At 46.1% G+C, this 72,089-nt stretch overlaps 1 protein-coding gene and 1 long non-coding RNA gene across 2 annotated transcripts; one reads left to right on the forward strand and one right to left on the reverse strand.

Moving 5' to 3' along the window:
• Positions 1-12,849: 12,849 nt before the first annotated feature.
• On the forward strand, positions 12,850-21,493 carry LOC120986186 (peptidyl-prolyl cis-trans isomerase-like). The gene is made up of 5 exons (XM_040414584.1): positions 12,850-13,024; positions 15,369-15,399; positions 19,726-19,814; positions 20,077-20,249; positions 21,158-21,493. The coding sequence occupies exons 1-5, from the start codon at positions 12,956-12,958 to the stop codon at positions 21,288-21,290; spliced, it is 495 nt and encodes a 164-aa protein (XP_040270518.1). The 5' UTR covers positions 12,850-12,955; the 3' UTR covers positions 21,291-21,493.
• On the reverse strand, positions 18,369-38,654 carry LOC120986187. Its single transcript, XR_005775651.1, has 3 exons — positions 38,644-38,654; positions 25,839-25,844; positions 18,369-19,010 (listed from the first exon to the last, which is right to left on the reverse strand). It is a non-coding gene; the product is annotated as an uncharacterized LOC120986187 (long non-coding RNA).
• Positions 38,655-72,089: the final 33,435 nt, after the last annotated feature.

Here is a 72,089-nt window from a genome sequence, read left to right on the forward strand (position 1 = left end):
GTTTGATGTCATTTTTCAAATTATATATTTTTTTACACCGTTCACTTGATGTTGTAGATCATGTGATATTCTTATGGATCCGTTCATTACGGACGCAATGATGCCAAAAAGGTCTATTATATTTTTTTATGTTTTACACAATAAAGATATTTTTAGAAAAAAAAATCATGTTTTTATGTTGCCATTTTCTTAGAGCCATATTTTTTTCAGTTTTCTGGCTATAGTCTTGTGTGAGGGCTTGTTTTTTGCGGGACGAGGTGATGTTTTTATTGCTATCATTTTGGGGTACATATGACTTTTTGATTGATTAACATTATGTTTTTTCCAAACACTTTATTTTTTACTTTGTGTCTCCCATAAGGTCATACAAGACCTCTGGGGGACATTTAACTTTCTTTTTTTTTTTTTTTAACTATTGATTTCTCCTGTAACTGGGCTTGACATAGTAGCCCCAGTTACAGGCGAAATACACCCCCTAGAGAGGCTGTACATCATAATACATACATCAGTGCAGGGCTGATCGAGGTCTGTGGAAGACCCGTCAGTTCCTGCACTCCCCCGGCCCAGATGGTCATATGATCAGGCCGGGACAGGAAGCGGCACATTGCTTCCTCAACTGCATACATTCAGCGCTGTGTATACAGCGATCTAGAATGCAGGTACACACAGGAACGGTCCCTGTCTTCTCTCTGGGGTGCCCTGCTGTCACTAACAGTGGGCCCCCCACTCGGCAGCTGCACGATTAGCGTGCAGCTGCCATCTCTGAAAGGACGTTCCAGAACGTCCATTCAGAGATAAACCGACCGCCCAAGGACGTTTATAGTCAATGGGCGGTCGGGAAGTGGTTAAATAATTAATTTGCATTTTATTGCATGAATTAAGTATTTGATACAATAGAAAAACAGAACTTAATATTTGGTACAGAAACCTTGCAATTACAGAGGTCAGACGTTTCCTTTAGTTCTTGACCAAGTTTGCACACACTGCAACAAGGATTTTGGCCCACTCCTCCATACAGATCTTCTCCAGATCTTTCAGGTTTCAGGACTATCCCTGGGCTACATTGAGTTTCAGCTCCCTCCAAAGATTTTCGATTGGGTTCAGATCTGGAGACTGGCTAGGCCACTCCAGGACCTTGAAATGCTTCTTACGGAGCCACTCCTTAGGTGCCCTGGCTGTGTGTTCCGGGTCATTGTCATGCTGGAAGACCCAGCCACGACCCATCTTTAATGCTTTTACTGAGGGAAGGAGGTTGTTGGCCAAAAGCTCTCGATACATTGCACCATCCATCCTCCCTTCAATACAGTGCAGTCGTCCTGTCTCCTTTGCAGAAAAGCACCCCCAAAGTATGATGTTTCCACCCCCATGCTTCACGGTTTGCACAGTGTTCTTGGGGTTCTACTCATCCTTCTTCCTCCAAACACGGCGAGTGGAGTTGATACCAAAAAATTATATTTTGGTGTCATCTGACTACATGACCCCCTCCCATGCCTCCTCTGGATCATCCAGATGGTCATTGGCGAACTTCAGTTTTGATGCCATAAAAAAGTATTGCGATACTCGATACCACACGAAAAAAATAAAACACCAAAAAAAGCTGCGTGCATTCCGCATTTTATGGAATGTCTAGCCCATAATCGAACAGTCCTATCCTATTTTTTTGGGGGGACAAGGTAATAAAAAAAAAATGGCGAATCGCGCTGATATTTTTTAATATTTTAATAGTTTGGACTTTTCGGACGTGGCGGGGGGTGATTTATACTTAATATATTGGTGTGTTTTTAATTTTATTTTTTACTGTTTATTTAATAACAATTTCCCCCCTTAGGGGCTAGAACCTGGGATCTTTTAATCCCTTGTCCTATTTGCCCTATGTTCTATCAGGGTAAACAGGACCTCACACTCTCCCTGCTGCCCTGTGCATAGTGCACACAGCAGCAGGGAGATTATCATGGCAGTACCGTCCTGGCTGCCATGGTAACCGATCGGAGCCCTGCAATTACACTGCTATTGCTCCAATCAGAAGCTGCCACTGCCACCAATGAGAGGAGGTGAGGGGACTCTGTGGCCACTGCCACCAAGGATTTTAATACTGGGGATTAGGGATCGACCGATATTGATTTTTTAGGGCCGATACCGATACCGATAATTTGTCAACTTTCAGGCCGATAGCCGATAATTTATACCGATATTCTGGGTATTTTTATTTTTGAGGAAAAAAAAATAATTTCCTACACAAATCTGCTGAAAATTAATGTTTATTGTTAACGTGTATTATTATTTTATTTTTTTTGTAAATCTTTTTCATTTATACTTAATATTTTTTTTTATTTTTATTTTTTTTACTAACTTTTAGCCCCCTTAGGGACTAGAACCCTTGTCCTATTCACCCTGATAGATCTCTATCAGAGTGAATAGGATCTCGCACTCTCCCTGCTGCCCTGTGCTCTGTGCACACAGCAGCATGGAGCTGACTATGGCAGCCAGGGCTTCAATAGCATCCTGGCTGCCATGGTAACCGATCGGAGCCCCAGGCTTACACTGCTGGGGCTCCGATCGGAGGAGCAGGGGAGAGGGGATCCTGTGGCCACTGCCACCAATGATTAGAACTGGGGGGGGGGATCGCACTGCGCCACCAATGTTTTTACTATTGGGATGGGGGTGGGGGGCGCACTGCGCCACCAATGACTAATACTAGGGGGCTTGAGGGGGGGGGGCGCACTGCGCCACCAATGTTTTTACTATTGGGGTGGGGGGCGCACTGCGCCACCAATGATTAAAGGGAATCTGTCACTAGCAATGTTTAAAAAATTTTTTTTCATTAATCCATGTTTAATAAAGTACCTTTTTTCCATCTGTGTTCTTCTTTTCCATGTCAGTCTTGTCCTTTCTTCTAAAAATCGATTCTTAGGATATGCAAATGACGCTGTAAGGAGCCCAGAGGGGCGTTTTTCTTTCTCCACGGTACCCAGGAACGCCCCTCTGAAGTGCCGTGCCTGCCTAAATATGAAAACTACTAACGCCTCCATGTTTAGCTGAATCGCCTCCCAGAGGCGCGGCTAAGTCCTCAACACCCCCCCTCCTCCTCCTCAGCGCCGCGCTCTGCGAACACCCGATCCTCCTCTCGTCGGCGTCCCAAATCCCGCGCAGGCGCAGTGCCGGCGATTGCCTGCGCTCTGATAATACGGCTGAGGGCAACAGCTTCAACATCGTCACTGGGCATGCGCCGAGCCCAGTGACGATGTTGAAGCTGTTGCCCTCAGCCGTATTATCAGAGCGCAGGCAATCGCCGGCACTGCGCCTGCGCAGGATTTGGGACGCCGACGAGAGGAGGATCGGGTGTTCGCAGAGCGCGGCGCTGAGGAGGAGGAGGGGGGGGGTGAATGTTGAGGACTTAGCCGCGCCTCTGGGAGGCGATTCAGCTAAACATGGAGGCGTTAGTAGTTTTCATATTTAGGCGGGCACGGCACTTCAGAGGGGCGTTCCTGGGCACCGTGGAGAAAGAAAAACGCCCCTCTGGGCTCCTTACAGCGTCATTTGCATATCCTAAGAATCGATTTTTAGAAGAAAGGACAAGACTGACATGGAAAAGAAGAACACAGATGGAAAAAAGGTACTTTATTAAACATGGATCCATGAAAAAAAAATTTTTTAAACATTGCTAGTGACAGATTCCCTTTAATGCTGGAGGGCTTGGGGGGGGGGGCGCACTGCGCCACCAATGATTAATACTAGGGGGCTTGAGGGGGGGGGGGGCGCACTGCGCCACCAATGAAGATACCTCTCTTTCACATACAGGAGGCGGGAGCTGGCTGCAGAATCACATAGCCGGCTCCCGACCTCTATGAGCGGTAGCTGCGATCCGCGGCACCTAAGAGGTTAACTACCGCGGACCGCAGCTGCCGTTCATAGAGGTCGGGAGCCGGCTATGTGATTCTGCAGCCAGCTCCCGCCTCCTGTATTTGAATTAATGAAAGACTCATCTTCATTGGTGGCGCAGCGGCCACAGCCCCTCCCCTCCTCTTGTCTTCCGTCCTGTCATTGGAGGCAGCGGCAGCAGCATCACAGGGGGAGGAGACACTGCTTCCTTCTCCCCTGTGCTGCGGAGGGAACACAGAACGCGCTGAGAGCAGCGCGTTCTGTGTTCCCAATACGTTATCGGTATATCGGCAAAATAGATGCCGATAACGTTCAAAATCCTCAATATCGGCCAAACCGATAATCGGTCGATCCCTACTGGGGATTGCGCACTGCACCACTAATGATAATTAACGTTTAATATACAAATACAGCCGGCGGCAGAAACACATTGCCGACACCCGACAGGGCGCTGCGATCAGCGGTAGTTAACCCCTCAGGTGCGGCACCTGAGGGGTTAATTGCCGCAGATCCCAACGCCCTGTCGGGTGCCGGCAATATGTTTTTGCCGCCGCCTGCATTTGTAATGTATTAAACATTAGTTATCATTGGTGGCGCAGTGGCCACAGCCCCTACCCTCTCATTGGAGGCAGCAGCGCAGGGGGAGGGAGAGACTGCTTCCTTCTTCCCAGTGCTGCTGAGGGAACATGGCCGCGCTGAGAGCAGCACGATCCATATTCTCTGATAATGGGCAGTAGCACAGCCTAGTATTGATAAAAGACAAATCCTGGTATCGGATCGATACTGGGCTAAAAGTATCGATTGGGTATCGAAAGTTCGATACCCGAAACAACCCTAGACTGGACATGTGCTGGCATGAGCAGGGGAACCTTGCGTCCCCTGCAGGATTTTAATTTGAGACGGCGTAGTGTTACTAAAAGTAATCTTTGAGACTGTGGTCCCAGCTCTCTTCAGGTCATTGACCAGGTCCTCCCGTGTAGTTCTGGGCTGATTCCTGACCTTTCTCAGAATCATCCTTACCCCATCAGGTGAGATCTTGCATGGAGCCTCAGACCGAGGAAGATTGACAGTCATCTTGTGTTTCTTCTATTTTCTAATAACTGCGCCAACAGTTGTTGCCTTCTCACCAAGCTGCTTGCCTATTGTCCTGTAGCCCATCCCAGCCTTGTGCAGGTCTACAATTTTGTCCCTGGTGTCCTTAGACAGCTCTTTGGTCTTGGCCATGGTGGAGTGGTTGGAGTGTGATTGATTGTGTGGACAGGTGTCTATTATACAGGTAACGAGTTCAAACAGGTGCAATTAATACAGGTAATGAGTGCAGAGAAAATAAATACTAACAGGTCTGTGAGAGCCTGAATTCTTGCTGGTTGGTAGGTGATCAAATACTTATTTCATACAATAAAATGCAAATTCATTATTTTCTGGATTTTTTTTTAGATTCTGTCTCTCACAGTTGAAGTGTACGATAAAAATTACAGACCTCTCCATTCTATTTTTAAATGGGAAAACTTGCAAAATCACCAGTGTATCGAATACTTATTTTCCCCACCGTATGGCCTCGAGTAGTACGACAGTTTCATGGGCACTAGTGATAGTTACTAGATATACAATACCCTAATTTAAAGGGGTATGCCTAGACCCTGATACATACTGTATATGGAGCAGGACACACATAAAATCTAAAATAGATTAGTAGAGGATCTCGCAGCTCTGTTATTATGTTACACTGGAAAGCATGGCATTGATTCTTTGCAGTTGCAGAAAACTGGGAATAAAATCAGGGTCTTGACCCCAGCTGACATGACCCATGTATTAATACGAGCCTGTCTATTATTAACTCCAGTATATGGACCCTTTGTTTCCTATTGAGGGCTAAACAAGTCAGTATACAGGGTGGGCCATTTATATGGATACACCTTAATAAAATGGGAATGGTTGGTGATATTAACTTCCTGTTTGTGGCACATTAGTATATGTGAGGGGGGAAACTTTTCAAGATGGGTGGTGACCATGGTGGCCATTTTGAAGTCGGCCATTTTGAATCCAACTTTTGTCTTTTCAATAGGAAGAGGGTCATGTGACACATCAAACTTATTGGGAATTTCACACGAAAAACAATGGTGTGCTTGGTTTTAACGTAACTTTCATGAGTTATTTACAAGTTTCTGATGGGTGGTGACCACAGCCAGGGCAAAGGTGATTTTTTTTTTCTCAATGGCTGTGACGCGCTCCGCTGTGATTGGACAGCCCTGAGAAATGCGGCCGTCTCCTCCTCCCTGTACTGATGCTATTGATTAGCATATAGGACGCCAAAAGAGACGGAGGAATGAACAAAAAAAATTGCGATATGACTAAACATGCCCTACAGTGCCAGGTATTAATACTGTAATCCCAGAACCAGTGAAAGGTCCTCTTTAATAAACTGCAGGATCAGCTAAAGGGGGTTTCCAAGTGTGGTCAGAAGGGATTAAAAACATAAAAGAAGCGATACTCACCCCCACTGATTTCCTGCCGCTACCCACTACTTTCAGCTTCCGTCTCGACAAGCAGGAAATTTTTATTTATTTTCATCACTTATATAGCTCTACTATATTCCGTGGCGCTTTAACCCCTTCAGGACACAGGGCGTACAGATACGCCCTTATGTCCTGGTACTTAAGGACACAGGGCGTACCTGTACGCCCTGTATATTTCTGATCACCGCTGCGCAGCGGGCGGTGATTGGAAGCCGGTGCCTGCTCAAATCATTGAGCAGGAACCTCAGCTAAATGCCCGGGGGGGGGGGGGTCCCGTGACTCCCCTATGTCGGCGATCGCCGCAAACCGCAGGTCAATTCAGACCTGCGGTTTGCGGCTTTTACCTATTGCGGCGGTGGGCGGTGCCATCGAGTCCCCATTCGGCTGTAGGGGGGACTCAATGGCATGGAAGGCAGCGCGATGTCTAAGGAAGGCATCGCGCTGCCTTCCGGTGACGAGCCTTTGAGATCCAGCCCCCCGGATCTCACAGGCCGGAAGCTGTATGAGTAATACACACAGTATTACTCATACAGCCAATGCATTCCAATACAGAAGTATTGGAATGCATTGTAAAGGATTAGACCCCAAAAGGTTCAAGTCCCAAAGTGGGACAAAAAATTAAGTGAAAAAATAAAGTTGAAAAAATAAAGTTTTCCCCCCAAAAATTTAAAAGTTTCAAGTAAAAATAAACAAAAACGTAATTTTCCCCAAATAAAGTTAAAAAAATTGGTAAAAAATAGGAGGGGCAAAAAAAAGTATACATATTAGGTATCGCCGTGTCCGTATCGACCGGCTCTATAAACATATCACATGACCTAACCCCTCAGATGAACACCGTAAAAAAATTAAAATAAAAACTGTGCTAAATAAACCATTTTTTTGTCACCTTACATCACAAAAAGTGTAATAGCAAGCGATCAAAAAGTCACACGCACCCCAAAATAGTGCCAATAAAACCGTCATCTCATCCCGCAAAAATCATACCCTACTTAAGGTAATCGCCCAAAAACTGAAAAAATTATGGCTCTCAGACTATGGAAACATTAAAACATGATTTTTTTTGCTTAAAAAATTTAATCATTGTGTGAAACTTACATAAATAAAAAAAAGTATACATATTAGGTATCGCCGTGTCCGTGACAACCTGGTCTATAAAAATACCACATGATCTAACCTGTCAGATGAATGTTGTAAATAACAAAAAATAAAAATGGTGCCAAAACAGCTATTTCTTGTTATCTTGCCTCACAAAAAGTGTAATATAGAGCAACCAAAAATCATATGTACCCTAAACTAGTACCAACAAAACTTCCACCCTATCCCGTAGTTTCTAAAATGGGGTCATTTTTTTGGAGTTTCTACTCTAGGGGTGCATCAGGGGGGCTTCAAATGGGACATGGTGTAAAAAAAAACAGTCCAGCAAAATCTGCCTTCCAAAAACCATATGGCATTCCTTTCCTTCTGCGCCCTGCCGTGTGCCCGTACAGTAGTTTACGATCACATATGGGGTGTTTCTGTAAACTACAGAATCAGGGCCATAAATATTGAGTTTGGTTTGACTGTTAACCCTTGCTTTGTAACTGAAAAAAAATTATTAAAATGGAAAATCTGCCAAAATTTTTTTTAAATTGTATCTCTATTTTCCATTAATTCTTGTGGAACACCTAAAGGGTTAACAAAGTTTGTAAAATCAGTTTTGAATACATTGAGGGGTGTAGTTTCTAGAATGGGGTCATTTTTGGGTGGTTTCTATTATGTAAGCCTCGCAAAGTGACTTCAGACCTGAACTGATCCCTAAAAATTGGGTTTTTGAAAATTTCTAAAAAATTTCAAGATTTGCTTCTAAACCTCTAAGCCTTGTAACATCCCCAAAAAATAAAATATCATTCCCAAAATGATCCAAACATGAAGTAGACATATGGGGAATGTAAAGTAATAACTATTTTTGGAGGTATTACTATGTATTATAGAAGTAGAGAAATTGAAACTTGGAAATTTGCAATTTTTTACAAATGTTTGCTAAATTTGGTATTTTTTTTATAAATAAAAATGAATTTTTTGGACTTCATTTTACCAGTGTCATGAAGTACAATATGTGGCGAAAAAACAATCTCAGAATGGCCTGGATAAGTCAAAGCGTTTTAAAGTTATCACCACTTAAAGTGACACTGGTCAGATTTGCAAAAAATGGCCTGGTCCTGAAGGTGAAATAAGGCTGTGTCCTTAAGGAGTTAAAGACATAAGCATCAGGATGTCCCCAATGGGGCTCACAATCTAAGTTCCCTATCAGTATGGACTTTGGGAGGAAACCAGAGAACCCGGAGAAAACCCACCTAAACACAGGGAGAACATACAAATTCCATGCAGATGTTGTCCTTGTTTAGATTCGAACCTAGGGCCCCAGCGCTGCAAGGCACCAGTACGAACCATTGAGCCAAGAATGCCTCAAAATGCCCTCTCAGCCAATCACATAGTAACAGCTATGCTGTGAAGCAGGTGCTGATGGTTACCAGAGACCAACTTATCCCAAAAAGCGAGTGTCACGGTCCCTCCTGTGAGAGAGGTGAGAAGATCGGATAGACTTGCTGCACGTGAGGCTATCTGACAGGTCTCTCCATTTTCCTCTATGTATGTTGTTGTTTGGCAGGATCTCACCTCTCCTCAGGTACCGCTCGTTATCAGTGATGAGGCTCTATTTATATCCGCCTCACACTGCTGACCATGCGGTTGATAGTTTCTGCTTGGAGCGGCTAGTGCTGGTTTGTCTTGGATCTCCCGCTTCTCCATTCATCTCTAAGCGAAGTACTTGTTGCCTTTGCTGTTTCTTATTATCTGGTGTGTGTTGTTTCTAGGCCTCAGGGAGACGCAGGTTCCTTCATTCTGGAAGGAACCAGCCGTCTCATCCCCGGCTACCTATCCTAGGGCTCGTCAGTTTTAGCAGGGCTTTAGGTATACGGTGTATGAGTATTTCCACCATCACGATCTGCTCATATTGGCAGGAGTTAGGGAAAGGCCTAGGGATTACTAGGAGGTCACCATCCCTCTTACTTAGCTTTTGAGGCCTAGATTGTTGTCTATCCGTTGTGGTGTGTATTGGCGTTTTCCCTTCCCCTTTACCTGTGACAGATAGGCATCGAAAAAAGGCACACACCCTGTACCTCTGGAGGGTTTTTCACTCCCTGCTTTCCCAGGGCCATAACTTTTTTATTTTTCTGTTTTTGTGCAGGACAAGTTGTACTTTGTTATGGCACCATTTAATATTGCATACGATGTAGAGGGGAGCTGGAAAAAAAATTCCAGATTGGGTGAAATTGGAAAAAAAAAATGCAAATCTGACACAGTTTCATGGGCTTTGTTTTTACGGCGTTCCCTATGTGGTTAAACGGACCTGTACCTTTCATTCTCCAGGTCAGTACGACTAGGATACCACATTTATATCGTTTTTATTGTGTATTAATACAGAAAAAATAAATGTCTCTCTTTTCATCGCGATATTTTGTCCCTATGACTTTTTTTTTTTTGAATTAACGGAGCTTTAGGGGGGCTCATTTTTTGTGGGACAATCTGCAGTTGTTATTGATACTTATTTGGAATACATATGACGTTTTCATCACTTCTTAGTCAATTTTTTATGGGAAGCAAAGCAGCATAAAAGTGGCAAATCAGCAATGTTTTATTTTATTTTTTTCCGTTTCGCCATCCGTGATAAATATTTTAATAGTACGAGCATTTAGGGACACGGCAATGTCTGTGATGTTTATTTTTCGACCATTTCTTTTCATTCTGGGAAAAGGGGGTGATTAAAATTTTTTGTTTTTAACTTTTTTTTTTTTCTTAGGCACCTAAAGGGTCTTACAACATGCAATCATTAGACTGCCATTTTATTTAGCAATGGGATTTAAGACATTGCTAAATAGAAAATTCTGTATATTCAAATGCAGGACTAAGTCAAACCTCAGTGTTTTGTTAAGGCGTAAATGTTGGCAAAAAAAAACTAGGCCAGCCAGGAAACCGGAACTAAGACTAAGGCCTCATGCACACGAATGTATTTTCTTTCCGTGTCCGTTCCGTATGAGGAACCATTCATTTCAATGGGTCCGCAAAAAAAACGGAAGTTACTCTGTGTGCATTCCATTTCCGTATGTCCGTTCCGCAAAAAAATAGAACATGCCCTATTATTGTCCACATTACGGACAAGGATAGGACTGTTCTATTAGGGGCCGACTGCTCCGTTCAGCAAAATACGGAATGAACATGGACGTCATCCGTATTTTTTGCAGATCGCAAAATACATACGGTCGTGTGCATGAGCCCTAAGGTCCCTTTACACGGGAAGGCAGAGCAGCAGATTATCAGGAAGGAAGCGTTCCTTCCCGACAATTTGCTACTCGTTGGTGGAGGAGAGAGCTACATTCACATTCAGCGATCTCCTCCACAGTACGGGGAGCAGTGATCACTAATGCCATCGCTCTTCCCCATACTGGCTCGTTGTTTACTGGCAGCAGATTGTGATTACACAGCACGATCTGCTGCCGGCAAGCGATTTTTGTGTACGCACAAACGTTTCGCTGGTTGATCGGCGGTAAATTTACACAGCCAGATGAGAATGCTCGTTAACGATTATCTTTTAAGATTCTCGGTCTGTGTAAAGGGCCCTTTAGTAAATGTGCCCCACAGAGTACTTGCAGATCTTGCCATTATACCTTATCTCTGGGTAGGCTTCACTGCTGGTTTTAGCTCACAATCACTGACGTGTGAATTAGGCCTTAATATGTGCATGCAGGAAAATAATACTGTCAGTGTGTGACTGCCACATGTGTGGACTGAGAGAGGAGCACTCCGCAGACACAGTATACATTTCTGTGGTGGATCACAATATTTCCAGAAGACCCTTTGAAACAGAACTTATTCTTGTTTGAACTCCTCATATTAAGATCTCTGCTTGCTGTTAGCGAATGAAAAAATTCCTGGTTTCAGAAAGAGATCATGACCGATACTGGTGCATGCCTCTAACACACGCGATGGGTCCAGCGTGGATAAAGTCTGTTACGTATCTGCTTCGTGTCCTATAAGTGTAAGGACCATGTCAAAGGGGGGTAATTTCGTGCAAGATCTTCAAGCAAGATGGTGGCGGCCGGCCTGTCGCGAGCAAATGGATGAGGTATGATTTTTTTTTACACTATTTCAGGTAAAATCGATTCACTATCATGAAGCAGGAGGAAATTCGGCTTCGAAGCGAATTTATCCCGAAATTCAGGATCGCTCAACACTAGTCACGAATATGAGATTGGCAGCAGAATGAAGGGGCTGCGTCACTCCATCGGGGCTTAGGCCTCTTCCTAGGCCAGTGACATCACCGTACATCGGTCACATGGCCTAAGCGCAGATCAGTCCCATTCAAGTGAATGGGGCTGAGCTGCAATACCATGCACAGCCACTATGAAACGGATGGCGCTCTTCTTGCAACGCTCACCAAAGCTCTGGCGAGCACCGTGGCCTCCTCAAACAGTTGCACCACCACCAATCTCCTATCGCTCGCCTATGGGCCTGCAGTATGAAAACCCCTTTAACACGTATACCTGGAATTAGTCTACATAACAGGCTGAACAGCTACGTATATACGATTACACTGCTTATCCTGTTACCGCTCCAGAGCTACATTCATAATTCAGCAAGTCGCCATTGGAAACAATCAGCAAGCCTGTTGCCAGACACCTCCCCTAAACGCTTAGCTAAGCTTCTATAACGTGATGGAACCGTTAACTTTTCCTAAATCAAACCAGCCTGAGGGCCATTTCAAGAATGCAGGGCGATTTCAGCTCTGAAGCACTCAGAATTGCGTATGAGCCCTTACAGCATACACTATAAGCAAAACAAGAATGGAAAAAGGCAGAAGCCCATGGACAACTCTTCTTAAAGGGCTCCAGTAGCCAAAGGCATCCATTACAGGGCTGCGGGCTCCATTTTGGTGCCTGCAGGAAGACTAACGCCTCAACATCCGAAATTCCCTAGGACCGACACGCCCTTGGTACATTAAGGTGCTGCACTTTTTTTTTTTTTACATGGGTCACGTGCCCAATGTCTGACAAGAAACCCCTCTCTATATCATTATCTTCAGACTAGACAGGATACGGGTCCTCGACCGTTCCCAAGTCCTGCCCTCTCAGCTCTGACTTTCTCCACAAACTAGGTCATTGTTTTTCAGAATTAATCCCAAAACAGCGCAACCGGGCACGACGTCCGTCACCGACCGCGTCACCGCCCTCCGCCATCCCAAAACACCGCGCCTTTGCAGACCACGCCCACTTACTTGAAGAAGGACACGCCCTCTTTCACACTACTTTCGTTCAATTGGTTGGTAGATCTTTGATTTCGCGCTCCTGACGCGCTGACCAATCGCAGTAAGGCGTGCCGGGGGGTGGGTGGAGCCTGCGCTACATATAATAGCGGCTGAGCCGCCCACTGGAGGTTCTTTTCGGTTTCTCTGTATCACCGGAACGAGTTGTGACCGCTTTCTGGTTCCCCTGGCACTTCAGCGAGCCGCTGCGCGATCTTTCATTATGGCAAATCCTAAGGTTTACTTCGATATCGCCGCGGACAACACCCCGATTGGCCGTCTTGTTATGGAGGTAACAATGAAGCTTCGTCATTTTATTTATGCGCTTGGTTATTCATTCATACAAAGGGCCTGCACGACTGCTGCAGGGAAAGGGAGTGGCTCTGCGCTATTGTGTAGGGATGGGGGCGTTTATAATATACAGCAGACTGGTTGTATGTAACGCGCATATTTGTCGTAAACCCAACCATGTCGGCCGATAGATGTACAGACGATATCGCTCGCTTAGATTGGTGTTAACCCTGTCTTCACTAGCCGCTGCAGTGTCTGGCGGAACCTGCTGATTGGTGGAACGACTGTTGGAAGAGGGCGTGGCTTAGTCTCTTGCCCCGCCCTCCCCCGGCAAGTTAGAGGGCGGGGGGGCTGAGGAAGGAATCCATTTTGGGCAGCGTGCTTTTATTTAAAATGTCTGCTTCCTCCTCTAGCGCAGGGGAAGCCGGAGGCGCCATTTTCCTCTGGTGTCATGCGGCCCTGTTTCCCGGGGTTCTCTCTGCTTTCTTACAGAAAACGGAATTAAATCCACATTATTTTCCAGGTTTCCTGTCATAGAACACCGGCCCGAGGTGTGGGTGTAGTGCGGCTATGCCTAGGGCACCGTTCACATCGAGCAGTGTTGCGTCTGTCACTTGCATCACCCCAGGGACTGTGTAATGGGGGCTGCCCGCTTCCCCTCATAAGGATGAAAGGGGGTCTGTCAGCAGTTACCAATACAAAACTGCTGATAGGAGTTGCTGTGGGAGAATACATAACACCAACATGGGGGGGGGGGTGCCATAGTCTTGTATGGCTGTGGAGGGGAGCCTATACTGCCCCCATGGGTGCATTTTCTGTAATGGCAGCTGTAGACTCCAGGAAAATGCACCAAACGTGAGTGGGAGTTATCTGCACCATGCGGGGCCACCTTAAAGGGGTTGTCCAGGATTAGAAGGACATGGCTTCTTGCTTCCAAAAACACTGACCCTGTCCATAGGTTTTGTCTGGTATTGTAGTTCAGCTCCATTAGTCAGAGCTGTAATACCGCACCTAACCTGTGGATGAGGGCGGTGCTGTTCTCGGAGGGAAGCATCCATGTTTTTTAATTATAGACATCCTGTTTAAAGGGTTGTTCAGAGATTTTAATACTGATGTGCTATGCTCAGGATGGGTCCAATGTCTGACACCGGGGACCCCTGCTGATCTGAGAAGGCTCTGGCTTTTCCCAGGCCAGTGATGTCATGGCCCAGGTGCAGCACACTGATGATGTAAATGGGGCTGAGTGATTCAAGCACTGCTTGGTAAGCTGCAAGTGATTGGTGGTGGTCCCCGTACCCCCGATACTGGCCCTATCCTGCGGGTAGTTCATGGGTATTAAAATCGGTGTACTGAGTCACTGAGGGTTGTACTTGGGATGATGTTCAGAAAGAGCAGAGATGTAATTTAACAGGTTTTCCGAATCTCTAGTCTGCTCTAGGGCCAGACAAGTACACTCTGCCTGAGCTCCCATTCTGACCTCTGCTCAGCGTTGTCACAGGACACTGCAGCCCCGTCCAGAAGAGCCGAGGTCAGAACAGGACCTCATGCTGCAAGCTCCTGTCTGGCCTAAGGGCTCATGAATGTGTGCACCCCACGCTGCGGACTGCAAATGACTCAGGCACGGGCATCCTCTGTGTGCCCGCAGATGTGGACCCCTTCACTTGATTGGGTCTGCAAGATTCATTCCCACCACACAAAAAAATGTTCTGTATTTTTGCGGTGTGGAGGCTCGGCCCAAAATCCCACTGAAGCGCTGCTGTGGGGCTCCACACCAGTCCGTATTTTGCAGATTGTGCACATCAAATACAGGTACCTGCTAAGAGCTGGGTGACGTCCTGCTATAGGAGCATGGTGTACAGCGGTTATATAGCACATCTGATAACTGCTATATGGCTGCAGCATCGGGTGCTCCTGGGCATGGCAGTGGCGCCATCTATTCCCTAAAATTGTGATTGGTGATGTAAATATTTCAAGAAACTCCCTTGGGTAGCAGATCATTTGTTTCATTCCCGTGACTGGTCTAAAGGGGAATCCTAAAACTTCGGTAATCTCCCCTTCCCGCCTGGCTTGTTCTAGAAGGTTCTGATTTCTCTGCATGTTGTCCACATCCCCGACTGCTCCTATAATGCGCTCTACCTGGAAGGCATGCCTGCATATAATCTGTCATGTCTGCTGCCTCTAATGTGTTTAAGCTTGCAGACGCTGGGCACGGCATTGTAAATGACAGTGACCTACAGCTCGGGGCATCTGCCACATGCCAGCCTGAATAAACAGCTATGTCAGGCCTTCCCCGGCCGTCTGCCGAGCGTGTCGTAATAATGGCTTCTGTCTGCTTTCTTCTGCAGTTGAGACCTGACGTTGTCCCGAAGACTGCAGGTAAGGAGCTCGGAAGATGCCTGGGGTGTGTGTTTTCTGTACTAGTTACCAAGTCGCCTGGCGAGAACAGAGCCGATGGTCTATAGCAGCGGTGGGGAACCATTTTGCTGCCAAGGGCCATTTGGATATTTGTAACATCATTCGGGGGCCATACAAAATTCTCAATAAAAATTTTTTACTGCTGTATTTGGTCAAACATATAATTGACTTAGGGATAAGTTACAGAAATTGCACTTCAATTAAAATAATCTAGAGGGCTGTATTTTTGCAGCACAAAATAGCGCCTGCACTATATACAGTATATTACATACAATACAGGCGCCATATTGACCACACATAGCAGTCTAATTTTTAAGTTCAGAATGTTACTTATTTGATATTAATGGCAGGAAGCTAAACCCAGGGGGTCCAGAGAGGGGTTCAACCAGCTTTCACTCTCCCTGCCTCTTTCTTCGCAACTGTCCCTGCCTTTGTCCCTTTCTCAGCAAAATATCTGCCCCCACCTCCATCAGCCTGAAATCAGACTCCTATCAGACCCCCCAGGCCTACATCAGCCTCAGATCAGACTCCCATCAGACCTCTAAGCCTCAGATTAGACCCCAATCAGACCCTTCCTAGCTTCAGATCAGACCCCCAGCCTCAGACCAGACCTGGATCAGACGCCCAGCCTCAGATCAGACCCCCCCAGGGTCAGATCAGCCCCTATAAGACCCCCCAGCCTCAGATCAGACCTTCATAATACCCTCCCTAGCCTCAGATCAGCCCCCCTAGTCTCAGATCAGACCCCTATCAAACCCCAGCCTCAGATCAGACACCCCCAGCCTCAGATCAGACCCTCCCAAGCCTCAGATCAGACCCCCATCAGACCCTCCCCACCCTCCTTTAGCCTCAGATCAGCCCCAATCAGACATCAGATACTGTATTTAAGATAAACAAATAAACTTACCTCTCCAGCTCCGTACGGCGCTGCCTCTTGGCAGATTCACTTACCCTCCCTGTTCTTCTTCCTGCCGCACTATATTGTCACCTCACACCGCACAGCGTCAGGTCATAGTGCACGTCTACGTGCACTGCGTCCTGACGCTGGATGTGTCAGGACACAGTGTGGGGCTGAAAGAAGACCAGGGAAGGTGAGGACAGCCAGTGCAGTGCTGTTCTCACCTTCCTGTGCCTCCCGTATGCTAATGACCGCTTCCATAATGGAAGGGGTCATAAGCATTTTCACATTATGTTCTGGCCAGGGGCCACATGAAATGATACCGTGGGCCGCATACGGCCCTCGGGCCGGAGGTTCCCCACCCCTGGTCTAAAGTCAATTTGTGACACTTTACTTGAATGGGTGGTTCTGGTTATTTAGGCAGCACGGGGGCTCAGTGGTTGGCACTTGGGGGCTTGGGTTCAAAGCCTAGCAAGGAGAAGATCTGCACGGAGTCTGTATGTTCATGTCTGGGAACCTCCTTATCCGCCAGATAGGGGGATAACTATTGGCTGGGGTCAGAGACCCAGTACCCCATGGAGCCCCCAAATCAAACAAAGTGACTGCTGGCATGGGGGGTGGTCAGTTTTAGAACCCCACCAATCTAATGTATCCCCCTATCCTGGAGGAGCATTTTTTGCAAACAATGTCATGTTTCCATGTGGCTGACTGAAGGATGGAGTTATGTAATGCACTGACCAATTCAGTAAGGCTACTTTCACACTTGCGGCAGGACAGATCCAACAGGCTGTTCACCCTGTCGGATCCGTCCTTTTGCTGTGCCGCCGCTCTGTCCCCATTGACTATGATGGGGACAGAATGGCGGCACAGCAAAATAGCAGAAGGGCGCATCCGACAGGGTGAACAGCCTGTTGGATCCGTCCTGCTGCAAGTGTGAAAGTACCCTTAGTATCCTACAAACAATCTCGGTGCCATGGTCGGGCCGCTGTGCACATTTCAGCTTGGAACAAGCCTCTCTAGTCTCACCTGTGACATGTGCTGGTGCCAGGGAGCGAGGAAGAACAATCTGAGGGCCTAGGCAGTAGGGCAGGCATTTTTGGGGTTGGATAACCCCTTTAATGACTCCAGTTGTGGTCGTGGAGGGTTCCCAGATGCTTGAGAGTTCAGATGATGGCCCATGTGATAAAGCCTCTGGTTCTCATGTCTGTGTTCCTCAACTCCAGTCTTCAGGGCGCACTGGAATACCTGACACCAATTATATCAGCTTCTCAGTACTAAGAATCCTGAAAACATGTCTGGCAGGTGGTCCCTGAGGACCAGAGTGGAGGAACTTGAGGTGAGGCTTGCATCCAGTTGGTGTGCAGGTTAAAGGGGTTCTGCACTTTCATTTAACTGATGAGCTATCCTCTGAATAGATCAGCTTCTGATCGGCGGGTGTCTGACACCCCCAGGACCCCCGACGATCAGCTGTTTGAGAAGGCAGCGGCGCTCCAGCAGCACCACGGCCTTCTCACTGTTTACCGCCGGCCCAGTGACATCACGACTAGTATCAACTAGCATGGGCGTGGCTATGCTCCATTCAAGTGAACAGAGCTTAGCCCCGCCCACGCTAGTTGATACTAGTCGTGATGTCACTGGGCCGGCGGTAAACAGTGAGAAGGCCGTGGTGCTGCTGGTGCGCCGCTGCCTTCTCAAACAGCTGATCGGTGGGGGTCCCGGGTGTCGGACCCCGCCAGTCAGGTGCTGATCTATCCAGAGGATAGATCATCAGTTAAATGAAAGTGCAGAACCCTTTTAATGTAGGTGTTCAGTCAGGTTCTCGTGTAGGTTTTGGCTGTACATAGAAATGTCCTCCTCTAATGGTCATCATCATCCATCACTCTGAGGACCGGTGCTGCCCCTTACTACTGGTGGAGGGCTAATGTGGACAATGAAATCTTTACTTCAGAAAAGCAGCTGAAGGGGTGAAGGTGATGATGAATGGTGAACAAACCATTGACCCTCTGGGGTGTATGGGGTCTCCAGCACTGCCCTGCTGTGTCATGCTTGGCTGAGTGTATTGGGGTGGAGTAACACAAGCATAAGGTGGCCATAATGGTGCTCCACATAATGGCTGCGCCTAGCCTGTCATAACATGCACTGATATTTGGCCATCTAGCCTCTGACATTAGACACCTGTCCAGCCATGCTCCAGACTTATCTAGCAGGAGCCCCTGGGATAAATGTGGCACATGCGTCAACTGAGCCGGGTTTACTCTGCATTAAGTTTAGCACGTTTGGGTTTTTCTGAATTGCAGGAGAAGTTACTGGATCAAGCAGCTGCCTTTCCTCACAGCAGGCCCAGTGGGGTTGTCGGGGGACCCCTGTTCTCAATGGGTGTGGCACCTAATGGGCACGAGGCATCCTGTAGATACACCATGCATGTGTGGTAGAATTCCCCTTTAATATATATTCCTAATCTCAATGACCCCTTGTAGGCTGTTGAATGCTCCTCATGCATTTCAACAATTACATTTTCCTACTTGAATCCCTTGTGGTATAGGAATGGCTAGCATACACTCTGCATCCTAGTCATCAATAGAATGCGGCTCAGACAAGTGCAAACTAAGCACCAAAAGGTACCCAGCGCAACGTCTGCCAGTCAGGGTACTGTTGGGTATCAGGCTTGTGCAACCTTAGTTTGATCCACCACCAAACTGCTCATGCTGTATGATGGGCTCCAGTGTTCACACCACATCTTCAGCCTTTCATGCTCGGTGTGAACCTGGCGCACACTAGTTCGCCGCCTGTCCAACAATTTCATTTATGGCCGTTCCATTGGCAACCCCAAATGTCCCAGATGGGAATATGCCTTTTAAAGAGGACCTGTCACCTCTCCGGTTAAGTCTGGAGCATTTATGGCTGTGTTGTGCCATTCCTATATTATTCCTGCTAGAATTTTAATGAATGAATTGTTTGCAGTTAAGATACTGAGGGATGTTAACCAATTGGGGTGGTCCCTGCAGAGTCGTCAATGGCAGCACTGATTGGATAGATGGCAGGGACACCCCCCCCTAACTGGTCACCACCCCTCTGTACCTTTACTGCAGACTGCTAGTGATTCATCCATAACTTCTAGTAGAAATAAAGGGATGGCACAACATCCAGACATGGGAATAGTTACTGCAGAGTTACATGGGGAATTCAAGGCATTACTATAACATGTCAAGAGAGGTCTTTCAGTAGAAGACTAACCTCACCTAGAAGTACTTAGAGTGCTCTCCGTAGGACTTTGGCTCTTCATGGCTAGGAGTTAGAAGTCTATTTCTTTAGGTGAAATGTTACTGCATTCTTGTCTTGTGTCCTGGAACATCCATATTTTTTATACATTTTTTTTCCCCTGCTCTTAGAAAACTTCCGTCAATTGTGCACTGGTGAGAGAGGATTTGGCTACAAGGGATCCACCTTCCATAGGATCATCCCAAACTTCATGTGCCAGGTATGACTTGTATCCTAAGTCACACTATGCTTGTGTTCCTTACACTTGGTCTTGAGTCACTTATGGCTACCTGGACCATGTCTTGCTCACGTCATGCTTCTGCAATGCAGATGTAGACTTGACATGGCCTACAAGATGTAGTGGCTTTTTTTTTTTGGTCAGACATCCTAGAGATTCACCCCATGTTTCCTGAGACATCCCTTTCTCATTATTTTACTTTTTTTTTTTTTTTTTTCCCCCATATAAATTCTCATGCTTATAGGGAGGAGACTTCACTCATCACAATGGCACCGGTGGAAAGTCAGTCTATGGAGCCAAGTTCGCCGATGAGAACTTCCACCTGAAGCACACTGGACCTGGTATCCTGTCTATGGCAAATGCCGGACCTAACACAAACGGTTCCCAGTTCTTTGTCTGCACTGCTAAAACTGAATGGTGAGTTTCTGCAGGTTTGATGGCTTGGCAAAAAATGTTAGTGTTCCCCAGCAATTGGCAATACATATATTTTTATTTTGTGGGCTTGTGTAGTCACTGTATATGGACCTTGCATCAATCCCTTGGCCTAAATGCTCATTCAGCCCTTAACTTGCCTTTGTCTACATATAATTGACCCTGTAGCTGGGCCATATGTTGCCTGAGGCTGTCCATAAACTTTAGATGGCTGTTGGGAAAGTGTGAAGGGCAGGGAGAGCCAGTGTGGATGTCCTGAATAGGGAATAACCTCCTGGCAGACGCATAGCAGAAGGTTCAACCTGTCCATTTGTCTAAAGGCCCCTCCAAATGCTTCAGGTCAGTGGTCTCAACCTGTGGCTCTCCAGCTGTTCCAAACTACAGCTCCCACCGTGTCATGTTGGCAGGGAGCTGGAGTGCCCCAGGTTGGGGAACGCTGCATTAGATGGTCAGTTGACATTAAAGGGAACCTGTCACTGGGATTGTGTATAGAGCGGAGGACATGGGCTGCTAGATGGCCACTAGCACATCTGCAATACCCAGTCCCCATAGCTCTGTGTGCTTTTATTGTGTCAAAAAACCGATTTGATACATATGCAAATGAACCTGAGATGAGTCCTGTCCCTGACTCGTCTCACACACAGGACTCATCTCAGGTTCATTTGCATTTGTATCAAATCGGTTTTTTGACACAAAAGCACACAGAGCTATGGGGACTGGGTATTGCAGATGTGCTAGCGGCCATCTAGCAGCCCATGTCCTCCGCTCTATACACAATCCTGGTGACAGGTTCCCTTTAAGGTGCATGTATGGCCTCAAGGCACTCTGGAAGTTCAGTATGGAGATGGTAACTGTCCTTTACACAAGGTATGTAACATGTTCTCGTTCTTCAGGCTGGATGGGAAGCACGTGGTGTTCGGCAAAGTCATCGAGGGCCTCGATGTTGTAAAGAAAATGGAGGCATGCGGCCATAACAGCGGGAAGACATCCAAGAAAGTCACCATTACTGACTGTGGTCAGCTTTAGAGAACTCGTCACTTGTCTTAACATTACAAGCATTCCTTTACTCCCCTTGACTGCTTCAGATCCATTTGATTATAAAATGAGGCTTTATGGACTGCTGGAGCATAACATTACACACTGTAACATCTTTTGTTTTTGTTCATTTTCCATAAGTTCTGTGGTCTGCAGGACATGATCAGAGATTAAATAAAAAAAAAAGTAATGAATGGCTTGTGTGACTTATTGCAAGGGCTCCTGCTGGGAAATGCTGTCCTTGTAGTATTCTGCTCTCACTTCGTGTGACCCTGTTCCCCCAAATAAAAAGGTCTTTATTACTTCTTGAAAGTGCAGGAAGTTTCCTGCACTTCTGTATATTACAAAAGCATTATAGAGGCCTATTTGAGTCGGGTGCAATGCCTGAGTTTTGCAGAGGTATGGTTGCAGTACCTGGTCTGACAGATCCACCCCTCCCATAAACTTGTAGTCCTGGATGCACACCAGTTTGGGGACTGATTCTGTGTATCCACGAACTGGAACGGATGTATCTGTCAGCATGTATGGTTGTAAGTACAAAGACATCACGCTTGTCTTTGTACTTGGCAAGCAAACGAGCTCTAACCCTGATAACTCCCTAACTAACCCTAATGAATTCCCAAAAAAGCTTTGACAGTACATCAGCACCCACAATTACACTTCAATAAATTCCCATCCCCTGTCATTCATACTGTCACTATTGGCAGACAGAACAGTGACAGGTAGTAGGGACAAATGAGGGGGCATGGGGCACTTTTAGGCCTCTTTCACACGGGTGAGTTTTCCACATGGGTGCAATGCTTGAGGTGAACACATTGCACCCGCACTCAATACGGACCCGTTCATTTCTATGGGGCTGTGCACATGCGCAGTGATTTTCACACAATGCAGGCCCCATAGAAGTGAATAGGGCTGTGTGAAAATCGCAAGTGCGGATGCGGTACGATTTTTCACGCATGGTTGCTAGGAGATGATCGGGATTGGCATCCGATCATTTTCCCTTAACATGGTTGTAAGGGAAAATGGCATTCTTAATACAGCATGCTTAGTAAAATGGGGACGGAGGGGGTAAAAAAATTAAACTCTCCTCATCCACTTGTTCGCGCAGCCTGGCTTCTTTCTTCTTTGACCTGGGAGGAAAAGGACCTTTGATGTCACTCGCTCATCACATGGTCCATGGTGATGGATCATGTGGTGAGCACAGTGACCTCACCAAAGGTCCTTTTCCTCCCAGGTCATCAAAGACAATGAGTTGGGCAGCGTGAACAAGTGGATGAGGGGAGTTAAAAAAAAAAAAAAAAATTTTTTAACCCCTTCAATCCCTATTTTATTAAGCATTCTGTATTAAAGGGGTTGTCAGTTATTTTTTGGTTTTCTATATTCCTAACTAGGCAAATATAACAACTTTACAATTAATTCACTATATGCAGTGCCTGGTTTATCAGATTTGACGGCAGCTTCTCTCCCTACTCTGATAGTTTGTTTACAAGCCTGTAAATGAGACGTGACTGCTGGCCACACCCCTTCACTGCTGGTCTGTATGCTCTCTTTGGATTCTTAACCCCTTCAGCTGCACAGACTGGGTAGCTGCAGCAGTGACAATTCTGGGCACAGGAGCTGACAGACTAGAGAGCATTGCACAAGAAGGTAGGGGGAAGATCCTGTGTGTATTAGCAGTGTCGTTATACAGCTGGGACTTGTAGTCCTACACTTACAAGTTGCTGTTGGTTCTCCCAGCACTCGGGGTAGCTCTTGTGTTCACTCCCTTAGCAGAGCATGGGGAGGGGCAGAGGTTGTTTTTATTGCATATAAACAAAGGGCAGGGGAATGAGGAAATTTTTTTGCATAAAGCTTAGCTTAGTTGCCCATCAGATTTTCAGTGCTTTTTTTTTTTTTTTCATAACTCGGGACAACCCCTTCAAGAATGCTGTTTTCCCTTATAACCATGGTATAAGGGAAAATAATATCAACACCTAACCCGAACTTCTGTGAAGTCTGGGTACCAAACATGCCGATTTTTCTCACGCGTGTGCAAAACACATGCGCTTTGCACTCGCATGGAAAAAAATCACGCATTTTCCCACAACGCCAATGTGAAATAGGCCTTAGTTTTTTTTTTGACAGGTCTGTTTGACTGCCGCTGGCTCCGATCAATTCTCTCACAGAAATGAGAGGATCGGAGCTTAGAGATAGCGTTCTGTACATAACTCATGATTGGTCCACTGTCAAACAGACCAATCGCAATGAATTATGTACAGAAAGCTATTTCTCATCTGCAATTTCAGTGAGAGCTGCATGGGACAAGAGATGTGTGCGCGCGTGCGCAACATTGCTCGCAGGGAGTAAGACATGTCGCAGTGATCTGCAGCTGGGAACACAGGTGATTGGTCCCCAGCTGTCAAGCAGGAGTTGTTCAGTCACGACATAGTGAGGTAAGTTGCGCTACAGGCGCGCGATCTTTGCCGGGGAGCATTTACATGAGCATTGCATGTATGGCGGAATGCATTCTGACACAGCTTCCCCCACCGTACATGCACAGTGCAGCCGGTTCTGTAAACCATACTGGCCAGTAGCCTGGTGGTGCTGTTTGGCGATGGCAACATGTCTGAGGGACAGGAGATTCCTATAACCCTGGTTATGGTATGAGGGTTACTGAAATCTACAGCATCTTCAGGAGATTTAAGTAACGAACAACAATGTTTTATACATTAGGGGGAATCTTCAACCAGGAAAGCTAGCAACAAAAGTGCATTAAGGGGAAAAGGATTTTATGCAGAAGGCTTGATATAGATTAGTAATGTCAAACATATGCAAAATGTTGTGTGAAGAGTTGCTTTTTAAAAAAAAATATATAATTATAATATATAAGTTTAAAAGCCTCATCAAATCTGAATCTTGTTGGCAATTTGACAACCCTTCTTATTAGTGTGTGGGTTTATAAGCTCTGAGTGGAGTCTCAGTTGGATAGCCTTGTAATATGTCTTGATATTTGGGAGCCCAAGACCTTGCCTATTTCTGGGTAGGGCCAATGTATTGTATGTTATGCAAGGTTTGGCATGTTTCCAAACAAAGGTAGAGAATAGCTTGCTGACTAACATCAGGTATGTGTCAGGCAGGTATATTGGAAGGGTCTGCATTAGGTAATGCAGTTTGGGGAGAATATATGTTTTCAATAGGTTCTTCCGCCCCATCCAAGACATAAAGGGGACTTTTAAGTCTCTTAGTTGTTGCTTAATATTAGATAAGAGTGGGGAAAAGTTTACTTGGTGAAGCATATTAGGGTCTTTATGAATGTTTACTCCCAAGTAATGTATATGGGAATCAACCCATTGAAAGGGGAAATCCCTTGATAAGTCAGTTATGACTGATTTGGGAACATTGATACCCATAGCGGTACATTTAGAGAGGTTTATTTTAAAATTGGACAAATGGCCGAATTCAGTGAGCAAGGTGAGAATGGCTAGGAACGCCTCCACGGGGTCAGACAAGAGCAGAAGCATGTCGTCTGCAAAGGCGGCTATAGTGTGGGTCACTGGCCCTACCACTAGGCCTTGTATGTTAGGATCTTGTCTGAGCCTGTATAAGCGTCTCCAGACATAATATAAAAAGAGAGGGTGATAAAGGACAACCCTGCCTTGTTCCATTTGAAATTTTGAAGGGAGGGGAAAGCATCCCGTTAACTCTGACCCTAGCATGAGGGGAGGAGTACAGGGACAGAATTGCCAATATGAACTGAGAAGGAAAGCCAAACTTAGCAAGTGTGACCTCCATAAATCTCCAGTCCACCTGGTCAAATGCTTTCTCAGCATCGGTGCTAAGGAATGTGAGTTGGGTGTTGGTATTAATGGCATATTCCAGTGCCTGTTGAACTTTAAAAGTGCTGTCCCTGCACTCTCTACCACCCGCAAAGCCCGATTGTTCAGGGGAGATCAGATTTTGTAGAGAAGGGGCAATCCTGTAGGCCAAGATCTTTGCCCATAACTTTTTGTCTGTGTTTAGAAGAGAGATGGGCCTATAACTTGAGGGGATTTCTGGATCTTTGCCGGGTTTGGGAAGAACCGCAATGTGAGCCTCAAGCGCTTGTCTTGCAGGCAGAGACCCCGAAAGAAGTGCATTGAAATAAGACACCAAATGCGGTCCCAGAACCGGCAAAAACTTTTTATAGTAGGAGATTGGAAAACCGTCTGGACCTGGGCTTTTACCCGATGGGATTGTCTAGAGGACCTTCTGGATCTCAGTAAGAGTGATTGGGGTTGTTAGTGCTTCACATTCTTCCTTGGAGACAGTAGGTAGCCTGAGGGTGGACAAGAATTTCCTTATGCGATCTGATCTATTCGCAAGGGTGTTGGGCGATTCTTGTGGGCGAAGATTATAGAGTGATTGATAGTTAGAGGTGAAGGCCTGTGCCATTTCTGATGTAGCTGTTAACGTCTTACCATCTTGAGCTCTTATCCGTCTAATATAAGACTGTTAAGTGCTGTCATAATCTTGTGCCTTTATCACTGTGTGCATAATGTTTATGTTTGACTTTGAGATAACCTTTAGCTGCCCCTACATTTAATAGGGCTTTGAGCTCCGCCCTCAACGCCACCAAAGCCTCGTGATCCCTCACCGCCAAAAACCTCTTCTGGGGATGTTCCAAGACCGCTATTTGCGACAGCAGCCTTGTCAGGTGTGCCATACTTTGTTTTTTCAAGTGGGACCCTAGTGCTATAAATTCCCCTTGTATAACGGCCTTATGGGCTTCCGAAACATAGGCAGGCGAGGACTTTTTTTTACATAGAGAACCAAAATGTGAGGGTTATTCTAATAATGTGAGGTTCAAACTCCATGTCCACTCCCTCCCGGACACCTCTTGGATACTCATAGAAAAGGAAACCAAGGCATGGTCAGATACAGTCAGTGATGTTCTAAATGTCAGCCTGGTGAATCTGAGACAAATATCGATTGGGGACAAAGAAGTAGTCAAGCCTTCGGTAGGACTTATGAGGGTTTGAATAAAATGTGTAGTCCTTCCTATCTGCATGTATAGATCTCCAGACATCACTCTTACATAATTCCCACAATTTACACTGAATGCCTGTAAATGCTCTGTATGAGATGACAGACTTCTGAGTGGAGGAATCCAATAGGGGATTGAGGGCCATATTAAGATCTCCTCCAATAATTAACAGGCCCGAGGCAGGTCCAGAAATAATGTGTCTTCCACAGCCAGTTAACCGTCCCTTTGTTGGTGGCATATAGATTATACAGTGTGACCTCCACATTCCCCATTAAGAAATAGGTATCTCCCCTCAGATGATATAGAATCACCTCATACTGTATCACCTCAGATGATACAGAAACAGGAACATTTTTGTGAATCCCGATACTGACCCCTCTTAATGAAGAGCAGTCATAACAAGAATGGTACCAGGACTGGTAGAAGGAATGTGACAATTTTGGAATATGCCCGCACTTGAAGTGTGTTTCTTGGAGCATAACAACCTCTGCCTCTGCTTTTTTCAGTATTTGGAAGATACGGCTCCTATTAATTGGGTTATTACAGCCCTGTACATTAAAGGAGGCTAGGTTAAGTTTCAGGGCAGCCATCCTTTAAATATGAAAATTGTGTGTGATGAATTGTCTATGTGCTCCATGACCCAAACTTCAAGTAATATAACAGACCCCCCCAAAAAAACAAGAACAATACTATTAGAATAGCAGCATAACAGAAACCTCCATAAGAAGCTGGTTGGGGGAGGTGGACACAAACATCTCTGTGACCTGATCCGCCCAAGCCACTACTAAGTAAGCCTGATGGGCTTATCAAAAGGAAAGTGTGAACTATCCCGTATAGTAACTCATAACATAACTTAATTGGTGTGGGTTACCTCTCCCTTATGATCCAAGGCAAAAAGAGAAAGGAAAGGGTAGAAGCAGAGCCGCACACCATAGAAGCATTATCAGAATGTCTTTTGACAGCAGATATTTTCTTAAAAAATACTCAGCCATTAGCCATTAGAGTCCTTGTGAGAGGATGTCTTGCTTCTCACGGATCTCTGCTTCCGGACCGTCGACCATGCAGGTGGGATTGGCAATGGGGGTAGCTCTTCATGTTGTGAAAGAGGCAGCCATGATGGCACCTCGACCGGTAACAGGTTCAGGGTGTCCCACATCTGCAAATCCTCTAGGGTGCAGGCGGTGATGCATCTGTTGCCGCATGTGACCAGGAGGCCAAAGGAGAAGAGCCACCTGTAATGGATCTTGGAGGAGCGTAATAAATCCGTAAGAGGCTTCAGAATCCTTCTTTTCTGAAGAGTTAAGGAGGCAAGATCTTGAAACACTTGTATTTTGGAGCCTTCTAGTGAGATCTCCTAGTTCTCTAGATTTATGTAAAATAGCCTCAGTATCACGAAAGCTTAGCAGCCCACATATAATGTCTGGGATTTTCTGAAGGGGTAGGTTTAGGACGCAGCGCCCTATGTACTCTTTCCACCCAGTCTGGGCCCAATAATGTGGTGAACAAAGCTTGCATAACCTTAAACAGGTCCTCCTTATCTGCAGCTTCGGGGAGTCCCCGTATTCTTATGTTCTTCTATTCTCCTGGTCCTCCAGCATCACCAGCGAGTTATTAATGGCGGTGCGGTGGGTCCCCAAAGAGTGTCTAACCTCAGAGTTGAAGGTTATCAGCGCTTTCTGCATCTGTTCTAGGGCTTCTACCCTGTCGCCTGTGTGGCGTATGTCCTCCCGGATAGCTGAGAGGTCGGCAGCGATAGGGGCTAATGCTCTCTGCAGGGCCCGATCTAAGTAATCTCAGGTGAAAGCTGCGGATTCGCTCTCCTCCTGCGCCATGGAATTAGCCTCGGCGTCTATGTCAGAGTCCTCACTGGGTTCTGCTGCGTGGGGAAGCTCTATGCCCGGATGTCTCGGCGACATCTTGAAAGCGCGTGTAGCAGTCAGGGCCTGAGGCTTGTGCAGGAATTTCTCCATGTCTGGGTGAGATTTTGCGGCTTTATGCGAGCTCTGTACCTCTTTGGGGAAATCCTTCAGCTGAATCTTCACCATGCCGGTGGGATAGTGCGCAGGAGCAGACTTTATCGTAGCTTGGTAGCGGGAGCGCTTCTCTCAAGTGACCGCATTGAGCGAGGTCAGGCTTTGCCCAGGGGGTTTACTTATTTCTGATAGATCTGCGGTAATCCTTTCCAAGACTATTACATGGTAACAATCGATCTGGCGGATGCCTATTATCATATTCCTATCCACAGCGAAAGTTAAAAATATCTCAGGTTCGCTGTCTACATAAAAGGAGAGCTCAGTCACTTCCAGTATCAGGCTTTGCCCTTCAGCCTCTCCAGTGCGCCACGTCTTTTCACAAAGATTATGGCAGATGTAGTAGGTTACTTTCATCTAAAAGGAATAATTGTGGTTCCCAATCTGGACGACCTTCTGATTGCCGCAGATTCCTATTCACGTCTTCTCGACTATCTCAGAATTGTGAAAGAAACCCTCGGTTCTTTAGGGTGGGTCATCAACCGGGAAAAGTCAAGTCTAATTCCAAGCCAGCAGAAGTTATTTTGGGGGTACTTCTGGACATCCACCATCTATCTTCCTTTTTGCCCCAAGAAAAACAAGACAACCTGTTAGCCCTGGTAAGAGTGTTTTGTTCTAAAAATCATGCGCTTGTTGGGGCTTTTAACATCGACAATATCATCAGTGAATTGGGCTCAGGCCCACACCACGATCCTGCAGTCTTTCCTTCTTTCATCTTGGGACAAGAGATAGAGTTCCTTAAAAAAATAAAATATAAATTCCACACCAAGTAAAAAAATCACTAAGTTGGTGGACGGTGGAGAAACATCTACAAACAGGGGTGCAGTGGCGGCCGAAGGACCAAGTTACAGTCACCACCGACGCAAGCGGCAAGTGTTGGGGAGCCCATGATCTGCGAGAAATGGTACAGGGGACATGGAGTCTTCAGATGTCTTTAGCAGCCTCAAATCTGAGGGAGTTGACAGCAGTTTTCCGAGCCTTCCTAAGCTTGAAGCTCTACCTGGGCTTGCTGTACTACTGAGTGGGCTTGTGAATAAGTGGAGTTTAAAGAATCGGAGTGCTGGTGCTGAGTGTGATTTTGTGGGAGTGATTGCAAATAGCTGCATATAATTTATAGCAAAGGTCCTTGTGAGTTAAGTGCTTGCATTTTGGTACTGACATTTAAACCCATTTTTTTTTTCTCTGCTGTGTACCTGGTTAAGGTTAGTGGTTTGTGCTTCCAGGTGCTATTAATTGCACCACTGAACGCATCCTGAGCTCGCTCTACCTGGGCTTGCTGTACTAAGTGGGCTTGTGAATAAGTGGAGTTTAAAGAACCAGAGTGCAAGACAAGGAGCAAGAAACTAAGGTTTGATAGATTTTCCTTGTGTGTTGGCTTGATTCTAGCTAGTCCTCCAACTGCAGCAGACAGGGTCTAATTCTAGCTCATATTTACTGCTTTCCTTTTTTAATGTTCATCCCCATTTAAACATGTGCTCCATGGACAATGCTACACAGTGTGTGTCCTGTGCAATGTATGCGTGCCTTGAAGAGCCTTTCGAGGGTGAATACATTTGCACTAGATGCAATCATGTTGCATATTTGGAAGCCCAGATCTTGGATCTAAATAAGCAGCTTGAAATACTTAGAAGTATTGCAAAACTGGAGAGAGGCTTAGACCTCACTGTGCAGGCACTGACTGGGGTCAGTGAAATGGAGGTGGGAGGAGGAGGAGGAGGGCAAGATCAGGACTATCAGGTCAGCAGTTGGGTTAATGTAGGAAGAAGGGGTAGAGGGAAAAGTGCCAGGGAGGCTAGTCCTGAGCTGGAACGCCCTAGTAAATATGCCTGTTTGGCTGATATTAGGGATGAAATCCTAGGGCCAGCAACACTGCAGCAGGGCGTTTCTCCTAGCAACCAGGAGGATGACCGCTGCAGGAAGGATGGGAAAAGGAGTGCAGCAAAGGTTAGTAGGGGACTCTATTATTAGGAGGACAGACAGGGTCATCTGTCGCTGAGACCATGAATGCCGAACAGTGTGTTGTCTTCCGGGTGCTCGGGTTTGGCATACTGCAGATCGGATTGACAGATTGCTGGGTGGGGCTGGGGAAGACCCGGTGGTGATGATACACATTGGCACCAATGACAAAGTCAGGGGGAGATGGAAGGTCCTTAAAAATGATTTTAGGGAACTAGGAGAGAAGCTGAAGTCCAGGACCTCCAAGGTAGTCTTTTCAGAAATACTATCAGTGCCACGAGCGTCACCAGAGAGACAACAGGAGCTCAGGGAGTTAAACAGGCTCTACAGTAGGGACGGGCTGCACCTTAATGGGGAGGGTGCAACTGCTCTGGGGGGAAAAATGGTTAGATGGCTGGAGGAGCTTTTAAACTAGGAACTGGGGGGAGAGTGGGGGATCTTACTAATAAGTATAGATATAAAGTGGGATATAGGAGGGGACAGTGGGGATTTAGTGGGGGCTGGGGTTAGTGAGGAAAGTAGGGAGAAGACTGGGCAGAACTATACACCGATGAAAAATAGAGCTGCTGGTAACAAGAACCTGTTACATACAATCATCAACCAGGGTAACCCAAAAATCCCAGATATTCACTTTACAGGTAATAGTAATTTAAAATGTATTTTCACAAATGGCAGAAGTCTAGCTAGCAAAATGGGGGAGCTGGAGGCTATGGTACTAGAAGAACACATAGATGTAGTTGGTGTGGCTGAGATGTGGTTGGACTCTTCACATGACTGGGCTGTTAATATTGAGGGTTTTACACTATTTAGGAAAGACAAGGTCAATAGAAAAGGCGGTGGCGTGTGCCTGTATGTGAGGAGTGATCTGAAGACAAGTGTGAAAGAGGCAATTGTGGGTGAGGATGGTGAGGATGTGGAAACCTTATGGGTGGAAGTTCAAAGGGATATAAACACTGAACAAATAATACTTGGTGTAATCTATAGACCCCCTAACATCACAGAGGAGATAGAAACGCAACTGTATAACCAAATAGAGCGGGCTGCACAGGCTGGTACAGTGGTCATAATGGGAGAATTTAACTTCCCAGACATTGACTGGGGTCATGATTCTGCCTCAACTGCAAAGGGGAGAAGATTCCTCAAGTTGCTGCAGGACCACTTTATGGGCCAGTTTGTAGAAGCTCCCACTAGGGGTAATTCTCTGTTGGATCTGGTAATCTCTAATGATGCAGAGCTTGTTGGAAATGTTACTGTTTGAGAAACACTAGGTAATAGTGACCACAATATAATTATATTCCCCCTAAACTATAAGAAGCAAACTCTGTCAGGCAGAGCAAAAACACAGAATTTTAAAAAGGCTAATTTCCCTGGGTTGAGGGCAGCATTTCAGGGCATAGACTGGGAGCAGCTACTGTCACATAATAATACTGAGGATAAATGGGAGAGCTTTAACTGCCTCCGGACCGCCTAACGCAGGATCGCGTTCCGGCGGCGGCATATACTCGTCATCTCGCGAGATGCGAGATTTCCTGTGAACGCGCGCACACAGGCGCGCACGTTCACAGGAACTGCAGGTAAGCGAGTGGATCTACAGCCTGCCAGCAGCGATCGTTCGCTGGCAGGCTGTAGATGCGATTTTTTTTAACCCCTAACAGGTATATTAGACGCTGTTTTGACATTTATATTCCAGACTTCTTCTCACGCTTTAGGACCCCTAAAATGCCAGGGCAGTATAAATACCCCACATGTGACCCCATTTCGGAAAGAAGACACCCCAAGGTATTCGCTGAGGGACATATTGAGTCCATGAAAGATTGAACTTTTTGTCCCAAGTTAGCGGAAAGGGAGACTTTGTGAGAAAAAATAAAATAAAAATCAATTTCCGCTAATTTGTGCCAAAAAAATAAAAATCTTCTATGAACTCGCCATGCCCCTCATTGAATACCTTGGGGTGTATTCTTTCCAAAATGGGGTCACATGTGGGGTATTTATACTGCCCTGGCATTTTAGGGGCCCTAAAGCGTGAGAAGAAGTCTGGGATCCAAATGTCTAAAAATGCCGTCCTAAAAGGAATTTGGGCCCCTTTACGCATCTAGGCTGCAAAAAAGTGTCACACATGTGGTATCGCCGTACTCAGGAGAGGTTTGGCAATGTGTTTTGGGGTCTCATTTTACATATACCCATGCTGGGTAAGATAAATATCTCGGTCAAATGCCAACTTTGTATAAAAAAATGGGAAAAGTTGTCTTTTAGAGAGATATTTCTCTCACCCAGCATGGGTATATGTAAAAAGACACCCCAAAACACATTGCCCAACTTCTCCTGAGTACGGCGATACCACATGTATGACACTTTTTTGCAGCCTAGGTGGGCAAAGGGGCTCACATTCCAAAGAGCACCTTTAGGATTTCACAGGGCATTTTTTACACATTTTGATTTCAAACTACTTCTCACGCAAAATGTGTAAAAAATGCCCTGTGAAATCTTTGGAATGTGGGCCCCTTTGCCCACCTAGGCTGCAAAACAGTGTCACAAATGTGGTATAGCTGTACTCAGGAGAAGTTGGGCAATGTGTTTTGGGGTGTCTTTTTATATATACCCATGCTGGGTGAGAGAAATATCTCTCTAAAAGACAACTTTTCCCATTTTTTGACATTTGACAGAGATATTTATCTCACCCAGCATGGGCATGTGTAAAAAGACACCCCAAAACACATTGCCCAACTTCTCCTGAGTACGGCGATACCACATGTGTGACACTTTTTTGCAGCCTAGGTGGGCAAAGGGGCCCACATTCCAAAGAGCACCTTTAGGGCTGTTTCACACGAGCGGATGCCGTGCGTGACATCCGCTCCGTGAATGACAGCCAAGACTCGATGCTGGTATTTCATTGCTGCTGACATTTTTACTTTTTTGTTATTAATCGAAATTTACCAAATTTTTGCCCGAAAAATGACATTTTTCACTTTCAGTTGTAAAATTTTTCAAATAAAACTACATTTCTATATACATTTTTCTCTAAATTTATTGTTCTACATGTCTTTGATAAAAAAAAGTGTATATTTATTGGTTTGTGTAAAAGTTATAGCGTTTACAAACTATGGTACAAAAATGTGAATTTCCGCTTTTTGAAGCAGCTCTGACTTTCTGAGCACCTGTCATGTTTCCTGAGGCTCTACAATGCCCAGACAGTAAAAACACCCCACAAATGACCCCATTTCGGAAAGTAGACACCCTAAGGTATTCGCTGATGGGCATAGTGAGTTCATAGAACTTTTTATTTTTTGTCACAAGTTAGCGGAAAATGATGTTTTTTTTTTTTTTTCTTACAAAGTCTCATATTCCATTAACTTGTGACAAAAAATAAAAACTTCCATGAACTCACTATGCCCATCACGAAATACCTTGGGGTGTCTTCTTTCCAAAATGGGGTCACTTGTGAGACGAGTGGTGTCAGACGATGACGTGTTCGCAAACCGCATTGATGAGATGTGTAATAAATTTGCTAAGAGAAAATATCCAGGCAGGCTGCTACACAGATCAAGGGCCCGGATCTCCTTGGCTGACAGGGTGTCCACTTTTCAAGCTTCCCCTAGGAACAGGAATATGGGACGGATCCCGTTTGTATCTATCTATGGCCACCATAGTACAGATATTGCACAGATCTTGAGAAAGGAATGGCATATTTTACATAGTGGCCTCCCTTCAGTAAGTGAATTTGACAAACGTGGTGCCAACTTACATGACAAGCTGATTAAGACCGACATATGTCATGTCAATAGAGGAGGCCAGACATATTTAAAGCCCAGAAAGACAGCAATTTCCCATGTTTGGGTTGTTGCAACTGTGGAAACATGTTGAAAGGGAACACTTTTGTTCACCCATACAGTGGCAAGAAATTTAACATTAGAGAGTACTACACATGTCGATCCAAGTTTGTCATCTACATGATCGTCTGTCCCTGCAGTTTAATCTATGTGGGAGAAACGAACATGGAAGTTAGGGAACGCATTAACAAACACAAAAGTACTATAAGCAAAAAAATGCTGGACAAGCCAGTGGCCAAACATTTTTTCTGATTGTGGACACTCTATCAGCCAACTGAGATTCCGGGTCATCGACTCGGTACAGATTCCCAAGAGAGGAGGAGATAGGGAACGTATGCTGAAGAAAAAAGAGTTGAAATGGATTTTTACTTTACAATCCTTACAACCCCAGGGATTGAATATTGAGTTTAATGCAAACAATGTAGATAGGTAGAATACTCTTATAGGATGATGTCCGATTTAGTATATCATGTTTTTACTGGGTATTTTAAGGTATATATATATTTTTTTTTATACACCCCTTTATTCACACAAATTTGTTTTCTCCCTAAGCACATCCTTTTCATGATCGTTTGCTCATTAATATACACTGATACTCATTGCTCATGTATAGCCTTCTTTTCCCAATTTTGGTGATATTTGTGGATAATGACAGTGTCATTGGTCCCTTATAGGGACTCAGTACTGTTTATACCGGCGCTCTGTTCAATAATCTACTCTATTTTAAAATCATGAATTGACACATATGGGACGCACTGTTGGTCCCTCTTCTGTGCGTTAAATATAATATATAGCAGTGAGTATATCTATTATTATCTTTCATATACTTATGGTGCTCTAGGACCTTTTGCGGGTCATGTGATGATCACGTGATTGATGACGCGCTCGACATGTGACCGATGATAGCATTGTCTATTGGTGCACATGCAGCGTACTCGTAGAGATAGGTGCGGCCTTTCCATTGATGTTTACGACTGCGGCCCGCCCATACAACAACGCGATGACATCACTGACATGCGCAATGGACCGGTGGAGACGCCGATATGCGTTATCAACGCGAGGAGACGTGGAGTTTCTCTAATGAGTATCAGGTATATTTGGCTATTTAGTAGCATTTCTATTGGAGCAGAGGTCATTTTAATTAGCACACAGGTGGAATTAAGTATGTGTCCTTGTTTATTGGTTTTACCATGTCACATGGGGGGCCTATTTGGGTATTTATATGATTGATCACCTTTTGTATCAGTATACTTGAGAAAGGGTACTGCGTAGCCGAAACGTCGTATTGCTATGTGTGTGCACTCTTGGTTCCCAATAAAAGTCATACTGGATATGCTGCTGTGAAATCTCCTGTTATCTACTGAAGATAAGGAAAAGGCAGAGTTACTAAATGGGTTTTTAGCTCTGTATATACAAAAGAAGAGAAAGGAGCTGATATCTGTGGTGCTGGGGCTGTTAGTACATCCAGTAATATACTCAATTGGCTGACTGTAGATATGGTCCGAGATAAGTTAAATAAGGTAAATGTGAACAAGGCCCCGGGTCCAGATGGATTACACCCAAGAGTGCTTAAAGAGCTCAGTTCAGTCATTGCTGTGTCCCTGTTTATAATTTTGAAAGATGGGGCGTGGCCTGGTGATGGCGGTGTGAGGACGCACGGGTGTGGAGCTCCCGCCGCAGGTCTGAGAAGCCAGGAGCTACTTACCTTCTGATGCTCCTAAACCAGCTCATATGGTGCGCACACGCAGAGGGTCACTAGCGAAGGATCCCTCATCGAGATCTTCTGAAGAAAAAAGCGGGATGCGGAAGTATTTTGCCGTGGAGACGAAGGGAAACAAAACAGGCCGCAACCCGAACGCAGCTCCCTCCACGCCGGTGCACCGGAACAACGCCTCGGATACAGAGGTACCGCTGAGCCTGCAAGGGTCTCAAAATCGGACCCAGGGCCGTTCCGCGGCCTGCCGCTCTCCCGACCCGCTTCAGACCAAGCAAGCTCAACTGTGTGACGCACCACGAGGCAGACGCCATCTTGTGACGAGGCCTCATCTACCCGGCATTACCGCGCTTCGACACAGTCATCTGGTGTAGTGGAGATGGCGGAGGGTGGGACCCCAAATGAAAGCTGGGACATAAAGGAGTATATTAAACTCCTACCTACTAAGCAAGAAATGGAGAAATATGTGGAGCGATTAGAGAACTCATACAAGCAGGAGTTATCTATGATCAAATCTAATGTGAGAGCTGTTGAAGAGAAATTAGAGGAAGTGGCGTCCATGCACGATCATACAGCTGCTCAGGTGGATGAGCTTATGATTCAAGGTGAATTTAGAGATCGTCACATTGGTCATCTATACCGTCTGCACGATGATATTGAGAACCGTAACAGACGGAACAACATCAGAGTAAGAGGTCTCCCTGAGGCTACTAAGACGGAGGACTTGATACCCACATTACAAGGCCTGTTCAGCAACATCTTGGGAGAGCCTATCACTGACCGGCTGGAAATGGACAGGGCACACAGAGCTTTAGCCCCCATCAGTTCAGACCCCTCTAGGCCTAGAGACGTGATCTGCCGCCTACACTTCTATGCAGTGAAAGAGGCTATAATGAAGAAGGCGCGTAACCTTTCTACAATTGATTTTGATGGAGCCTCGCTTACGATTCTTCAAGATTTATCCAGGAACACCTTGGCCCAGAGGAGAGCACTAAAGCCGTTACTGGACCTCTTGAGGTCTAAGGATATTCCTTACTCTTGGGGGTTCCCATTTCAGTTAGTGGTCCGCAAAAATGGTCACCGTGTAGAGCTGCGGGATCCTGATGATCTAGATATGTTCCTGTCTGCACTTAATTTACCACCGATACATCTTCCTGACTGGCAGGTCATTCCGGCTCTACCATCTCGGTCCTCAAGTGGGCATCATAGAAGAGCGGTCTCAGAGAAGACACACCCTCAGCACCCAGCGGGATCGCAAACCTGAGACGGAGGCGTATAAGTATTTAGCTCTTTTGATATTTCAGGGACAGCCTCAAAAACAAGTGTTTATTTGGGGGGATTGAAAATGCATATGTCCAGCATTAATATTTTTCACTTCTTTCCCTCTGATTATATTGTTCTCATGCTTAGGGTTAACTTTTTTTATAGTTTGTTTAAGCTTACAGAATTGGTTCACAGAGAGCTCAGTAATACAGAAATATTTACTAGATATTGTGAGCTGTATGTGCTTGCTTCCATGTTCACCTCTTAGTTGTGGCTCTGGGCTCCTCAGCCCTGTGGCGGCTTCCTTGGTTCGTCATTGGAAGTCCGTCCCCTACTGTAACTCTCGTTCTATCTGGTATAGATCGAGACGGTCCCTCTGCTTGGGATAGTTACCTGATTTTGTGACTCACCCCTGTTTGTCCCTTTTCCTTTTTCTTTCTTCTTCTCTTTCTTTTACCTCCCGGACGGGATAGTTGGCGTTTGTCAGACCTCCTCAGGACACAGAATATTCTTGGGGTGGTCTGTGCGAACCCCCAACTACCCTCTTCTCTCTCCCTCACATATACAGCCCACAAGGTATAGTCTGCGTCTATCATCATGGTGGGACCGCCTAGAGTGAAGTTGGCCTCTCTAAATGTTAGAGGTTTCAACGTCCCAGAAAAGCGCTCAGGGGTTTTGTATGGCATGCACAGAGAGAGGGTACAAATCCTGCTGTTGCAGGAAACGCATTTCAAAAGGGAGCAAATCCCAAAGATTATGTCAAAACATTATACTTATTGGGCCCACAGCACTAACCCAGTCTCTAAGTCTAAAGGTGTTTCAATTGCTCTTCATAAATCATTGTCTTATACCTTTCTAGAGTCACAATTGGATCCACTGGGCCGGTTCCTGTTCCTGAAGATTCAAATCCATGGGAGAGTGTACACCATTGGGAATCTCTACCTGCCAAACACCAGACAGAGTAGAGCTCTATCAGGTATTCTCACTAAGTTAGATGCTTTTGCTGAGGGATTGGTGCTGCTGGGGGGTGACTTTAATATGATCATGGAGCCCGCTTTGGACTCCTCTTCAGGCAGGACTTCGGTTCCCCTGTCTACAATCACCAGAACTAAACATCTGCTACATGCTAGACAGCTAGTTGATGTTTGGAGGATACTTCATCCTAAGGATAAGGATTTTACTTACTTTTCCCCGGCGCACCAATCCTACAGCAGAATAGATAGATTCCTGATATCCCATCATGCGCTGTCCTTTTCTCCTAACTCACATATAGGTACTACACTTTGGTCGGATCATGCACCAATATTTATATCTCTAGAATTACCAGACCTAGTAGTTAAAGAATGGACATGGAGGCTAAATGAGTCTCTTTTGAGGGATAGTGTGTGTAAAGCTGATCTGGAGTTAACGATTAGACAATTCATTGAAAACCACTCACTAGATGATACGGCCCTCCCCCTACAATGGGAAGCATTGAAGTGTGTGTTGCGGGGCGTTTTGGTGAGCCATGGTGCCAGACTTAAAAGAGAAAAGGGGGCGAAGATTCGACAACTCTTAAGACAAATAGCCGACTTAGAGCAATCGCATAAGCAATCATTGGATCCACACGTTCTTTCTGAGCTGACGTCGACCAGAGACCAACTTAAAGTGTTGTTATCTGCCTCTGTTTTTAGGAACATTGAGCGGTTTCGTAGCTATTTATTTGCACACTCCAACAAACCTGGGAAAGCGTTAGCACGCTATATACATCCTAGACAACAAGCTAGCTTTATTCCAAACATATTAGATGCTAAGGGTACTCTGGTGCATCATCCCAGACAAATAGCGGAAACATTCAAGGAGTACTATGAGGGCCTATACAATGTCCGAGGAAAATATGGGGACATGCCTACAGAGGCGCGTGCTGAACGAATAAATACATATATAGAGAAGACGGCTCTCCCCACGATACCCATAGAAAAGGGAGCAGAAATTGAGGAGGATTTCTCAGAACAGGAGATGGGGGATGTCTTGAAGTCATTAAAGGGGGGTAAGAGCTCTGGTCCCGACGGTTTTACTGCACCCTTTTTTAAGGACTTTAAGGAGCTACTATTGCCTTTTCTTTTAAGAGTTTTCAATAGTGTATCTCCTTCGTGTCCCTTCCCTAGACAGTCCCTGGAGGCTCATATAGTTGTAATTCCGAAGCCTAATAAAGATCCAAAGATTTGTACTAACTACCGGCCCATATCTCTGATCAACTGCGACATTAAAATTTATTCTAAACTCTTGGCGAATCGTCTTAATAGAATTCACCCTGGTGTTATCCACGGCGACCAAGTAGGGTTTGTTCCCGGTAGGGAAGCCAGGGATAATACTATCCGCACGATTAACCTTATTTCTGGGGCTAAAAATAGGAAGGTTCCTCTCTGTTTATTTTCAGTCGACGCTGAAAAAGCGTTTGACAGAGTCAGCTGGGAATTTATGTTCGCATCGTTGAAACAGATTGGTTTAGGCCCTACGGTAATGGGGAAAATTGGTGCCTTATACACGATCCCCACTGCCAGAGTAAGAACTAATGGTATATTAGCCTCCTCTTTCTGTATAAAAAATGGGACTCGGCAAGGGTGTCCGCTCTCTCCCCTGCTGTATGTGATCATTATGGAGCATCTGGCTAATGCATTGCGAGCTAACCCAGATGTTACGGGCATACAGTTGGGGAGCACGCACCATAAGCTGGCACTATATGCTGACGACCTCCTTATGTACGTTTCAAATCCTCATATCACTGTCCCATCTATCCTACGTGAATTTCATAGGTTCGGCCTCCTGAGCAACTTTAAAGTGAATCCTACCAAAAGCGAAATGCTCAATATCTCTCTTCCAACGAATGTAGCATCCCAAATTCAAAGCAATTTTCCCTTTTCATGGCAGGATGTTAGTATAACATACTTGGGCTTACAGATCCCGAATCAGCTCCATCTACTCTATCCTCTTAATTACCTACCCTTACAGAAGAAGGTGCTGGAGGATATGCGGAAATTCTCTCTGAAGAACATCTCTTGGTTTGGCAGGATTGGGGTTGTTAAGATGGATGTACTCCCGAGATTTTTGTATCTCTTTCAAACCATCCCGATAAACGTACCGGGGGGATATTTTGCGGTTCTCCAGAAAGCCATTAGACGGTTTATTTGGAATGCAGGCAGATTTAGGATAAGTTCTAAGGTGTTAACTAAACATAGGGATAAGGGAGGGTTAGGCCTGCCAGACCTTAAGGTATATCATGCATCAGCGTTAGTGATGAGGATCATAAACTGGTCAGGTAGAGATTCCACGAAACTCTGGATTAAGATGGAGAGGGAGCTCTCCCCACTAGATTTGTCAGTGGTGCCATGGCTTACCAACCGCCCAGCTCAAGAGAGTTGGCCTTTTCTGGTGAGACATGCCCTGGCCTGCTGGGATCATTGGACCTCAAAGTTTCAGATTTCGCATAAAAAAGGTCCCATGACCCCAATTATGAGTAACCCTGATTTCAGGGCAGGGGAAAAGACATCCAACTTCCTAATTTGGCATAAATCCCAATACCCGAGGATCCGTGACGCTATGACACAACAACGCTTGCGGGATTATGGGTCCCTAGTATCTGGTGATAGGCAGAATGGCTCCTCATGGCTTGCATATGCTCAGATAAAGTCTTTCATACACAGTTTATTTGATCATAGGTCATGCCCTGACATGACGCCTTTTGATAATATCTACGTGAAACCTGGTGACCATTACAAGCTAATCTCACAGTTGTATGGGATACTAATGGATAGTAGTAATCCTGATTTGGCCCCATTTTTTGGACGGTGGGAATCTGATCTACAGCTATCCTTATCAAAGGGGGATGTCCTGAAGGTGTGTACACTCTCTCATGGATTGTCTCTAGCTGCGCATGCAAAGGAGAAAAATTTCAAGATCTTATCTAGATGGTATTACTGTCCCTTGACTTTAAGTAAGATGTTCCCAAGTGTCTCTAACTTATGCTGGAGATGCAACTTAGAGGTGGGTTCAATGTTGCATATATGGTGGGAGTGTCCAATAATAAAGAAATTCTGGGACCAGGTATTTCTCATCTGCAACAAATTCACAGGTAAAACGGTTCCCAATTCCCCTAAGATTGCTCTACTATCGCTTATTCCTGGCTCTATAGCTAGTATTAAGAAGAATCCGATAAGGTTTTTTCTGATAGCAGCGCGTATGGTTATTCCGCGCCAATGGAAAAAGACGGAGGCTCCCTCTCTCTGTGCATGGGCGTCCGAAATCAGATGTTTGTTACGAATGGAAGAACTTACGGCGATTTCACAGGGTACTAAGAGTATTTTTTATTGTAAATGGAACTCTTTGATGGATTTTGTCCATTCTCCTGATTTCTCAAGGCTAATAGGGGAACTTAGCAACATAGAGGGGAGGTAGTGACATGGGGTATAATAGTCCTATTGCCTATATCTAGCATTGTATTTCTCGATGTTAACCGCTTGATAGTCTACACAGCGCATATAGACTTTCTTTTCCTTTGGACACACGAACATGTATGTTTCCCTTTCTTCTCTTTTTTTTTTTTTTTTCTTTTTGTTTCTTTCCTTTTCTTTTCTTTTTTGCATGCGTTTGTACTGGGAGATAGTTCATTCTTAACTGGTACCAATATAGCATCTCCCTTGATTTGTGCAGGGTCTATGGGGGTGAGAAACAAGACCACCATTCTGCTATATGATAAGAATATAGCAAAGTATCTGAGTATGTTATTATTGCTGTTTAATACTTTGTAAGTATCGATACCATTTGTTATTACTGATTGTTATTGACAATATGGATCCTGCGTGATCCTTTCTTACTATTCTATAATAGTGTCATTTATTGCTTGTACACTTTTTGTTGGAAATCGACACCTATGAAAATAATAAAGTGAAGTAAACATAATTTTGAAAGATTCTCTAGGTACTTGTACAGTGCCAAGTGATAGGCGCAAGGCAAATGTGGTGCCCATATTCAAAAAAGGATCTAGGTCCTTCACAGGTAATTATAGACCTATAGGCTTGGAAAGTATACTTTGTAATTGGATTGAAAACTGTCTAAAGGACCGTGTCCAGAGAGTTGTGGTCAATGATTCCTATTCAGTATGGTTATAAGTGGTGTACCCCAAGGTTCAATGCTGGGCCTTCTATTATTTTATTTATTTAGTAATGATATTGAGGACGGGATTAATAGCACCAATTCTGCTTTTGCAGATGACACCAAGCTATACTGTACAGTCTATGGAAGATGTCCATAAACTACAAGCTGACTTGAACACTCTATTATGATTGGGCATCAACTTGGCAAATGAGATTCAATGTGGATAAATGTAAAGTTATGCATTTTGGTAGTAATAATCTCTGTGCTTCATATGTCCTAGGTGATGTAACACTGGGGGGGTCACTTATAGAGAAGGATTTGGGTGTCCTTGTAGATGGTAGATTTAATAACAGCATACAATGTCAATCAGCTGCTTCTAAGGCCACCAGGATATTGTCATGCATTAAACGAGGCATGGACTCGCGGGGCAGGGATGTAATATTGCCACTTTACACAGTGTTGGTGCGGCCTTATCTGAGATATGCAGTCCAGTTCTGGGCACCAGTCCATAGAAAGGACGCACTGCAGCTGGAAAAAGTACAGAGAGCGACTAAACTGATAAGGGGCATGGAGGGTCTTAGTTATGAAGAAAGATTAAAATAATTGAATTTATTTAGTCTTGAGAAGAGATGTCTAAGGGGGACACATGATTTACCTATACAAATATATTGGGCCATACAAAAAACATGGTGAAAAACTGTTCCATGTAAATGCCCTCAAAAGACAAGGGGGCACTGCCTGGAGAAGAAAAAGTTCAGTCTCCGGAAGTGTCAAAGCTTCTTTACTGTGAATCTGTGGAATAGACTTCCTCAGGACGTGGTCACAGCAGGAACAGTGGACAGTTTAAAAAAAGGTTTAGATGAATTCTTAAAAGTAAACAACATTAATGCTTATGAAAACGTGTAGAAATCTGAGTCTCATTTCCTTCTGGCATTCGCGTCCCCACCTATCCCTTGGTTGAACTTGATGGACTTATGTCTTTTTTCAACCGTATCAACTATGAAACCAACTTTCCAACACCACCATGTCAAGGTACTTTCGGACAATGCGACGACTGGCATATCTAAAAAAACAAGGGGGACGAGGAGCAAGTCCTTGACGACTTTCACAAAAATGATATTCAAATGGGGAGAGAAGAACCTAAAGTCCATCTCGGCAGTTCATTTAAAAGGAGAAGAGTATATATTAGCAGATTTTCTCAGCAGACAACTTCTCAGAGAGGGGGAATGGTCTTTGAATCAAGAAATTCTCAGAGTAGTTTAGATGTAGGCTTGATTTTTTAAGTTCCTGAAATCAGGATTTGATAAGGGGCTTAGAACCAGGACCTTAAAAGTTCAGGTTTCTGCTCTTAGTGCCTTTCTGGATGTCAAAGTGGCAGAAGTTCCCCTGGTCGGTGGATTCCTTAGGCCCCTTTCACACGGGCGAGATTTCCGCGCGGGTGCAATGCGTGAGGTGAACGCATTGCACCCGCACTGAATCCGGACCCATTCATTTCTATGGGGCTGTGCACATGAGCAGTGATTTTCACGCATCACTTGTGCGTTGCGTGAAAATCGCAGCATGTTCTATATTGTGCGTTTTTCATGCAACGCAGGCCCCATAGAAGTGAATGGGGCTGCGTGAAAATCGCAAGCATCCGCAAGCAAGTGCGGATGCGGTCCGATTTTCACGCACGGTTGCTAGGAGACGATCGGGATGGGGACCCGATCTTTATTATTTTCCCTTATAACATGGTTATAAGGGAAAATAATAGCATTCTTAATACAGAATGCTTAGTACAATAGGGCTGGAGGGGTTAAAAAAATAAATAATTTAACTCACCTTAATCCACTTGTTCGCAAAGCCCGGCTTCTCTTCTGTCTTCATCTTTGCTGTACACAGGAAAAGGACCTGTGGTGACGTCACAACGCTCATCACATGGTCCGTCACATGATCCATCACCATCAAAGAAGACAGAAGAGAAGCTGGGCTGCAAGTGGATTAAGGTGAGTTAAATTATTTATTTATTTTTTTGACCCCTCCAGCACTATTGTACTATGCATTCTGTATTAAGAATGCTATTATTTTCCCTTATAACCATGTTATAAGGGAAAATAATAAAATTTTCACAACACCTAACCCAAACCCGAACTTCTGTGAAGAAGTTCGGGTTTGGGTACCAAACATGCCGATTTTTCTCACGCGCGTGCAAAACGCATTACAATGTTTTGCACTCGCGCGGAAAAATCACGCATTTTCCCGCAACGCACCCGCATCTTATCCGGGCCAAAAACCTGACGCCCGTGTGAAAGAGGCCTTAAAGGTACAAGCAGGTTACATCCTTCTCCTTTTGTGAAAGTTCCCCCTTGGGATCTAAACATTGTCCTCTCTGCTCTCACGTCTATGCCCTACGAGCCTCTTTCAGAATTATCCCTGAAATTGTTGACTCTGAAGCAGGGCCGTTTGAAGGAATTTGGGGGCCCCAAGCAAAATAGACATGGAGGCCCCCCCCCCCCCCCCCCCTCCACACCTTACGCACGCAAAGCCTACAGGAACCACAGTATAGCCATACAGTTTAAGTTCACCCACACTTTATATAAAATAAAAAAGGAGGTTTACAGTGCAAATACTGCTGTTGCATTTAATATGCATGAAATTTGAACAGTGCCATCCACACAGATCTCCCCCTAAACAGTGCCATCCACACAGATCTCCCCCCTAAACAGTGCCATCCACAGATCTCCCCTCTAAACAGTGCCATCCACAGATCTCCCCTCTAAACAGTGCCATCCACAGATCTCCCCCCTAAACAGTGCCATCCACAGATCTCCCCCCTAAACAGTGCCATCCACAGATCCCCCCTAAACAGTGCTATCCACAGATCTCCCCCTAAACAGTGCCATCCACAGATCTCCCCCTAAACAGTGCCATCCACAGATCTCCCCCTAAACAGTGCCATCCACAGATCTCCCCCCTAAACAGTGCCATCCACAGATCCCCCTCCCCTAAACAGTGCCATGATGGCACTGTTTAGGGGAGGGGGGGGGTCTGTGGATGGCACTGTTTAGGGGGGAGATCTGTGGATGGCACTGTTTAGGGGGGAGATCTGTGGATGGCACTGTTTAGGGGAGATCTGTGGATGGCACTGTTTAGGGGGAGATCTGTGGATGGCACTGTAGGGGGATCAGTGGATGGCACTGTAGGGGGATCTGTGGATGGCACTGTTTAGGGGGGAGATCTGTGTGGATGGCACTGTTTAGGGGAGGGGGGATCTGTGGATGGCACTGTAGGGGGATCTGTGGATGGCACTGCCATACACAGATCCCCCCCTAAACAGTGCCATCCACAGATCCCCCCTAAACAGTGCCATCCACAGATCCCCCCTAAACAGTGCCATCCACAGATCCCCCCTAAACAGTGCCATCCACAGATCCCCCCTCCCCTAAACAGTGCCATGATCATCATGATGGCACTGTTTAGGGGAGGGGGGATCTGTGGATGGCACTGTAGGGGGATCTGTGGATGGCGCTGTTTAGGGGGGAGATCTGTGTGGATGGCACTGTTTAGGGGAGGGGGGATCTGTGGATGGCACTGTAGGGGGATCTGTGGATGGCACTGCCATCCACAGATCCCCCTACAGTGCCATCCACAGATTCCCCTCCCCGACTATCACAGCACAGCAGTATATTTATAAACGAATCAGTAACTACTTTAATCATTGCTCAAGTCATTACTGAGCTCTTTACTAGGATTGTTTGGATATCTCTGACTCTGGTCTCTGACTCTTACTTTGTCTTAGCTCCGGTAACAACAGCAGGCAGTGCAGGCGGCGCTCACTCACTGACGTCACGCGCCTGCGCCGCCTAGTGGGAGGAGCAGGCGCGTGACGTCAGTGACAGTGAGTGAGCGCCGCCCCCCGCACTGCCTGCTATTACCGGAGTCCGGAGCTAAGACAAAGTAAGAGATATCCGAAATAATCCAAGTAAACAGCTCACTCAGCAATGCCAATGAGCAATGATTAAAGTTAAAGTAGTCGGGGCCCTGTATATTCTAACCCCCAGGCAAGCGTCCCTGTCACCATGGGAACGCTTGGGGGTTAGAATATACCATCGGATTTGAGTTTTTTACGATCTCACTGAGCTCGAAAAACTCAGATCCGATGGTATATTCTAACCAGGCAAGCGTCCCCGTCACCATGGGAACGCCTGGGGGTTAGAATATTTTATACCATTGGATCTTCTGAGTTACTCTGCTTGGCCAGCTCGGGGCCCCAAGCAATTGTTTGTTTTGCCTGTCTGTTAGCGACGGGCCTGCTCTGAAGACCACCTTTCTTATTGCTATCACTACGGCCAGGAGGGTGGGGGAGATCCAGGCTTTTTCCTGTAAACAACCATGCCTCATGGTTCGGGATGATAGGGTGATTCTTAGACACTCCCCATATTTTCTGTCTAAGATTTTCTCTAAGTTTCACTATCAGCAGGAAATAGCTTTACCATCCTTTTGTACATCTCCAGCTTCAGATCAGGAAAAAAAGTTTCACCATCTAGACGTGAGGAGATGTTTTCTAGCTTACCTTAAGGCCACAGAATATTTTAGAAAGTCTGATCATCTCCTTGTCCAGTTTCAGGGAAAAAATAAAGGTTTAAGAGCCTCTAAAGCTTCAATAGCCCGATGGATAAAACTGACCATCATCCTTTGTTATAAAGAAAAGGTTTCTCCTCCCTCGGGGTTACAGGCCCATTCCACGAGAGCTTTGTCCACCTCTTGGGCTAAAAGAGGGGCTGCCTCGGTGGATCAGATATGTAAAGCAGCCACATGTTCAGAGGCGGCTCTTTTCTTAGGCAACCGCCTAAGGCCTCGCGCCGGTGGGGGCCTCGCGCCGGTGGGGGCCTTGCCAGTGGCGTTGCGAGGGGGGTACGGCGGGCAGCAGCGGCGGCGGCAGGGCACAGGGAGATGTGGAAGCGCTCATCTCCATAGTCCTCTGTATCGCCATCCTCAGGACGGCGATACAGATGACTTTGTTGCTGCGGGGCAGGGGAGGGAGAGGCCCGCAGCCTATCAGATTCCGGTACAGCGCGGGACACAGGCCAGAAGAGGCCTGCATCGCATCGCTGCCATAAGGAGGTAGGAGGTAAGTATAGAGGGGGGGGAGGCACTTGTTACTGGCACATGATTTGGGGGGGCACTAGTTACTGGCACATGATTTGGGGGGGAGGCACTTGTTACTGGCACATGATGGGGGGGAGAGGCACTTGTTACTGGCACATGGTTTGGGGGGCATCTATGGGGGCCCTTATTACTGGCACATTATTATTATTATTGGGGGGCACTATGGGGACACTTACTGGCACATTATATGGGGGCACTTCTTACTGGAACATTATTGGGGGGCACTATGGCGGCACTTTTTACTGGCACATTATGGGGGGCACTATGGAGAAGGGGGGAAGGATCACAATGTGGGCATCTACTGGGGGCCCTAAATACTGTCAAATATTACGGGGGGGTTCTACTGGGGGCCCTATATACTGGCACACATTATGGGGGGCACTATGGAGAAGTGTGGGGGAAAGGAGCACTATAGAAGGCATCTACTGGGGGCCCTATATACTGTCATGCATTATGAGGGGGCACTATGGAGAAGTGGGGGAGAAGAGCACTATAGGGGCATTAGAAAAGAGCATTTAATACTGGCACCCATTTTGGTGCCACTATGGGGAAGGGGGAACAAAGCATTATCGGGGCATCTATGTGGGGCAGTCTATAGGGTATTTTATACAGGCACATTATGAAGGGCACTATATAGGACGGGGAGGAGCACTATGGGGGCATCTTCTGGGGGCACTATATAGGAGTATTTTATACTGGCACAAATTATAGGGGCACTACGGGCACTAAGTGTTTTTTGTAGTGGCACACAGTACGGGTCATTTGATCACATGAGGGCACTCTGGGGACATTGACTTTACTGGGGGCACTAAGAGGAAGTTTGTTGTTTTTTTTTACTGCCACACAACAGGGCATTTCATTTTTTTGTACTGGCGCACATTATAAGGGGGCTTTATTACAACTGGGGGACTATGGGAGCATTATTACTTCTGGGAAACAATTACTGTTGGGGGCACTGTAGGAGCACTATTACTACTAAGTGCACTCTGGCACAGAATTATTACTATTGCTGGGATTTTGGGGAGCACTATTACTGTGGGGGCACCCTGGCACAGTATCAGCGTAGCACAGTTATTTTTGGGGGACATTATGGTTACACTATTAGTGTCAGGGGCACTATTTGCTGGGTGCAGTTATTTTTTTAGAGCATTGTTTTCCAATAATTATTGAAGGAGGCGCTGTGTGTAACTAGTATTTTCAGGGGGTTTATCTGATTCTACAGTATAGTTTTGGGGGCAAAGCGTCTCAGTATTGGGGGTGCATGATGGGATGTTGAGAAGGTGGGAGGAAAAGTAGGAAACTAAGATGTCTGTCTGTCAAACTCTGCAGAGATGAGAGATGGCTGAAAGAAATCATCATGGCGGTCTGGTCTAAATGGAGAAGATAAAGAAAGAGAACATCTATATCAAAGGAGACGTCACTGGATGTAAGAGGTATGTGGCACTGTATTAGACTGCCTTCACATATGCGTTAGTGATTCTGGCAGGCTGTTCAAATTGAGAACAGCCTGCCGGAATTTACTGCATCCGGCACTGCTTTAACTTTGATTTCTTTCAACACATTTTTTGTTATATGGCTAAAAAATTATTGCTTGGGGTGGACGACGACTAAGGATACTATACCAAGTGTTTTTGTTTGTAGTTGATCTTTATTATCGCTTGCATATCTTGTGTTCGTGGGGGCCTCATGTTCAAGTTTCGCTTAAGGCCTCACCAAGTCTAGAGCCGCCTCTGCACATGTTCTAACCCCATGACCTTCTTTAGGCATTTTAAACTTGATGTTATAGCTAACCAGGATCTGGTGTTTGGACGTAAAGTCCATTCGGCTGTTGTCCCTCCCTAGAAAAATTCTACTCTGAAAATCCTCCTATCAGTGCTGGTGTGGAGGCATTAGGGAAATATGACAATTGCATGAATTTCCTAGTCTATGACGTAAAGTCATGATTTTATGAAAGACACGGAGTATTGCTTAATCTCTCTTTACTGACAACCACAGCAGCAAAGAAAAAACGTTCTGAGATTAACATATCTTCATAGCAACAGGACCTCCCCCTTAGAGCCCCTATATAGTGTCCATGAACTAGGTAATCCTCCTCTTTCTTAGCGGATGCCACATATAACTCTGCCTCAACACGGGAACTCCAACCGAACTGAAGGAACTCGGAGACCTACATTGGAACTGAACGAAAAAACCGCCGGCATGTTCTCCGGATCTAGTAGATCGACTATTCATCCTGCGAAAACATAAAGTACATGAAGAGGATGTTATACTCCCACAGGGGTCTGATTCTGCCGACGTTAAAAATAATAATAATATACATAATATATACATAATATCAGTAGAAACAACTGAAAAACAGCGAACAATCCCAACAATGTAGAAGGGAGGGAGAAAAGAAGAAGAGGGTGGGCAATACTCGCCTCTGTGTCTTTCATAAAATCATGACTTTACGTCATAGACTAGGAAAATCATGCAATTTTATTTCAAGACACGGATGCAGTGGCGTATCTATCACGAGGCAAACTTGCCTAGGGGCGGCACTTGCCAATGGGGCGGCAAAATGCCTTGTTTTCCCCTTGTCCCATCTGTCTTATATGCCGGTATACTCAGAAGATCCGATGGTATATTCTAACCCCCAGGCGTTCCCATGGTGATGGGGACGCTTGCCTGGGGGTTAGACTATACAGGGCCACGCCGCTCACAGGAGTACATTTATAAACTGTATTCAGTAACTTTAATCATTGCTGATTTCTTTACTTAGATACCTTACTCTGTCTTAGCTCCAGTAACAGCAGGCAGTGCAGGCGGCGCTCACTCACTGACGTTACGCGCCTGCTCCTCCCACTAGGCGGCACAAGCGCGTGACGTCAGTGAATAAGCGCCGCCCGCACTGCCTGCTGTTACCGGAGCTAAGACAGAGTAAGGTATCCAAGTAAAGAGATCAGCAATGATTAAAGTTACTGATTACAGTTTATAAATGTACTCCTGTGAGCGTCGGGGACGGGGATCTGTGGATGTCACTGTTTAGGCGAAGGGGATCTGTGGATGTCACTGTTTAGGGGAGGGGGATCTGTGGATGGCACTGTTTAGGGAGGGGGGATCTGTGGATGGCACTGTTTAGGGGAGGGGGATCTGTGGATGGCACTGTTTAGGGGAGGGGGATCTGTGGATGGCACTGTTTAGGGGAGGGGGATCTGTGGATGGCACTGTTTAGGGGAGGGGGATCTGTGGATGGCACTGTTTAGGGGAGGGGGATCTGTGGATGGCACTGTTTAGGGGAGGGGGATCTGTGGATGGCACTGTTTAGGGGAGGGGGATCTGTGGATAGCACTGTTTAGGGGGGATCTGTGGATGGCACATAAGAAGGGGTGGGGTTTAGAGAGGAAGGGGTTTGGCCTTGTCAGGAAGGGGTGGGTCAAATTTATATTAGGGGGTGCCCGAGTTTAGTCTCGCCTAGGGCAGCACAAAACCAAGATACACCACTGCACGGAGGCTCCTATTGCAAGTTCAAAGCTGTTCAATGATTGAAGAAAAAACGTGTTGTGGGGGACGAAAATAGAACTCTAAAAGTAGAAACCCTAGACCAATCCGCTATCTTCATGATATCCTCCAGATGAGCACCTGCCACAATCATAGAGGTGGAAGATGCTCCTCGAGTAGAGTGGGCTGTAAAGATGAAAGTGTCCACTCCCGCCAATACCATGATCCATTTAACCCAGCGTGATAGCGTGGTGCTAGTGACCGGAGCAAACGGCCGACGATAAGAGAGAAATAGTTGAGGGATCTCCCTTGCACGATGTTGAAAGGTTCTTGCTTCGTACTCCTGTAGACAAGCGACTGGACAAAGCGCCGGAACGGTAGGGAAACTCGGGTACGAGACAGAGCGGATCTGCGCCTTGGTCCGATGAGTAATATTGAAGACAACGCCCTCCGGGGAAAAAGATCTGGCGTCATAATCTAGAGCCCGGACGTCTGACACTCTCTTGCAAGAGATGAGGCAGAACAGGGTAACAAGTTTGGCCGACAACTGACGCAGGGAGAGATCCGAATTGGCCGGCCATGAAGAGAGCAGAGTTAGAACTGACGAGACGTCCCATGTAGAGGAGAAACGAGGGCGAGACAACCGAGAACCCCTGAGCAGGCGACAGACCAATGGATGTTGGCCCGCTGGACGTCCTTCAAACCCTTGGTGAAGAGAGGAAATTTCGGATCTGGAGAGGTCAATGGTGCGATAGGCTTTACCCTCCTCGAACAGGGATGTCAAAAAATGTAAGCTGTCCGCTACAGGAGCTGAAACGGGATCCACACTCCGAGCCAAGCACCAGCTAGCCCAAGATCTCCAGGCTGTTCTATAGGCCCATCTTGTTCCGGGAGCCCATGAATCTTCTAGAAGTCTTCTAGTTGCCTCCGAAAGTTCTCCGCCGTCTCTGTAAGCTAACAGACGAAGGGAGCCCTCTAAGAGAAGCGGATGCTGTAGACCCCCTGGGCCTTGGAGGAGAGTCGGGTGTCCTGGAAGCAGCAAGGGCGGCAGGATCATTAGATCCAACAGCTGAGGGAACCATGATTGAGAGCTCCAAAAGGGAACGATCAGGACCAGCTCGGCCAGTTGAGGTATCATTGAGAAGGGGGGAAAAGCATAAAGTAGAGGACCGGACCAATCCTGGAGAAAAGCGTCCACCGCCTCTGCGTCCGGGTCTGGGCGCCAACTGAAGAATCGAGGGAGTTGCGTGTTTAGGCGTGAAGCAAAGAGGTCAATAGAAAAGGGACCCCAGCGCGATGAGATGGTGGAGAACACCTGTACGTCCAATCTCCAGTCGCTGCCATCCATGAGATAGCGAGAGTTCCAATCTGCCTGGGTGTTGTGCAGGCCCGGAAGATATTTCGCGATCACTGTAATATCCTGATGCAGACAAAAATACCCAAATTCCTTGGCTAAGTGTGAAAGCATGGCTGAATAAGTAGCTCCCATGGAGTTCACATAACGGACAGCAGAGACGTTGTCCATACGTAACCTGATGCAAGCCCTGGCGATGCCCTTCGTAAAACTGCGAATGGCAAACAAGCCTGCCAGAAGTTCCAGAGTGTTGATGTGGAGTAAAGATTCGTCCTCCGACCAACGCCCTCCGGTGGACACTCCGCTGCAGTGTGCTCCCCAGCCGAGTAGGCTGGTGTCCGCATCCACTGTAATCTGGGCGAGGGCCGCAAATAGCCTTTCCGTTCCAAGCCGCGAGATTGTGGATCCACCAATCTATCTCGTCCCTGGTCTCTGAGTCCAAGGAGATCAGGTCCGCATAGGAGGCCCCCGCATGGAGGGGGGCAGTCTTCAGGCGTTGTAGAGCTCGGTAATGGAGCGGAGCCGGGAATACCGCTTGGATGGATGAAGAAAGAAGGCCGATGATCCGGGCTAAATGCCGAAGGGAAAATTGGGGGATGGCCAGAGTCCTGCGTAATTCCTTGCGAATCGCATGAATCTTCGTTGTTGTGAGACTGAGGGTCTCCGCCACCGAATCCACTGAAAAACCGAGGAACTCCATGGTCTGGGCCGGGACCAGAACCGATTTCTCGTGATTGATGAGGAAATCTAGGCGGGACAGAAGAGATATAGCTAAATCCAAATGTTGGAGAAGGGTAGCCAGATCCTGAGCTAACAGGAGGATGTCGTCCAGGTAGGAAATTAACCGGACTCCTCAACTGCCATCGCCAAGCGCATGAGTTTGGTGAAGCACCACGGGGCTGAAGAGAGACCGAAAGGAAGGCAAGTGAAACGCCAAATCTCTCCTTTCCACCGGAAGCGAAGGAGGTCTCTGGAGGACTCCGCTACAGGGACGGTGAGGTACGCGTCCCTGAGATCGAGTTTCACCATCCAGTCTCCCCGAAGCAGGAGGTCTCTGAGGAGGTGGATGCCCTCCATCTTGAAATGCAGATAACAGACTAATTCGTTCAGTGGGCAGAGATTCATGACGAGACGCATTTAACCGCCCTTCTTCCGGACCAGGAAGATTTTGCTGAGAACGCCAGCTTTCGGGTCTGGAGAGCGTTCGATCGCCTCCTTTCTGTAGAGGTCCCACAGTTCCTTGTGTATGCTGCTTTGTGCAGCCACAGATAGGGCCAGAGGATGAGGGGAAGGTAAGTGGCGCGGGTACCCCTCCAATTCTATTTGGAACCCGAGGACCGTGGACAAGACCCAATGGTCCGTGGTGATGTTGGCCCAAGCATGAGAAAAATGTCTGAGCCTACCCCCTACACAAACCTGAGAAAAAGGGTGAAGACTGATACTTACCAAATGGCCTGCGTGAGCCAGAGAAGCCTCTGTAGCCTCTACGTCCTGGTGCACCACGGGAAGGGAAGAAGTTCGCCGGTTGTCTGGCCTCTTGGAAGGCGGACCTCTGGACGTATGATCGGTGGGCGTAGGAGCCTCGACCCGAGCCCCAGGTCTAAAACGTGGAGTGGCCGGACAGACGGCCCCTAGAGCTGCCGACCCTGGTAGAGACCCGACCCTGGAACACCTTTCTCATTGAGGACTGGGCCTTGTCCAGGGCAGTGAAGGCGTTCAACGAACCGGCTTAAGTGCTTGATGAAGGAGTCGCCAAATAAAAGGCCTTGTGCGTCTCGTCCAGCCTCGGAGAGCGCCAGATTGGCTAATTTGGGTTCTATTTTGAACAGTATGGCCTTTCGTCTCTTGATAGAGAGTGACGTGTTAACATTCCCGGCAATACATATTGCCTGTTGAATCCAACCCCGGAGTTCCTCCGGATCCACTAATTCATCCGCTGCTCTAGCGGACTCGGCCAGCTCAAATATTTTTGCCATGGGACCAAAGACGTCTAGGAGTTTATCCTGACACGCCTTGAGGGCTCATTCCAAGCCCCTTCGAGGGTTCCAGCCTGACTTGGATAGGAATTGGGCCATCTTGGTGTCCACGACAGGAGTCTCACAGACCTTGTTGGCCACAATAGGCCTAGGACATTCGGCCTTCAATTTATTGCGCGCCTCTTTGGAAAGAGGGCAGCGTACTTGGGCCTCTAGATATTGGGCCACATGGTCCACAGGGAGACACTCTGCGGATATGGGATGGTGAAGGGCGTCGGGATCAAAGAGTGGCTCACCGACGGGTCAGTTAGGGACCGGTTGGACCGGCATGGATTCAGCAACGGAGCTTCCTGCGGCGTTACCCGCAGAGGTTGGGGTGGGGCGATAAGGAGAACTACCTGACAGGTTCTCCTCTGGTGCTTCCAAGTCCTCAAACCTAGCCTCCTCATCAGAGCCGAATTGGGACTCAGTATCAGAAACCGGTTGTGCTCTGACACATTTCCAGTTCTGCGCCTTTTCTGCCTGGCGTGATAAGGCTCGTTTGCACGTAGCGGGCGCGCTCTCATGGGTGGCAATTGACACACCAGTCGTTGGGTTTCTGGAGGCATGAGGGACTGTAAATGGTGCCTGGGTAGGTTCCCTGGACGTGGAAGGCCGTGTTTTTAGGGCCTCTGAAATAGACTTGGAGAGGGTCTGGGACATGGATCCCATCGCCGCAAGGATGGCGTCTGGGACGGAGCACTGAAAAGCGTCCGCTTGTGATCGGTCTAGGACGGAGGAAGTTCCACTGATCACAGGAGGTGGAAGAGGAGGGTGAGACTCTACGTCTGAGTCCTCAACCTGAGGACTGGGGGGCATATGCAGCTGAGACATGGTACTCCCAATGTGGCTAATAACTGCCAGGTAATCAGATGGCCACAAGAGAAGAGAAGGCGCTCATAGGTGAAGGTAAACAAATTGATTCCCCTTACCCCTAACCAGGATGAGTGAAATTACTCACCTGATTCGGTTGCACTGAATGTGGTGCAACCCTGGTAGAGGGAAGTTCGAAGGATGGAGGTTGTCTGGGTTGGTGCTGCCGGATGGTGTCCGAAACGACCATGGGTGGGGGCCAAGCCGCCACTTAGGTAGGTATTGGAATATATAATAAAGGTCTCGTCTGCACTGGGTTCGTGCGGCGAGCCGATGGACACAAGGCACAAATCACAACCTGAGCTTGGATACGAGTTTTTTTTATTGGAAAGACAACGTGTTTCGGGGTACTCAAGACCCCTTTATCAAGTCTAAAAAAACATAGTTGTTACAATAGTATGAGCGATGTAAATAATCAAAAATTCATAATAGTTGGAGGAAAATGGCTAAAACAATGTGTATATATACATATACAGTACAGACCAAAAGTTTGGACACACCTTCTCATTCAAAGAGTTTTCTTTATTTTCATGACTATGAAGGCATCAAAACTATGAATTAACACATGTGGAATTATATACATAACAAACAAGTGTGAAACAACTGAAAATATGTCATATTCTAGGTTCTTCAAAGTAGCCACCTTTTGCTTTGATTACTGCTTTGCACACTCTTGGCATTCTCTTGATGAGCTTCAAGAGGTAGTCCCCTGAAATGGTCTTCCAACAGTCTTGAAGGAGTTCCCAGAGATGCTTAGCACTTGTTGGCCCTTTTGCCTTCACTCTGCGATCCAGCTCACCCCAAACCATCTCGATTGGGTTCAGGTCCGGTGACTGTGGAGGCCAGGTCATCTGGCGCAGCACCCCATCACTCTCCTTCATGGTCAAATAGCCCTTACTTTCAAAGTTTTCCCAATTTTTCGGCTGACTGACTGACCTTCATTTTTTAAAGTAATGATGGCCACTCGTTTTTTTTTACTTAGCTGCTTTTTTCTTGCCATAATACAAATTCTAACAGTCTATTCAGTAGGACTATCAGCTGTGTATCCACCTGACTTCTCCTCAACGCAACTGATAGTCCCAACCCCATTTATAAGGCAAGAAATCCCACTTATTAAACCTGACAGGGCACACCTGTGAAGTGAAAACCATTTCAGGGGACTACCTCTTGAAGCTCATCAAGAGAATGCCAAGAGTGTGCAAAGCAGTAATCAAGCAAAAGGTGGCTACTTTGAAGAACCTAGAATATGACATATTTTCAGTTGTTTAACATTGTTTGTTAGGTATATAATTCCACATGTGTTAATTCATAGTTTTGATGCCTTCAGTGTGAATCTACAATTTTCATAGTCATGAAAATAAAGAAAACTCTTTGAATGAGAAGGTGTGTCCAAACTTTTGGTCTGTACTGTACATACATACATATATATATATATATATATATATATATATATATACATAAATACATACACACATACATACACGCGTTTATACTTGTATATATAATTTGATTCATAGATAGATAAATTAATGAATAAAAATATCCATAAATAAATAATTGGTTAAATACTTGATTAAATAATTGATTAGATAAATTATTAAATAAAGGATGAAGATAAAAAATGGCTGAAGAATGAAGATAAAAATAAATATAAATATAAATAAATAAAAAACCCTGTTGGGGGTATATATTCGCATCGAACGATTTCGTAAATGTATACAAATGTAGATGTACGTAAGAACAAATAAGTAAAAGTACATAGTTTAGAATGCAATACAAGGAGTCCCTACATAAAGGAGGACAATACTTCTGCCGATCAATGTACATACTAAGACTAGATGAATCAGAAGATAACAGGACAAATGTATGAATTGTTCTAGGTAGGGGATAAAGAGAAACGATCGGAGGGGGAATCTCCCCCCTCCCCCGGGACAGCACGGGAGAAGGTAAAATAAATCAGGAAGGTATGGATAAATCAGGAAGGTATGGGGGAAACTTCCTGGCAACAGGGAGGAGGAAAGAAAACTGAGGGGAAGAAAGCAAGCTCTAGAGACAGGACAAAGAAAATATACGCAATACCAAGAGGAAAAATGACATATATATGAAAACACAAGATAATGAAAAATCTGAAACACAGGAAACTTATGTCAATGGCACGCTGTACAGTAAGTGACACAGAAAGGAGTATACTTATCTGTGGCAGCAGCAAAGAAAGAGGAGGATTACCTAGTTCATGGACACTATATAGGGGCTCTAAAGGGCAGGTCCTGTTGCTATGAAGATATGTTAATCTCAGAACGTTTTTTCTTTGCTGCTGTGGTTGTCAGTAAAGAGAGATTAAGCAATAGGAGCCTCCGTGTCTTGAAATAAAATTACACTTACCGGTAATTTGATTTCCCGTAACCTCCAAAATGGCACTGGGTCCCTGACTAAAAAAAACCAAAAAACATATATATATATATATATATATATATATATTTGTTTGTTCTAGGTCACAGATTGTATTTTTTCATATGATGTTGGTATGTTTATGAAATGTCTTCGGTTCTTTGTTATTAACTGGAGTAGGTAGGAGGAGGTGTCTTTTTAGTTTGGGCTTCCGCTGTTGTTTCCTGTCCCTGGGAGGCGGGATCAAGCTCCTTTCCTATCAGTGCAGTTGTGGAGGCAACGGGAAATCAAATTACCGGTAAGAGTAATTGTCATCTTTTCCAGAATGGGCAGCCATATCCAACAGCAAATGAGTGCTCAGGGTGATTCAGGAGGGCTTAAGACTAGAGTTCTCCCTTCCTCCCACTACAATATTTATGGTGTCAAGGGCACATGCAAAAGAAATGAATATAACTAGGTATGAGCGAATTTCATATTTTGAAGTTCGTGTGCGGGTTCGTGTTGTGGTATTTACTGAATTGCGTTAAGGATTCCTATATAACCCTAAGTCCCCTTTCACACGGGCGAGTATTCTGCGCGGATGCGATGCGTGAGTTGAACGCATTGCACCCGCACTGAATACCGACCCATTCATTTCTATGGGGCTGTTCACACGAGCGGGGATTTTTTACGCATCACTTGTGCGTTGCGTGAAAATCGCAGCAAGCTCTATATTCTGCGTTTTTCACGCAACGCAGGCCCCATAGAAGTGAATGGGGTTGCGTGAAAATCGCAAGCATCTGCAAGCAAGTGCGGATGCGGTGCGATTTTCACGCATGGTTGCTAGGAGACGATCGGGATGGAGACCCGATCATTATTATTTTCCCTTATAACATGGTTATAAGGGAAAATAATAGCATTCTGAATACAGAATGCATAGTAAAATAGCACTGGAGGGGTTAAAAAAAAAAAAAAAAAATTTAACTCACCTTAGTCCACTTGTTCGCGCTGCCGGCATCTCCTTCTGTCTCCTTCTTTGCTGAACAGGACCTGTGGTGACGTCACTCCGGTCATCACATGATCCATCACATGATCTTTTACCTCCCTTTTACCGGGAGCGGGGACCGGGGTAAGTATATTCCATGTGGAGTGCCCGGCACATGAGGGGACATTTTATACTCTTGGAGAACCCCTTTAATTTTATCCCCTACCTAGACATCTTTCTAATAGTAGGAGATTCACAGGAATCCCTCATTGTTCAGACAGCAGCAGTACTTGCCATTCTGGAAAAGCTTCGGTGGTAGGTGAATCTGGACAAGTCTTCTCTTATCCCTTCAAAATCAAGAATATTTCTAGAGATTCTTCTAGATTCATCCCTGGACTTCTCCTTTCTACCCAAAGAGAAGATTCTCAAGGTTCAGCAGGCGGCACGGACTTTGATTTAAAAACGCAGAGTAACCCTCAGATTGGCAATGTCAATTCTGGGGCTATTTACAGCCTGCATTCAAGCGGTCGCATGGCCCAGATCAATTCCAGAATGCTACAAGTGTATATCCTAAGGAATTGGGATGGGGACTCTCGAAATCTGCACAGGAAATTCACTTACTCCCAGGGCACAGTGAAGTCTCTAGCTTGGTGGACTGTGATAGATCATCTAGTCAGACGAGTTGCTTGGTCCACAAAAGATCAGATATTAGTGACTCCCTGGGGGTGGGAAGGCCATATGGAGGACAAGTTTTTTCAGGGCAACTGAAAGGGGAAAGAGAGAGACATCAGCTCCAATGCCAAGGAGTTAATAGCAATGGAGGAGGTATTGACCTTGTCCCTTCCGATAGTAAAGTGAAGGTCTCCACTTCTATTAGAGATTTCACTGCGGATTTTCCTTATAGCAGAAAAATAACTGACATCCCTATTGGCAATATTTCTAAAGGGGAGCATGAATAAGAAGGCAAACTTCTTAAACTGTCACCATATAGATCAGGGGGAATGGTCAGAACATTTTCAACATGATAGTCTCTCTTTGGGGTCAAGCAGAGGTGGACCTCTTTACTACCAGAAAGGTCAGAGAGTTTTACTCTATACAAAAGGAGACAACCCAACAGCGGAACATGCGCTGGCTCGGAAATGGACCTGGAATCTGGCTTATGCTTTTCCCTTTCTGCCGTTAATTCCCAGAGTCCTGAATGAGATCAGGGAAAACAGGACAAGAGTCATTCTAATAGCTCATTTTTGGCCCAGAAGGGTGTGGTTTACTTGGCTTAAAAAAAGACTTCCAGAGATAGAGGATCTTCTATTCCAGGGTCCAGTAGAGCATCAGGAGATAAGAAATTTACACCTCTCGGCATGGATACCGAAAGGTCTATACGAGAGAGTAGAGGTTTATCTTCTAGGGTGGTGTCCACATTGTTAAGAAGTAGAAAACCTATTACTTCTGATATCTAACTTAGGGTCTGGAATACCTTTCAGAATTTTCTGGGAAGGACAGATGGGAGGATTCCAACCTTTTAGGTGGCTCAGGTATGGGAGTTCTTACAGGCTGGTTATCGACATTAAAAGGTACAGGGGTCAGCTTTGAGTTTTCTGTTCCAGAGAAGTTTGCATTGTTCTTGACTTGAACATTCTGAGTGATTGGGCATCAACTTGGCAAATGAGGTTAAATGTGGATAAATGTAAAGTTATGCATCTTGGTAGTAATAATCTCTGTGCATCTTATGTCCTAGGGGATCTAACATTGGGAGAGTCACTTGTAGAAACAGGATTGGGGTGTCCTTGTAGATCATAGATTAAATCAGTGCTCCTCAACTCCAGTCCTCAGGGCCCACTTACCAGTCATGATTTGAGAATATCCCACAGAATGAATGCCTGAGGTAAGTCCTGATGCACTGACACTAATTAAATCACCTGCTCAATACTAAGGAAATCCTGAAAACATGACCAGCAAGTGGGCCCTGAGGACTGGAGTTGAGGAACCCTGGATTAAATAACAGCATACAATGTCAATCAGCTGCTTCTAAGGCTACCGGGATATTGTCATGCATTAAACAAGGCATGGACTCGCGGGACAGGGATGTAATATTACCACTTTACAAAGCTTTGGTGAGGCCTCATTTAGAATATGCAGTTCAGTTCTGGGAACCAGTCAATAGAAAGGATGCCCTGGAGCTAGAAAAAGTACAGAGGAGAGCGACTAAACTGAAAAGGGGCATGGAGGGTCTTAGATGTCTCTTCTCAAGACTAAATAAATCTTTTACTCTTTTTTTTATAACTAAGGGGGAACATGATGAACCTGTACAAATATATAAATGGGCCATACAAAAAATACGGTGAAAAACTGTTCCATGTAAAATGCCCTCAAAAAACAAGGGGCACTGCCTCCGACTGGAGAAGAAAAAGTTCAGTCTCCAGAAGCATCAAAGCTTCTTTACTGTAAGATCTGTTAATCTGTGGAATAGATACCTCAGGACATGGTCACAGCAGGAACAGTGGACAGTTTTAAAAAGGGTTTAGATGAATTTTTAAAAGTAAATTACATTAATGCTTATGAAAATGTGTAGAAATCTGAGTCTCACTTCCTTCTGGGATTCACATCCCCACCTATCGCTTGGTTGAACTTGATGGACTTGTGTCTTTTTTCAACCGTATTAACTATGTAACTATGATGAAACTTTGGTGGGTGGGTTTATAAAGGTCGTTTCCAGATCTCAGTTTTCCCCCCCTCTTAGGGTTCCCTTTGGGATCCATTTGAACCTCTGGATAAAATATCACTAAGATTTGGTGGCTATCACTTTGGCCAGGAGAATAAGGGAGTTACAGGTCTTGTCATGTGCACAACCTCATATGGAATTTAGAGAAGATAGACTAATTCTTAGACCTGATCCTGTTTTCTTACCAAAGGTAGTCTCAAGTTTTCATTGTTCTTCTGTGATAATCCTTATAATGAGAAGGAGAACGAGTTTAATTGTTTAGACCAGTGATGGATGGTGAACCTTTTAGAGACCGAGTGCCCACTTATTTATTGCAAAGTGCCAACACGGCAGTTGACCTGAATACTACAGTCCAGTATAGTATATCTTCCATGCACTTTATTCTTTAGCTATAATAGCTGCCTACATTCAATGCACTGCCTGTGCTGTTCATAGTGCACCCTGCGCTGATGAATGGCTGGAAGTCTAAGGCATATTGGTACACCATAGACAGTTTCAAGGGTGACGGTGCCCACAGAGAGTGATCTGAGTGACGCCTTTGGCAACAGTGCCATAGGTTCGCCACCACTGGTTTAGACATTAGGAGATGTCTTCTTCGGTACCTAGATAGCACAAGGGAATTTAGGAAATCAAAGTCTCTATTTGTTCTTTTTTTCTGGTCAGAATAAGGGAAAGAGAGCAACTAAGGATTCACTTGCAAGATGGATCAGACAAAAAACTGGCATGGCCTATGAATTGACAGGGGCTACTCTACCAACAGTGATTAAGGTCCATTCCACTTGTGCTATGGCAGCCTCAGGCTGAAAATGGCAATACTTCTATTGATCAGATTTGTAGAGCTGCAGTCTGGTCTTCACCTTCTACTTTCTTTCGTCTCTATGGGTTGGACTTGGGACTTTCTGATCTTTTTTTGGGGTGGAAAGTTCTGCACGAGGTAGTCCCACCCTAATGTTCCATTGGTATATCTATGTGCGTGCTGTCATGGGCTCGGTGGAAAATTATAATTACTTATAGGTAATTTGATTTCCCCAAGCCCATAACAGCACCCCATATATTCCCACCCTTTATGTATTGGTTGTGTATGTATGTATATACTTTGTTAGGTTCTTGTATGCATCGTGGTTAGCTTCTGGAATGTATATTTACTAATCATGTCTCCAGGCTCCTTATCTCGGAAACCACACTGAGGGTAGAGAAGTTCCTAAAGTTTTTTTATAGGTTTCCTGTCCTTGGAGGCGGATCCTCCTCTCTCTGTGGGTGCTGTCATGGGCTTGAGGAAATCAAATTACTGGTAAGTAGTTATCATTTTTTGCTGATGTAGCCATACAAGAGCTTTTTTTTTTGCATAATGCATTGGTATACCTTCTATAGCAGTGCATTATAGCCTATCTGATAGACATACAGTGATGGCAGTCCTGAGGGCCTGTGTTAAGATGTCAGCTGCCAATGCTCAATCGTTAAACTCCCACCCAGCAGTTGACACTTGAGTTCAGCAGCTGGCAGGCTGACAGACATTACTCACTGTCGGAGCCCAGAACTGCAGCTGTTGCGCATGGCTTCCTCTTCTTCTCAGTCCTGATTCCTGTTTGGCTGTCTAGTCAAAATGGCGGTATTAAGACTGTCCCCTCTGACTCTGCCGTATCTCCTCCCCTCATACACACTGGCATTATGTTATGTGGAGAAGGTATGGGCAGGCAGTGGTAAGCTGTGGCTGAAATTACACTGCCGTGCTGGGCAGTCCCTGTCTGCATGGAGATGGGCTCTAATGACTTTTCTGTAAGAATAGAATGTGAGTGAAGCTGGCAGTGGATATCAGAAGTGCCCCTGATGGCAGTGCCACTAGTACTGCCTTGATGGTGGCACATTGGCACCCTGCAATTGCATTCACAGGGTCTACTTGAGCTACTTGTATAACTGCCTAGATGCCTCAGTTGACTGAAGCCTCTAGGGGGTTAAGCAGCTGGCAGTGGAGTTCTCTCCAACATTGGCCTACAGTCAGTGCCAGGCTCCTGCTGTGATCAGAGCCCTGGAGAAGGGCACCCTGTGCAGCTCTAGGATTATGGTACAGGCAGCAGGGGCACCAGGTAAAACATTTTTTTTATTTTTTTTATTTTTTTTATGCATTGTTAAGCTCTAAAAAGGTAAAGTAGGCCTGGACGGGATTACAACAGTGTGGGCTCCTGTACTGCCTGCATTGTGAGATTTGGTCCCAAGGAACAGCTCTTGCTATGTGAACAGCCCTCACCAGCTGCTATCAAAGTTTGTGCTTATGGCTTAAAAAGGAATTTTTAAAACGGACAGAATGGGTTAAAAATAAAGAGCCTTGCTCCTCCGATTGCCCTTCTGACTGGCCAGCACTGCTCTCAGCTCCACACGCCGGCTATAGCTGGAGAATCGGCGCTGGCTGAGGGGGTTATCTCTATTTCATGTGTGGTCAGCGGGGAGCAGAGATGCTTCCTAGAAGCCCTTAAAGGGGTATTCCGCCCAGAGGCAATTGCCATTTATTTTCTGTGTGGGTGTTGGACTGCACTTGCCTACCTTCATCAACACGATAGATGTTAAATGGAGCGGCAGGGTACCATTCAACCCTATTTAGCTATGGTCTTGTGACTGGGGTTCTGGCAGTTGCCATGCCCCCCCCTCCAAACTAATCTACCTGGCATTACCTATCCAGTGTATAGGTTGTCCCTCTAAGAACTTATCACCTATGCTAGTATCTGAGTAGTAGGGTTAGAACAGGGTCCCAGGATGAATAAAGTGAAAGCTACGCTGCTTGGCGATTTCATGCAGTCCTATAGAAAATGAGCGGAGCAGCAGCATGTGATACTTGCTCCATTCACTCCAAGACCCTGTAGGTGGGGGTTCCACAGATGTGTCCCTGTGCAGTATGACAATGGCAGGACTGATTGGATAGTGTCACTGGGCAGGGACACATCCCTAACTGGTAACACTCAGATGGGCCTTTATTGCAAACTGCTGGTAATTCATGTATAACTTCTAGTAGGAATAACTGAGTAATGGAGCAACAGTCATACTAGGTACTCCAGAATTTATTACTATGGGGAATGCAAGTAGTTTATTAAAACAGACATGTTAGGAGAGGTGGCATCTAGAGATGACCAGGAGACATGACCTATCCGTCTGGTATTGCAGTTCGGTCTTATTCAAGTGAATGTTTCTGGGCTGCAATGTCACAGTCCATGGACGAGAGTGGCAGCCTCTTGTCTCAACAGGTATGGAAAAAGGCTTAGGCAGGATCCTGAATCTTCTTAAAGACCAGTCTTGTATGTCCCAGGGATATAGCCAAGCCTGGACATGGGCTACAACTGTCACATTCCCAGCGACAACGTCAGAAGCTTCTTACCTGGTGTAACGGATCTCCTAACACCCCGACCGGGTACCTCCGTTGAATGGCTGCTCCTAGTGCTTTCCGAGGACTCCAAGCACTCCACTTGACACTGTACGCACTGCAGACCCCACGAACCGCCGAAGCTTGGTTGAGGTCTCACCGTCTCCTACCCACCCTGGACCTACGACAAGGCTCCAGTGGGTGAACCTCTCCTACATCCAGAGAGCAGGAACCAGGAACAAGCTCTTACAAGAGCTAGTAGTAAAGCCAGGGGAGTATAGCAAATCTCCCAGCGTATAGCAATCCCCAGCGTCGATCAGTTACCCAAACATCAGCCTCAACATGAGAAAGGGTAAAACAGGAACTGACTGTACTTCACGTACAGCCTCTTTTATTCACAAACCAAAAACATAGTACTGCCCACAGGGATTTGAAATACAACCAATCAATATATTACAACACATCCCCACAATGCATCATGGTTTCCTCCTCTCTGCCCTGGAGACACCCGAGGAGCAATTCAATTATCTCTCAGGACAAAGGGGAATGGCCAATACACACGTGGGGACAATGGAACAGACATCACTTACTCAAACATACAATGTCCCACCCTTTACAATACACATAGACATTTAACACATTCCCAGACAGCTCAAGTCTGAGTGCATATTATTAGGTGAATGGCACTCAGACAACATGAATACAATAAAATGAGCTAACTGGGTACCCTCACATAACATACAATACAATTACACAGACAGATGGTTCTGTCACACATCTCAAAACCCCACATGTCCCCATATGGCTTGTATCTGAGCGCTCAGATGCCACAAACACAGTCAAATCGCCATGGGGTTTAAGTTTTGCATGGGCTGATGAGAGGGCCCATAGTCCTGGGGCAAGAGGCTGGTAGCCAGGCCCCTCCAAAACCCAGTGGCGAGGTTGGTTTCGCCACATATCTCCCCCTCCCAGGGAAGACTAACCAGATACCTGACCTCACGGTCAGTACCTGAGTTAGTCTGGCAGTCCACCCACAACCCAATACTGGACCTGTTGAATTTTTGGGCCTGGCTCTGTTCTGAATGTCCCCAGCTGTTGAGGGGGCATCTGCTACTCCTTGCTTCCTTGTTGCTCTCTAGCTTGGAGCTGTAGGTACTTGGTGGGCAGAGGCCGACTGCACTCTGCCCCGATGCCAGCTCTTCCGCTGGGGTAGCCTGTGGGAAGTCCGGCTCTGGAGAAGAGGATAGGGGAGGGCAGAGGCTGACTGCGCTCTGCCCAGATGCCAGCTCTTCTGCTGGGGTAGCCTGTGGGGAGTCAGGCTCTGGAGAAGAGGATAGGGGAGGGCAGAGGCTGACTGCGCTCTGCCCAGATGCCAGCTCTTCTACTGGGATGTGGTCAGGGAATCCTATCCCCAGGACCTTGTTGCAGATCGGCTGTGGAGAGAAGGAATCACTTACCTCCTCCTCCTGGCATTCCTGCAGGGTTGGTGGGGGATCTGAACCGGCCGTCCAACATCTCTGTAGGGCCGGTGGAGAGACCTCGGTCCCATCTCCACCTGCCATCGGGAGGTCTTCCCAGAACCAGTCAATGAAGTTCCCTACTTTAGGAGTTGGTAGGGAAGCAGGGGGTATCGCCGGCAAGTCTTTCCAGTTGCAGGAGGGCAGATCTGGCTCTGCTTGTCGAGTAGGTTGGGGATGAATGGAGCTGAGCAGGTGTTGGTAGGTCTGCTCCAGCTCCCACTCCCTTGTTACCAGGTGGATCATGTCTTTGCTCACCTCCCTTCCGTCAGCATAAACATGCATGCCCATCCGGTAGTCGTAGATATCCCAAAACCTAGACTCCTCCGTGCTGCCAAGATCAATGTCCTCCTCCAAGGCATCCCATAGTAACCCCGGTCCATCAAACACCTCACCCTTGGGTCTGTCGTGCTCAGCCATCCAGGGGGAATGTTGAATGCCACCTTAGGGCCTGGTAAGCGTCCTCTAGCCAAAGCTCCTTACATACCAGGTTCTGGAGCTCTGTTACCCACTCATCCAGGGGCTGCTCTCCCAAGAGACCCATCCGCATCGCCACATGCTTCTGTAGCCGCTGCTCATAACTGGGGAGACTCTCACCTCGCCGCCGCTGGGCATTTTCCAGGGCATCATACCAGACTTCCTTTCTGTCTGCATCACTGTAGTCTGCGGCTGCCTCCTCCTCCTCGTCATAGAACGCTGTCCGAAGACTAGCCGATTCCATCCTGCTGTAGCCAGGGGCGCTGTACGGATACTAGCGTTGCCCTCAATTTAGTAAATCCACGAACGGTGTCTCCGAGCTGCTTCTCCTCACACTAGGACGCCATCCCACTGCTGCCCTCAAATGTAACGGATCTCCTAACACCCCGACCGGGTACCTCCATTGAATGGATGCTCCTAGTGCTTTCCGAGGACTCCAAGCACTCCACTTGACACCGTACGCACTGCAGACCCCACGAACCGCCGAAGCTTGGTTGCGGTCTCACCGTCTCCTACCCACCCTGGACTTACGACAAGGCTCCAGTGGGTGAACCTCTCCTACATCCAGAGAGCAGGAACCAGGAACAAGCTCTTACAAGAGCTAGTAGTAAAGCCAGGGGAGTATAGCAAATCTCCCAGCGTATAGCAATCCCCAGCGTCGATCAGTTACCCAAACATCAGCCTCAACATGAGAAAGGGTAAAACAGGAACTGACTGTACTTCACGTACAGCCTCTTTTATTCACAAACCAAAAACATAGTACTGCCCACAGGGTTTTGAAATACAACCAATCAATATATTACAACACATCCCCACAATGCATCATGGTTTCCTCCTCTCTGCCCTGGAGACACCCGAGGAGCAATTCAATTATCTCTCAGGACAAAGGGGAATGGCCAATACACACGTGGGGACAATGGAACAGACATCACTTACTCAAACATACAATGTCCCACCCTTTACAATACACATAGACATTTAACACATTCCCAGACAGCTCAAGTCTGAGTGCATATTATTAGGTGAATGGCACTCAGACAACATGAATACAATAAAATGAGCTAACTGGGTACCCTCACATAACATACAATACAATTACACAGACAGATGGTTCTGTCACACATCTCAAAACCCCACATGTCCCCATATGGCTTGGACCTGAGCGCTCAGATGCCACAAACACAGTCAAATCGCCATGGGGTTTAAGTTTTGCATGGGCTGATGAGAGGGCCCATAATCCTGGGGCAAGAGGCTGGTAGCCAGGCCCCTCCAAAACCCAGTGGCGAGGTTGGTTTCGCCACACCTGGGCTAAGGAGAAAAAGGACTGGACTGTTGCTGAGTGGTCCAAAGTCCTGTTTTCAGATGAAAGTACATTTTGCATTTCATTTGAAAATCAAGGTCCCAAAGTCTGGAGGAAGAGTGGAGAGGCACAATCCAATCCAAGCTGCTTGAGGTCCACTGTGAAGTTACCACAGTCAGTGATGGCTTGGGGAGCCATGTCATCTGCTGGTGTTGGTCCACTCCACTGTGTTATATCAAGTCCAAAGTCAGGGCAGCCGTCTATCAGGAAATTTTAGAGCACGTCATGCTTCCCTCTGCTGACAAGCTTTATGGAGATGCTGGTTTTATTTTCCAGCAGGACTTGGCACCTGCCCACACTGCCAAAAGTACCAATATCTGGGTTAATAACCACGGCATCACTGGGCTTGACTGGCCAGAAAACTCACCTGACCTAAGGGTATTGTCAAGAGGAAGATCAGAGACACCAGGCCCAACAATGCAGACGAGCTGAAGGCCTCTATCAAAGCAACCTGGGCTTCCATAACACCTCAGCAGTGCCACAGGCTGATCACCTCCATGCCACGCCGCACTGAAGCAGTAATTCAGGCACAAGGAGCCCCGACCAAGTACTGAGTGCAGATACTGGACAGACTTTTCAGTAGGCTAACATTTTTGTATTAAAATCATTTTTTTAATTGGTGTTATATAATATAATAATTTTCTGAGATACTTTTGGGTTTTCATTAGCTATAAGCCATAATTGACATTAAAAGAAATAAACACTTGAAATAGATCACTATGTGTGTAATGCATCTATAGAATATAGGAGCTTCACTTTTTTAAATGAAATACTGGAATAAACTAACTTTTTGATAATATTCTAATCTATTGAGATACACCTGTAAGTGTATTAAAACTGTCGAATCTCGGGAGGCGTGTCGTTTCTTCTGCAGATCTGGGGGCACATCTTTTCTCAGGAAGTATGCTCCTTCTGCTGCAGGTCTCTCCTCTCTAACAGTAGATACGGCTGTGTTGTGGAAAAATTATTGTTCGCCGTATGGTCGCCATCTATCCGTTCGCATCTACGCAGATACTTTCGCACGATGGTCTGGTCGTCCTGACCTGTAGCTGATTTGTGCCCGGCCTGGTATTACTGCAGGATACCAGTGTCATGGCGCCGGCTGAGGCGGGAGGCATGGGGACTGTCGAACAAAGGTTTCTTCATCCACGAGGATAAGCGCAGCAACGGAAAGGGCACGAATAAGTGTGCGAACGACTGAACATAAGTTTGCGCGATCATTCATATGGGTTAATAATTCATTCATATGGGTTAATATCTGGGTTAATAACCACGGCATCACTGGGCTTGACTGGCCAGAAAACTCACCTGACCTAAGGGTATTGTCAAGAGGAAGATCAGAGACACCAGGCCCAACAATGCAGACGAGCTGAAGGCCTCTATCAAAGCAACCTGGGCTTCCATAACACCTCAGCAGTGCCACAGGCTGATCACCTCCATGCCACGCCGCACTGAAGCAGTAATTCAGGCACAAGGAGCCCCGACCAAGTACTGAGTGCAGATACTGGACAGACTTTTCAGTAGGCTAACATTTTTGTATTAAAATCATTTTTTTAATTGGTGTTATATAATATAATAATTTTCTGAGATACTTTTGGGTTTTCATTAGCTATAAGCCATAATTGACATTAAAAGAAATAAACACTTGAAATAGATCACTATGTGTGTAATGCATCTATAGAATATAGGAGCTTCACTTTTTTAAATGAAATACTGGAATAAACTAACTTTTTGATAATATTCTAATCTATTGAGATGCACCTGTAAGTGTATTAAAACTGGCGGGGCCAGCAATCACCATTATAGATTTTTCAATTTTGCTACAAAATCCACAAGTACACGCAAATTTGGCCACAGGTTTGCTGCAGATTTCACCACATGCATTACACTGGATAAAATCTGTGTTGAAATCTACAGAAAGAGTTGACGTGCTATGGATTTAAAGGGGGTTTTCAGGTCCCACAAAGCCCTTACACATAAGGGCCCATGCACACAAACGTTTTTACTCCGTATGCATTCCGTTTCCGTATGTCCTAAAAAAAATAGAACATGTCCTATTATTGTCCGCACTACAGACAAGGTTAGGACTGTTCTATTAGGGGCCGGATGTTCCATTCTGCAAAATACGGAATGCACACGGACGGTATTAGTGTTGTGCAGACCGCAAAACATCCAACGGTCATGTGCATGAGGCCTAACTCACATGTAGAAGAAAGTTTGTAGTATACCAACCGTTCTGAAGCTGCATGGATCGACCTCTCAAGAACCCGGTTACATGAGGCTCCTCTTCTAAGTATCCAGGTTTCTGGCCTGAGCTATGGAGGTCCGACCACTGTAGGTCAGACCAGAACTATTCTTCTCCCTGGAACATCTGAAAACTCCTGATTTTACACCAACCCAAGAGTTTGTATACTGTCATCACTGGTGACCCCGGATACTGGGGGATATTTATCAATATCAAAACTGTATACCGGTAATAGGAAAAACTCTTAAAGGGGATCCATCACCAGGAAAATGCAGTGCACTCTATAGGGAGTATGTTATAGAGCAGGAGGAGCTGAGGAGATTGATATATAGTTTTGTGGGGAAAGACTCAGTAGATCTTGTCATGTATTCATTGAAATCCCTGCTCTGCTCTTTCTATGCTTAGGAGTCCAGTGGGCGGTACCACACATGATTGACAGTTTCTCTATGACTGTGCAGATAACTGTCAATCACTGATAGGACTGCCCACTGGACTCCTAAGCATAGAAAGTAAATCCCCACAAACTATATATCTGCTCAGCTCCTCCTGCTCTATAACAAGCTGCTTGTAGATTGAAATGCATGTTCATGGTGACAGGTCCCCTTTAAGGACAGCCATGATGTCACCCAGTAGTCAGTACTAATATCAGGGTAGTGGGAGACTTGAGGGACGTGATATGGAACTGGTGATAGACAGCAAGTATATAGACCAGGTGCTTGTGTCACACGGCCAGACACTATGCATGATAATATCCCATGCTCTGTGCCGATAATGGAAACCCTTAAAGTGGTTGTCCCACGAATATTATTCTACAGTTTTCAAACCAGCTCCTGGATCTGAATACTTTTTTAATTGCATGTAATTAAAAATTTATTATAGCTACTGAGTTATTCAATAAAATCTACCTGTACAGCGCCACCTCTTTGCTCTTTTTCTAATTTCTTTGTCCCGCTCACTGAGATGGAAGCACATGCTCAGTTCCATCCTTCAACTGCCTCTAGTTGCAGCAAACAGGTCACACAGATAAAGCATATCTCCCCAGAGCTGCCAGCTTGAAAATGAAAATCAGACATCATATAATACATGACAATCTCTTTCTAACTAAGCTAGAACCAGCCCTGTACCTCACATGGATCCAGAGGCCTCCTCATTCATTGATTTATATCAAGCTGACAGATCAGGGGGAGTGTCTGTTCTGCTGCAGATCAGGGGGAGTTTCTGTTCTGCTGCAGATCAGGGGGAGTGTCTGTTCTGCTGAAAGCTCAGGGGGAGTGTCTGTTCTGCTGCAGATCAGGGTGAGTGTCTGTTCTGCTGCAGATCAGGGGGAGTGTCTGTTCTGCTGCAGATCAGGGGGAGTTTCTGTTCTGCTGCAGATCAGGGGGAGTGTCTGTTCTGCTGCAGATCAGTGGGAGTGTCTGTTCTGCTGAAAGCTCAGGGGGAGTGTCTGTTCTGCTGCAGATCAGGGGGAGTGTCTGTTCTGCTGCAGATCAGGGTGAGTGTCTGTTCTGCTGAAAGCTCAGGGGGAGTGTCTGTTCTGCTGCAGATCAGGGGGAGTGTCTGTTCTGCTGCAGATCAGGGGGAGTGTCTGTTCTGCTGCAGATCAGGGGGAGTTTCTGTTCTGCTGCAGATCAGGGGGAGTGTCTGTTCTGCTGCAGATCAGGGGGAGTGTCTGTTCTGCTGCAGATCAGGGGGAGTTTCTGTTCTGCTGCAGATCAGGGGGAGTGTCGAATCTCGGGAGGCGTGTCGTTTCTTCTGCAGATCTGGGGGCACATCTTTTCTCAGGAAGTATGCTCCTTCTGCTGCAGGTCTCTCCTCTCTAACAGTAGATACGGCTGTGTTGTGGAAAAATTATTGTTCGCCGTATGGTCGCCATCTATCCGTTCGCATCTGCGCAGAGACTTTCGCACGATGGTCTGGTCATCCTGACCTGTAGCTGATTTGTGCCCAGCCTGGTATTACTGCAGGATACCAGTGTC

Source organism: Bufo bufo, chromosome 1 (genome assembly GCF_905171765.1).
Source record: "Bufo bufo chromosome 1, aBufBuf1.1, whole genome shotgun sequence".
NCBI classification, from domain to species: domain Eukaryota; kingdom Metazoa; phylum Chordata; class Amphibia; order Anura; family Bufonidae; genus Bufo; species Bufo bufo.

What these genes read in the sequence shown, in the direction of transcription:
- LOC120986186 (XM_040414584.1), top strand. Translation starts at nt 12,956, where the DNA reads ATGGCAAATCCTAAGGTTTACTTCGATATCGCCGCGGACAACACCCCG. An exon ending in TCCCAAACTTCATGTGCCAG is followed by an intron (nt 19,815 to 20,076) that starts GTATGACTTGTA and finishes TCATGCTTATAG; the next exon opens with GGAGGAGACTTCACTCATCA. An exon ending in TGCACTGCTAAAACTGAATG is followed by an intron (nt 20,250 to 21,157) that starts GTGAGTTTCTGC and finishes CTCGTTCTTCAG; the next exon opens with GCTGGATGGGAAGCACGTGG.